Consider the following 72089-nt stretch of genomic DNA (forward strand, 5'->3'; position numbering starts at 1 on the left):
TGAAGCTCGCCGTTACGAACTTCCACCAATCCTTCGCTCCCAAGCGAAGCTGGTTCAACGCGAACCGTACCCTCAGATGCTCCGGACATGAGCACGTGTAGAAGCATCCCTCGATATCAGAAATCCATCTCATCGCAGCGATCGAATCCTGCGTCCCATCAAACTCTGGTGGCTTCGTGTTGCTGAACTCCCAAAGCAACAACGAGTCACCTCCCTGAGGTCGGGCAGCAGCCACAGCTGCAGTAGCAGCCTCAATCACCGCGGCGTACCGCTCATCGAAAGTCTCAATCAGTGTGGTCTTGATAGACCCAAAAATCTCCGGAATATCGGCCCTGATCGCCGCCGCCACCTCATCGTGGATCATCTGACGAAGCTCCTCGTCACTCACGTCGCTCGACTCAGGTCTGTGGCGTGTCCCAACCATGATGTCTCTGAAATACAACATCAGAATATCAGAGACTCGCTCGAGCATACTCGCACTCGATAACTCAACCCTACTTGTTCCTTGGTACCCAATGGATTCTTACTTAGAGTGCGCACTGCTCCGGTGTCTTCAGTAGTACGGGCCCTATACTACCGTCCACACCGCATCAGTATTCACCGTAAGTCCTCCTCCTTGGATCCCAAATCACAAGTACTCTATATTTCACTGGCATAGGCTACCCTTCGGTAGACCTCTCATCAGCACCTCACTGCTACCTACTCGCTCTCAAGCATCACATAGCAGCAAAATCCTTCCTAGGCTAAGGCATCACAAAATCAGGCCACTCTAGTCCTAATATGAATACCTAGCCAACTCTAGCATGCATATCATATCATAACATGTCTCATAACACATAATGTAAGGGTATTTTGGGAAATCACCGTTCGGACGCTGGCTGATCGTACACACTGCTTCCTTCTGCCTTTCTTAAAATCTTTTACTCTTTTAGAAAAATTGTTTATTTTATGAAAAACTTCCTCAATTCCTCAGTTTGAGTTCAGATTCATCCGAAGATGCTCCCGAATCCCTCAAACCAAGGCTCTGATACCAACTTGTAACAACGTGAATTTTCAAAACAATTTTTCATTTTCAAAACATACTTTCATTCATACGATAATCATAAAAACATAATGTGTCCACTGTAACATAACAAAACATGTCCCAAGATCTCATATACATAAATCCTCTCAGTGTGTATGGATCATGCCGGCGCCTTCCCGCGATCCTCGCTAGTACCTGAAACACATATCACAACATCTGTAAGCATAAATGCTTAGTGAGCTCCCCAAAATACCACATACCACACATACGCCTTTCCAGGCCATAACTCTATAGGATCTTCCGATCCATGTGTATCAGGGGACTTCCGTCCCAAATCCCGGTAGACCTTCCGGTCCTACCCGTATCGACCTTCCGGTCCGTACCCTCTTGGCCTTCCGGTCCATATCATCTTGACCTTCCGGTCCATACCATATCATAACATTCATAGCACATACATATCACATATTCGCATATAGCACATACATCTCATAGCATACAAGACCTTCCGGTCACACATAGGTATCCTTTCAGGTACAGTATAGTGAGAAGACTCACCTCGTATGATGTCTAGTAACTCACGTGCTCGATATCCCTGAATCTCGAAATAACGACCTAGCCCCGCCTAATCACATAAAGTAATTATTTCAAATCATTAACGGCTCTCAAGGCTAGACTAAATCCCTTTCTACAATCCCACAGAAGGGTAAAAGACCATTTTACCCCTTCCTGACTCAAAAGTCCACATGTTGACCAAAACCCTAAAAGTCAATGAAAGTCAATAGCAAGCAGTACGCGGGGCGTACCAGCTCTCGTACGCGGGGCGTACTCCAGCGATCCAGAATTGGGGAACGCGACCCCTACGCGGTGCGTACTGGGATTACGCCCAACGTAAATCTCAGTTTTCTTCTTTCTTCATTTTTGGTCTTAAACGGTTAAGACATAAGCTCATATTTCAGATCTGGCCATTCTAATACCTCTTAATCCATAAAGTCGAAACCTTTAAGCCTTTGCATGGCTGTAAAGGTCACCAATCCCTCCAAACACCTTTCCTCTTTTCTCATTAAGCCCTAATCTCATGCATGACTTAATCTCAACGTCCAAGATTGGATTTTTATGAACATACAACCCATAATACTATGAAATATGGCAGATCTAGGCCAATGGAGACTATTTGCTCATAAAGTCTCCACCTTGGGACCAAAAACCCTAAAAGTTGGTCCATGAAACATAAATCAAAAACAACAAGGAAAGCTTTGAGCTTTATACCTCTAAGTGAAGCTCCTCCCTCTGTAGAACTCAGATCCAAGCTTGCACTCCAACTTCTAGCCTCCACAAGAACCTCCTCTTCTTCTTTACTAACACACAAAGACACTTTCTAGCTCAAAACACTCACACACAAGCTTTAGGATGAAGGAAATGCTCTCTTAGGGTTTCTCTCTGTGAAATGGTGGCTGAGGATGAGGCCATAGAATTCCTTATATAGTGCACAAGTCACAAAATTAGGGTTTGCATCTGGGTCGGTTACGCCCGGCGTAACCCTGGGTACGCCCAGCGTACTCGGGCGAGTCCGCGTCCAAATTAAGCGCGCGAGTACACGCAGCGTACTCCTCAGTACGCCCAGCGTACTCACAAGCCTAACATTTTTACTTTAAGGGACTTAACTTGACAACTTGGAAAAAGCAGAAGGGTTAAATTGTTGTACCTGAATTTCGGGATGTTACAGTTTAAAACTTAATAATATACTTTAAGTTTGGCTTGTATCCCCCCCTGAAAACATTAAAACACGGAAAATGTAGGGGTATGAACTCACCTGTAGTGAGTGGTTCTGACGTGTGGTTGGAAAAGGAGTGCAAAGTGTCAAGTGTAACCTTGAGCACACAATGATCCTAATAGACACATATAAACATGTATGTATATGAATTTAGTGTATAGAAGACTAAATAAGAAGGGTAACACCCTTATTGGCTAGGAAACTCTAAGATTTATGGGATACAATCACATATGATTGCATAACTAGGGTATATGGCCACCCTATATAGTTTACGGTCAAAGAGGTATGACCATTGGAGTTCACGGTCCAAGTGTTCACGGTCTTAGGTGTTTACGGTCTTAGTGTTTACGGTCCAATGACCTTACGGTCATGGAGTTCACGGTCTAAGGAGATTCAACCGTAAACTCATCAATCTTGCACAAATGATGGTTTTCAAGGGCTTCATTCAAAGGCATCAGATTCTAGGGACCATGCTTAGCTTTAGGAAGGGTAAAGGCTATAAGAACACCCTTTATAAGGGTTTACGGTCTATGAAGATTCATAGGACCGTAAACTCTTTTGTTCAAGCAAAGAGTGATGATCTTAAGTCCAAAATGAAGGATTTTAACTCGATTCATGAAGGGGAATATGATACTTACGGTTTTTGAAGGCAAAGAAGGTGTTTTCGGTCCAAAACACAACCGTGTTCTTGAGGATCTTTGATGATCTAGATAAAAGATGAAATCCTTGGATGAATCAAGAGTGAAACATGGATTTAGGAAGGATTAACACCCCAAAGGAAGGAATCACTTACTTGTTTGAAGATTTGGAAGCAAAATCTTATGATTTTTGAGAGAGAAATCGGCTTCTATGCTTGAAAAGTGAAAAGAATGGCTGAAATGATCAACCATTATATATATAGGGAGGAGTTTACGGTTACCCTGACCGTAAACTCAAGGTCTCGACCGTAAACTCCTTTTTGAGGAGGTTTACGGTTGCTAGGTAGTTTAGAACTTAAACTGACACTTCCAAATACTAATTCCTTTGATTCACTAGAGTTAGAATACTCAAAACAGGTTCCAAACAGTGATAACTGGAAGCAAAATGAGTCTAACACTGATAAATTTGAATGTTTACACAAGTTAGAAATTTCGGGTTGTCACGGTTCCCCAAAATACCACATACCATACATAGATAAGTAAAGATATAATGGGCCCCACCCGACATCGATCCCCGCTCGGTAAATAGATCTGTCAGTGATTAAGCCCCGCATGGCATCGGGCCCCGCCCGATATACATTTAAACATATAATCATATAAACATACAAATACATGCGATAATCACAAAGATAATAGCATGCATTACAATCATCAGGCCCCGCTCGACATCGAGCCCCACCCGGTAAACATATACACATAACACATACAAGAGTCACGCAGACAACTAGCATATTAACATATCAACCATGGGCCAACACTGGTGCATTCGACCCGCTAAACACAGCGAGGAAACTCACCTCAAACTGTCGGATATCTTAGATAAAAGCTTGGACTGCCGATCCGAAAAATCCCCGCACGCTAGCACCAACAAATAATACCAAATTAATAATTGGTCCACAACCCAGAGCTAGGGTTCAAGTCTGACTGTTCAACACTCAGGGTAAAAGTCCATTTTACCCTTTCCTCACATGGCGCAAAATCTGAGGCCCACCAATAGCATCAAAAGCCCACTAAGTCCCAATTTCCTAATCGGCCCAAAACCCATCTTGGTCCTAATCCAAGGAGGCCCAAACTTCTAAAAGATACCCAAAGCTCCAAATGGGCCCAAGCACCAAAAAGGCCCACATACAGAAAACTAGGGCCCAACAAGGCCCAAATGCCCAAAACCACATCTCACGTCGTGACCAGCCTTGGTCACATCATGAGAGCTCACTCAATCATAACCCAAATCATCACGACTCAACATAGTCAACTCATCTAAGGAAAAGTCAACAGGGCTGCCCTCACGTTGTGAGAATCCTTTCTCACGTCATGAGCTCCAATCAGATGACCATAAATGGGACCAACACTTCTCACGTCGTGAGACCCTGTGTCATCACGTCATGAGAACAGTCTGATGCTAAAAATCCAAATTTTAAGTCCTTAATCCATTAAGCCCTTAATCCTATTTCTTTTAGAAGCTAACAAAGACTCCAAAGGCCAATAAAACGATTACTTGATGGACATGCATTCCCCAAGCATGTCCTAAACCCATATTAGGTCAAAATGACAAGAAATAACCCCAAACTCAAACAAGATTCATAAATTACAACCACATTCCAGATCCATAAGACTAAATCATAGAGAATGACTCATTGATCCACAAAGTTGCTAACTTTATGGATCCCAAGCATGCAATCCAACATAAACATGAAAAAAGGAGCTTAGAACTTAAATCTAGCAATTTGAGCTCATAAATATTGGATCTTGGATACTTAAAATGGTCTAAAATGTGCACAAGATGATGATGATGAAGCCTCCTTGCTGAACCAACACTCTAGAACCTCTTCTTCTTCTTCGTCGTCTAGCCACTAAAACACTAAAATGGATCCAAAATCACCAAGATGGATTAGGGTTAGGGTTTTCTGAGTTAGTGGAAGGTGGAGGCTGAGAAATGAACCCTAAAACCGAGATAGGAGGGCTTAAATACGTAGGAAACCCTAAAACTTTGTGGGCTTGAGCTGTAGCGCTCCTCACGTCGTGAGCTCTTAGAGCTCTTATTGCTCACGTCGTGAGCTCAGTCCCGGATGGAATCTTCATGCGGCCCTCCTCACGTCATGAGCCTCCATGCCTTACGTCGTGAGGACCCCCTTTTCACCAAAATCTAACCTTTTGACCCTCTGAAACCCTAATTCGATTCATCCAAGAAAACATATGTTACATTAACAATAAGTCAACAACTAATTTCTAGGTAAACAACTACTAATTTCACATAAACAATAACAATTTCAACAAAAAAGAAATTAATTTCATAAACTTAAAATATAAATGCTTACTTGTTTCATTGTAGAGTTTGAAGAAAGCCACTAAAAATAATTTTCTTATGAGTTAATGCTCAAAATCGAAATAGCTTGGAGCTTGGTTTGAACTTGGAATCGAAATAGCTGGAGCATGGTTCTTTTTGATGGGTTTTATAGGTTACAAAACTATGTGCTTGCGGAATTTCACTTAACAATTAAGGGCACATGCAACCTAAAGGATCTATGCCATACACTTTGAATGCAATATATAATGAAAAACAAAAACAATATGAACCCTAATATAATCAAAATACAATACAATAATTAGGGTTACATACTTTTGATTTGTTGTAGTAAACAAATTACTTTAATCCTTCCTTTGAAGAGCTTAGAAAGCTAACACCAAAAGGACGATGCCTCAATTGGCTCACACCCAAACCCTAGAACTAGAAGACAATTTAGGATAAAGGAGAGAGGTATAATTTTCATTCATATGCCTTTAGGAAGGAGTATGCACGAAATTTGCAAGCCAAGAGGTCCTATTTATAGTTTAGGTAACTTGCAAACAAAGCAAGATTTGAATTGATTAAATAATAGATTTAATCTTAATTCAAATCCTTTTCTTTTATGCAACCAGGAGGCTTCCAGATACCCCATAATAGCTCCCAAAAACCGTCCATGCTTGGATGGTTCTAAAATTGCCTCTTTTGTTCAACTATTAGACAATTACAATTCACATCTTGCACCTTTAATTAATTCCAAATTAATTATGATTAATAATTAATCAATTCTAATTAACTTCATATTAATTTATTAATCATATAAATTAACAAATCAACTATTTAACAATTGATCTTATTTTAGTTTATTAACCACGTAATGGATCAACAAATCAATTGTCTATTTCCAGTTAATATATTAACAAATCATTTATTACATTGTAATCATATAATAAACTAATAAATTTATCCTCTCTCTACAAATGTCATTCTAATCAAGTTCTAGTTATGAAGGCAACTCAAAAAGGACTTTGCTTCTAATTACAAGAATATAACAATTTAGTTATGAGCTTAGACACATTAATCCAACAGTCTCCTACTTGGATAAGTCTATAACTACAATTGTAAGTATAACCTTGAACCAAACAACAAAGTGTGCTTTCCAAAGCCACTGCCAAACTCTGATTCAAATCAAATGTTGGCTCTAAGATAAGTGATTAGTTATTCCTTCGTTCTACAAGATATCGTATGAATAGAGTCATGGATTAAATGATCAACCTCATGTTTATTTGTTTGTTTACCGATTTCCCGATTTGTGGTCAAATTTAGACTACAAAATCGAACATATCAATTTAGTCCGGACCAGACGTATGGCTTTCATAGATCAACTCAAACCACTGAGAGGTCCACAAATATCGCTTTTCCTGTTAAAGCAAAAGGAATGAATAAACTTCGACTACATAACTGTAACCTTTAATCACCAAATCATACATGACACTACGTTCTATAACATCATGTTACTGATATGTTTTCACAATACCAATGCACAAACGACTTGTAAATTACAATTTATGTATCTCCGTTTGAAGAATAGAATATATTATCATCTCAGAGTTACTCGTGATTAAATCCATGAAGTATTCTCTAAGCGTGGGTTTATCCAATACTTAAAATCCCTATTTCCAAGTACTCATGAATATTGCAGTAATCTGTATGCAACATACAATCCCTATGGACAATCTACAATCCGCTTCATGACAATCTTAATTCACTACTTATTTCAAAAAGTATAAACGACTGTGGAGTTTTGAATAATATTTAAATTACTCAGGGAAGTAAAACATGTAAAACAAAACACAATAATAAATTAATTAATTACGGTATCATACCCTTTGAATATAAATAAATCCCTATTATTTAATCACCATAACAATTATGAATTTATTCATTGTATAATGTTTCGAGTAATCAACTAACCACTTGAATTAGAAAACATCAGTCATTCCATGTTATAAACATGCATACTATGCCTCTCTATGACCCTTTTTTTGTGAACAAATCGACCATACATTACTCCAATGATGCTCATTTCACAATTCCAAATTATTATCATTATCTAAGATGTAGTGGAATTCCATCTTTACATACATTCACCTTCTGTGATGTCAAGGTTCTAAAGTCACGGGAGCGGGGTCTCATGAGGATTTTTGACATCCCTACATTGATCAACAAATTAATCATATTACACTTAAATAATATCAGTAATACAAATCACCAACATATTATAATATTCATCTTTGTTATTTACGAAGAAAGGGTAAGAATATGGATTTTGATGTGTTTTTCGCTAAGAATACATCTACAAAAGTAGTAAGTTTATAGTTTCTGTTAAAAAAAAGCAAGTTTATAGTCAATTTAGCGGTAATAAAATATGAATAAATCTTTATTTGATTATATGGTTCTCATCTTTTACTTCTGTTAAGATCATTGAGCCATTAAGACTAACAATGCATCCATCATGATGTGCAATAGAGCCTTGCCCAAATATGGAGTTCCATGGTAAATCTTCAAATCACTACAAGAAAAAGTCCTTATTAGTGATGACCTAAAATTTGGTCACTAACAACATCATTTTAGTTGTCACTGAATTTTGATAATCCTACAAATTTAATGACCAAATTATATATAGTGGTCACTAAACTGTGAATAAAATTAAAATACTCTCCTTATCATAAGAACTATTAGTGACTAATAGATACCTAGTGACAAAAAAATAATGGTCACTGGATTGAAAGTTGAGTTGAATGACCAAAAATAATTGTCACTTATTATTCTTTGTTATTCTAAACCACATACAGCTAAACCGTGACCACTCAATAGTAGTACACTGGTTTACAAATTGAAAACAATTAATGACTAAGTTGTGGTCATTAATTAATGTTTTTTATTTTAAAAAATGACTAGAGCTTTGTTTTCTCTCGGACATAATTTTCCGAAGACATTTTATTTGAGTAGTCTTTAACTAAGTTTTTATGCACTCATCCACAACTAATCAAAACCCTTTTATCAAACATATTTATTATACTACCCTGATAAGGTATACTTGACCTAAAACTATTCTGGAGCCCTTTTGTATTTTACATTTGTATACTACCCTCGTAAGGTATACTTGACCTAAAATTAGTAAGGTATACTTGACCTAAAATTATTCTGGAACCCTTTTGTATTTTACATTTGTATACTACCCTGATAAGGTATACTTGACCTAAAATTATTCTGGAGCCCTTTTGTATTTTACATTTGTGGTGTTTCGTAAATCTTTTTGTTGTCTTTTAGAGGAAAAGTTTGAGATGTTCATTTTCTATTTTCATCGTAATGTTCAAACTCTAGAGTGAAAAGTCACTCAGCCTCTCGTCAACACTCAACACTTCTCTCCTCTTTGCCGGTTTGCCCTAAATCGACAGCCGCCACACCAACCATCGGCAGTTCGGCACCAGCGTCGCCGGTCTATCGCCGCCGGTCCATCGTATCCGGTCAATCGTCGCCGGTCCACACCCTCCCATCGACCCACCTCTGTTCTCCACTCGAAGTCAAACATGTACTCTTTTCTCCGCTCTCATGTGGCATACATCACTTCCCTGCTAATCAAGTTATCAATTGCTAATCAATCGGCTCCTTGATTCCATTCAACCAAATAGTAGCTAAAATCATAGCAACTTGAAACATGACTTTCTCAACAAACAGAAAAGCTTGATTTCCTATCATTAAATTAGCACATAGTTTACAATCAGCTGCATTTTTGTTTATTCTTCCATTCTACCAAACTGTTGAATTCGAACCATGCTCTGATGTTGTCTCCATACTTCTCTTTCATCAGTCACAACGGAAATCCAAATTCCGTTCATTCTCAAACCATCAGAACCTTTACCAAGTTTTTTTTTGGCTGATATAAAGCAAAACATTCTGAAGGGAGATTATCTCTTCCAGCTCGTAATTTCTTGATATTTTTTCATGATTTCCTCCCTCTCCAAGGTCTGCACACAGATAAATATGTTGTAAGTAATCTTTCTTTATTTAAGAGTCATGAAATCTGTGATGGCCTCTATAAGTAATTACATGTATAACATAAAAGAGTTATTAAACCTCACAACTTCCAGATTCTACTTTAAGACTATTTGGCATGCTAGTTTATCTTTAATAGATCTTTAAGTTAGTAGTACATTTTAGTTTCATCTCATATACAAAATTTAGATTAACTTATTGCTCAATTTAACAATCCCACTTGAGTTTTCTTAAATTATATCACTGTCATTATACATTTATACTCTTTTCAAGAATTTTTCTTTTATCATAGCGTATGGACAAGTCTTGGATGAACATAGTTCATATGACAAAGGACCCAAGATATGAGTCGGGTGTGAATGAATTGCTTAATTTTTCATACTGTGATAAAGAAGTTTTGTCAAAAGTTCCATGCCCTTGCAAAATATGCAACAATTTTCGACATCATAATAGAACAACTATATTCTCACATTTGATGCAAATGGGGATTGTTAGTTAGTTATGTTAGGTGGATATATCATGGTGAGTCATATAACCTGTCGGATGATGATTGATGATATATAAGTTGATGGGGCTAGTGATGATTTAAATGATGATGAACTTGAAGAGATGTTAAATAACATTGGTCAAATATTGATCATCTTCATATCTATTTCTAAGAAAAATAAGATTTTTTGAAAGTATAATGCTATTTTCTGCATGTTTTCTAAAGTTTGCTGTCCATTTTTGTTTTTTCTGGAAAATACTTGAAAGATGTGTAGAGATAGCACTTTTAGCATCAAACTTTGATCATCTTCATATCTATTTGGGTTAATGTCACTTTGACCCAACCAACTATCAATGTTATTTTATTTATTTATTTATTTTTTGCATCCTAGGGGAATTAACTTCGGCTTTTAGGTTTTAAAATGTCTTTTTGTAAAAAATATAGGGGTCTACCGGTTACCCCAATCTAGTCAGCAAAATAAAATGCCATGTCATTACATGAAATTTGTTAACTTGTGTTCCACGTATATAAAATTTGTTAACAAATACGATTCATTACCAAAAGCTGGAGTTCTGGTCATACAACTTGAAAATAAAGCATAACATCTTTTTTTTTTTTTTTTTTTTTTTTTTTTTTTTTGTTTCACATGCCGGAAGGGTTTAAATCCTAAAGCAAAACAATTTAGTAGAACAGGATTTTGTTGAATGAAGATAAATTGATCGTTCTCCCTATCTCTCTCTCAAAAAAAAAACCTAACAAGCTATGGATTGATCAATGCAAAATCATGATTTTGGAAGTGACAAAAAAAAGATCGAATGCAGATACTCACCGCCAGATTTAAGATGAACAATAACAAAAAATAAAAAAGACAAAGATGGAAGAGGTGAAAGAGGCTCCTCCATGATTTAATCTTACAAAAGCCTTCACCATCCATCTTCAGAGTAAAAACAATAATAATCGATTTAATCACTCCACTTATATCCACAATTACTTCCTTTTTCATACTCACCTCAAAATCAAATAAATTTTCATAGTACCAATATACATCAAGAAAATAGAAGAAACAGAAAGAGCTTCTTAAGGTGAGACGAAACACTATCTTGCTAGTTCTTGAGGTGGGCGTATGGAGAAGATAAGCTGAAGAGTAACAGTGGTGATACTTTGACTTGGATTTTTGAGGTGGAATCTAATTTAATTTCTTTATTTAGTGAAAAAATGATATCATTAAAGAAACCAGCAATTACAAGTCAAAGTCTTCTTTTAGCTAGTAAAAATAGACTTTATGCCCTTAAACTACAAAAAAAAACATGAATGACCATTTAAAACAAAACCGTATTGTTGGTTGGGCTAGAGTGACATTAACCCCATCTATTTCTTAGATTTTTTTTTTTGAAAGTACAATGTAGCATCAAACTTTGATCATCTTCATATCTGTTTCTTAGAAAATTAAGATTTTTTAAAGTACAATGCTATTTTCTGCATGTTTTCTAAAGTTTGCTGTCCATTTTTGGTTTTTCTGGAAAATACTTGAAAGATGTGCAGAAATGAACACTTTTAGCATCAAATTTTGATAATCTTCATATCTCTTTTTTTGAAAAATAAGATTTTTTTGAAAAATAAGATTTTTTGGTTTTTCTAAAGTTTGCTCTCCATTTTTAGTTTTTCTGGAAAAATACGATAGGCCCAAGGACACATTTGTTTTCAGTAGAAGGAAGAACAAACCAAAGCAACCCAATTCTACTTGTTGATCCAGGCCCACTAAGTTATTCCCTGATGTCTTTTGTCTTTATGATCTTTTAATTTCTATTAGTCCTTTCTTTTGTAATGCTCCTCCCACGTTCTGTTATTATGGGGGGACATCCTAGTGGTTGCAGTATTTGTCGTTTGTACCTTTTGTCTCCATGGTTCTTTACTTATAGTCCTGGAGAGCCTTGTTCTTGGGTATGCAAAGATTGAATGAAAAGTTCCTCATGGACATAGGAGAGCACCCACCTCTATAATTGTGGGCATCTATCCATTTTGGTTCTCATTTTGTGTTGTTGTTTGTGTGAGCTTGAGGCCAAGGCTACCAAAATATGTGAAAAATGTGCAGAAACTAGCACGATTAGCATCAAATTTTAATCATCTTCATATCTATTTCTTAGAAAATAAGATTTTCTGAAAGTACAATGCTATTTTTTGCGTTTTTTCTAAAGTTTTGACATTTGTTCCTATTATAGAAATAATGTCTTTTATGTATTTTTTATTATCTTGTTTGGTATGCAGTGTTTAAGTAGACACTTTATGAATCAAAAAAGATATCGAGGAATGGTGGAGTCAAGTAAAAAAAAAGTTGAAGAATACCTTTTTCTCAAATATGGTATTTTCTCTGACACTGACTTTTGATAATACCTTACATGAATTTACAAATGTGTGTTATTTTTATTTAGATGGTTGGCCTGAAAAAAGGTGTATCGAAGAAATCCGGCCTTCAGAAGTCATGTAGCAAGCATGATGTAATATATCTTAGGATTCATAAGGGACATACTAATCTCAGGTTGCAAGATGAGGTGTTGCCTACCGATGAAATAATGAAGTCACTCTCTCCCCATCAAAGTCATCTCAGAAGAGTTTCTTATTCTAGTTTGAACGGAGATGAGGAAGATTATGAAGAAGAGGAACACAAAGTTGATTCTTTTTGAGATGCGAACATTGGTTTAACTTCTCATGGTATGTTGATTTGAAATAAAATAGTATGTGATTAATGTGTATGATTATATAATCAATCATTTTTTTTAATAAGTTTATGTAGGCATGTGTAATACTCGAAAAGAATCTAGAGCTTGGAATGAAACTTAAAAGAGGTGCTTGAATAAGGCGAATTTAGTTTTTGAAGTTGATGAATGTGCTGGTCGTATAGTTGGGGAAGATAGTCAACTATTCATCACTAAAGGTGGGTTTGTTGCGTGAGAGATCATGCCAAATTTGATGGAACCACTTGGAAAAACCAATCAGATTTGTTGAAGTATGATATTATCACTAAAGGCACGGTATGATGTTATCAACTCTCTATTTTAATATTTATCGTGCAAAAGTTTCTTTAAAGAAACAATATACTTTCATTTCGTTCTATTACAACATTGTACTTTCATTTCATTCTATTATAGCGTTCTACTTTCAAGAAGACAATGTAGGAAAATTCAACTTTGTAGGAAAATTCAACTTATGATCCATACAAAAGATGAAGCAATCAATAATCTTGCAAATGGTGTAATCGATGCTGATTTAGTAAAACTATGTCAAAGATTTGCAAGTGAGAAATTTCAGGTTACTTCTTTGCCAAATTATATCCTTCCTTACATTTATCAAGAAATGTAAAATGTCATAAATGGTCGATGCGTTTTTACTTTGCATAATTACAAAATTGGTCCGTGTGTATTCAATTTGCAGAATTATAAAATTGGTCCCTGTGTTTTTTGGTTTGCAAATATGACAGGAACAACCCTTGTGTTTTTTATTTTGCAAAATTGGTCCATGTGTTCTTTGTGCATAATTATAGAATTGGTCCTGTGTTTTTTGGTTTGGAAAAATGACAAACAACCCTTGTGTTTTTTATTTTTAAAAATTTACAGAAATGATCCCTATGTTTTTACTTTGCATAATTAATAATACTGGTCCCTGAGTTTTTTGGTTTGGAAAAATGACAGAAACAACCTTTGTGCTTTTTATTTTCAAAATTTACAGAAATGGTGTGTATGTTTTTACTTTGCAGAATTACATAAATGGTCCCTATTTTTGTGGTTTGCAAATATGACAAAAACAACCCTTGTGTTTTTTATTTTGCAAAATTCATAGAAATGGTCCCTATGTTTTTACTTTGCATAATTTCAGAAATGCTTCATACATCTTTACATTTTGCATGAAATAATCAGTTTCACTTTAATTGTTGCAGAAGGTTAGCATTAGAAATAAGAAAAACAAATCATTTAATCAAGTTCCACCTGCGGTTGGCACAGTTTCAATTGCAAAGATTGTTGACAAGGTAAGCAACTTCTTTAAAACTTAAATCTTTCATTGCTTGTTACAAATATATATATCTTGACAAACTTATGGTGAGCAACCTTGTTAAAACATAAAAAGAAAGGAGAAGAAGTATCATTGATTGAACGTTACAAGACTGAACATTTTTCGAAAAAAAATTCAAATGGCCAATGAGAAGCTCGACGAAATTCGGGTATTTTTAATATCTTGACACACATGAATAATGTATTTGTTTCACTTTTAATCTAAGTTGTTTTGTTATGCAAAATGAATTCCTAAATGAGGAACTTTCTTGTTCTCCGACTGAAATTTGTATGAAAAAACTACATCGTATACCGGAATATATAAAAGGGCGTTCTATTTCGACGAAAACAAGTTTTTGCTGTAGAAAAGTTACAAATGGAACTGGAATTAGAAAAGGAAAAAAATTAAAAGCTTTAAGAGGAGGAAATTTGGGTAAGTAAAAAAGAACAACTACAATTTCTAGATGAGCTGATCAAAAACAAGTTTTGTATCTCATTTAGAGCTCTCATTAAAATCTAACAATTTACAATGATGGTGATATGAACCTATTTATAGGCAAGCATGAGAAACCTTATTCTGATTGGTCAGGCCTATCCATAATTAACCTATAAAGAGATACCCTAATTTCCAACCAATCATAGAATGTCATGCGGGTTCTTCTAGAACTTTCAACCTCATGAGCATCAACCAAGCACATGATGGAGCATTATGGACCATGATGGCTCATCATGAGCTACCATGGTGCATCATGATGGCGCACCTGCCATCAAACATTCCCCTTATTCTTATTGTTCTGAGCAACTCTTATTCTTCTGAGCAACATTTGGACAATCTTGAGCATCCTAGTGACCTTTACACATGAGCGGCGCATCAGAAGCCATGATGGCGCACCATGAACCTTGGTGCGCATCATGCTCTATGATTGCACATCCTCCTCTTGAATGGTGTATCCTGTTTCAATTGTTTATCAGTAACACTTTAACATTCCTGAAACACAACAATGCACACAAGAGTGGCGTATCAAGCAACAAGGTGGCGCACCTTGTGTCATAGCTGGCACATCCTCACTATAATGGCGCATCACTAATGGTCCACTCCAACTCCACGTGCTCCATTGCAACTCTAAGTGCTCCATGTAAATCCTAAGTGCTTCATGTTAATTCTTAGTTTTCCATGTTGGATAGGACTTCATACCCCAACATTATTACCTATCTAAACAGAATTTGCATTTTCAACTCAAGAAACTAGGCAGTGAACAAAAAGAAAGAGGGAGGGGGGGGGGGATGTCTTTCATACCATCCTCAACTTAAGAAACCATGGGGATGTGTTTTTGTATGTTGGAGATACAAATCATTAGGGATGACCATCGGAACCGGCCCGGGAACCGAACTTGGTGAAAAATAGGAACCGAACCGGACCGCCGGTTCTACCGGTTTCGGTTCCTACCGGTTCTTGCCGGGTCTTCAATGTTGGAACCGATCCTTGAGAAATAGCAACATATTTTGAGAAATATTTCGGTTACGGTTTCGGTTTTTGCCGGTTATACCGGTTCACGGTTCCAAAAATCCACAAGAATATCGTCCCGGTCCCGGCCCAATCGGTTCTATCTGGTTTTGATTCCGGTACCGGTTACGGTTACGGTTCCGGCCGGTTCCCCGGTTCCAAAAAAAATGTAGATACAATCTACATGGATGGGTGGATATGTATTCATTTAGAGTTTCGAGAATGTAACCTCTTGTGCAAAAGATCGAAATGTCAGTAAAGCAGGGATTTCCAACCTAGCTTCCTCCCTTGCCAGAACTGTTGGTGTGGCTTATAAATGTACATGTAAGGAACTTGCACATTGGCATCTGTGTTATGATACTCATCGACCATGTGACCTGGCTTCACAACCTTGTACAGGTCCATACAAGCTAAACCGACGATCATTGTTGTACCGGTGTTGGCACCTTCTGGAGTAGTTCTTTGCTTGTTAACTTCAGGAATACCATAGGTCTTCGCCCCAAGTTACCCATAGCAACAATCAAATCTATATGACTATCACCATGAGCATGCACGCTCACCAAATAAATAATAACACTAGTCGCTAGGGATGTTAGATATGCACACATAATAATAATTAACTACTTTACCTTATTAAACTGAATGAGTTTCAACAACCTTGATCGAGGGAGGATTTCTACTGTACTCTTGTAACTTCTTTATAACTACTTCTATATCACTAACGCCGCTATCTGTAGCATAATAGTCTCCTTCGGTTGGAACTCACCAACAATTTCAGCTAACTTTTCATGGTTGTTTGCCCACAAAGGGACACAAACATCAAATGCATCAACACAAACTTTGGCAGTCGCCAAAAAAAAATCAATGACTTATTTTGAGAAACCATAAAATTTAGCGGGTGAGGGAAGCGCTTTGGAGCTGACCAAAACATATTACCACATATGGTTTTTCTTATCTTGAGGAAAATCACATACCAATTGCCTCACGTTGTTGTTGAAGTACTATTGAAACCTAGAAACATGTCAATTGTAGTTATCAACAAGAATAAACCAAACAGAGCTAGGCGGACTAAAAGCCTAGTTATCACAACTAAAAAACAACTCTATAATTTTTGGAAATTTTCGTTCGTGATTTAGTATAACGACTTCATATTCAAAAAGCAGTAAAACAACATTTAATAAATATGTATATATCCAAAAAACAGTTAACCCGTTTAAACTAATTATGAAAAACCGAATGCAATTTAGAGTAAAAAGTAGCTACTTTCAATTTCAGATTAAAAATTCTTAAGAACATTGAAGCCCATTCAAACTGCCCACAGCCCACAGAACATGCCCCACATAACATTCTTAAGAAGGTTCTTGTACACAAACTAATATATTTATTAAAACCACAAGAACAACTTTACATCGGTTTATGCATACATGTGAACAATTATAACTTTTGCTAAACGACATTAACTAGAAGTAACAGTTCTAGTGTAACTGCTACATAACTTCCAGAACCATTACACCCTTTCATGATATTGGTTCAAGGACAACATCATTTACTAGTTAAATTATCTGTAAATAAATACCAAAATAATTAAGCCCAACTTAACTTTCAACGAAGAAGATATACAAACCTTATTGGTTGGACACAACACTCATTACATTTTTTAGTCTAGTAATTATTTAATATCATTAATTTGTTCAAACATGTCTTTAGCTATTTCTCTTATATGACTTAGTTGGTTTCTCACATAAAGCCTTTCCATTGAGAACAACAACGGTGCAAGATTTTCTTAAAGATCAAGAACCGTCATAAAAGAGGTACATTAATTAATACTAGTTGAGCAATCAACAAGGAACTTTTTTTTTTATAAAAAGAGTAACCTTGTTTTTGCTTCAAGGGCCAAAATGGGACGAGTGCTAAAAAACGAAAACTAATTTGTCCCACATCATTGGGATGCAGAGAAATAATGGTTCACATGTCACTAGCATTATTTAAAGGATGAATAGTATAGTTTTTGTGCCTACATTTCATGCTTTTCTGTTACGGTTAACTATTTATAAGCACAATAACAATTTTTATGGTAACAAAAATAAAATAAAAATTAATACTATATTTTTCAATGCCACCAGTGTGACTCCGCTTCTAAAACCAAGTCAATTGAAAAGTGAGACATGAAGTGAGAATTACCTTTGATGCGCCCAATTGATTCAATGTCGGAACGTGTCGAGGCATTGAACAACTTCCAGCTTCTTGAAACCGCCTCCATATACATATTCTTCTGCGTGCACATACATATTCTTTTGGGTTTGATATGAAGGCATTGGCTTCTAAGGGTTTCTTCACTAGCATCTCTTTGAATTCTGACCACACCCATGCAAAGCAATGGTCAATGCTCTTAATGTGGGTATCTAATACTTATGTAACAAATCTTTTGAGGTGCGATAGTTATCAGTGACTTGGGGAATTACGACTCGGATGTCACACGTATTACCCGATTTGCCACATTATAGTAGTGGTTTGTTGAAAATCATGCATTTTTTTATTAGCACAGAGCGTTGCCAGAGTTGACAATGACATCTAACTTCCTCCTGCTAAAAGCTATGACTAAACGGATCTCGGTACACAAGATCCACATCAAATGGAAGATGTTTGTCAGGGATGCCACAGAAGCAACAATTTTTGATTTTTGACTGCCCAATGTTCCACTCACGATACAAAAATTGTTTGCTTAGTTGTTTGTTGACAACTAACTACATATGGATCTGCAACTATCAACATCCCTTCTTGACCATATGACACGCCCATTAATGCTAGGCTCTTTGCGAACTTGCATCCCAAGGAACCATACCCTATAAGAAGAATCCTGGAATTAAGTTCCAAACACTACAATCTGTCCATCATAACGACTATTCATAGGCTTAATGTATGCATCGGATACCAAGGGAACCCTAGGAAGAGACCCGACCGAGTGAAAGTAAAAGAGCTGAAAACATTGTTATATTAAGTGTCAGATTGAATAAAAACATAACTATGATGTTTTGAATTAGAAATATAAAAGGGGAGTGTGATGGATTAACCTGATGAATGGGGCAAAACGTTTTAGACAATGCCATTACCACCTCTTGAGCAACGATTCCACCAAACATGGTACATGAGCCCCACGGGCAAAATCATGCAGGAGCTTATACTTAAATTCAACATCCGAGATCAAGGCTCCTGTGATATCATCGCGCACCATCGCGCACCAAATCTACTGAACTATCATCCAATTCCACTTCTTGAGCACTCTTGTTTAGTATTTCTGCGATATCAACAAACCTCTGTGCATCATCTTCTGTTGAAGCCATGAGATGAATATATCGAAAGCTCTGTATGCCATATGCATAATGGGATGCATGGTGATCGAAGTTGGGGTCGCTAAAACGAAATACTTTTGGATGTCTAAGGTTCTCTCTCAAAGTCCTAAAATGATACATCTTTGACTTCTTGACCCCATCCTACATATGGTTCATAGTTCATGGCGTCTTCTTTAATATAGAACGACTTGACCGTTAGGTTGACAACTTTTCTTTCTGATGGTCTCTCATCCTTTGGATCATACTAAACCAGATCTCGTCACCATCTTCAAGCTTTAGGATCTCATCATCTAAACACTATACAAGTGTAGGCTCCGAATTTGTAATATGGTAATCATATCGGAGCATGGTTCCTTAATCACCTTTAACATCGCGAACAGTAACCATATAATTGTTGAATATTGATTACAATAAACAATCTTGATTGAAGGAGAGCAATCTTGATTCATGTAAAATTATATTGAACCAACAACTATACAACTATTTCTTATATAGTTGGAGCCTACACTTGTACAATGTTTAGATGATGAGATCCTAGAGTTTAAAAATGGTAACGAGGTCTGGTTTAGTATGATCTAAGGGATGAGAGAACTTCATGAAGAAAAATTGTCAATTTGACAGTCAAGTCGTTCTATATTGAAAAAGATGCCATGAACTATGAACCATCATATGTGGGAGGGGGCCAAGAAGTCATAGATGTATCATTTGAGGACTTTGAGAGAAAACCTTAGACATCCCAAAGTATGTCGTTTTAACGACTCCGACTTCGATCACCATGCATCCCATTATGCATCAGGCACACAGAGCTTTCAATATATTCATGAGTGATATATATGGGGCGCTTTTCTAGTGGCTTCATTAGAAGATGATGCACAAAGGTTTGTGAATATCGTAGGAGCCTTGATTTTCTTGGTGTGCGATGATATCATAGGAGCCTTGATTTTCTTGAATGTCAAATTCAAGTGGAATCAGATGATAGTTCTGAAGATTTGGTGTGCGATGATATCATAGGAGCCTTGATTTTCTTGAGTGTCAAATTCAAGTATAAGGTCCTGCGTGATTTTGCCCTTGGGTATCGTGCGCCATGTTTGGTGGAATCGTTGCTCAAGAGGTGGTAAAGTCGTTGTCTAGAACGCTTTGCCCCATTCGCCAGATTAATCCATCACATTCCCCTTTTATCTTTTTGTTTTAGAGCATCATAGTTATGTTTTTATTAAACCTGACACTTAATATACCAATGTTTTCAGCTCTTTTACTTTCACTCGGTCGGGTCTCTTCCTTGGGTTTCCTCGATATCTGATGACATGCATTAAGCCTATGAACAACCGTTATGATGCACATATCGCCAAGAGCCTAACGTTGATGAGTGTGTCATGTGGTCGATAATGTATATGGATAGTCACATATCCAGATGTAGTTGTCAACAAGCAACTAAACAAACAATTTTTGTATCGTGTGTGGAACATTGGGCAGTCAAAATCAAAAACTGCTACTTTTGCGACATCATTGATTAACCCTAGAAAACATCTTCCATTTGATGTCGATCTCGAGTACCGAGATCCGTTTAGTGATAGCTTTTGGCAAGGGAAGTTAGATGTCATTGTGAACAAGTAGGCAATGCTTTGTGTTGATAAAAAATGCATGATTTCTAACAAACCACTACTACAATGTGACAAGCCGGGTAATACGTGTGACATTAGAGTGGTAATTCCCCACGTCACTGATAGCTTTTTTTTAGAACGGCAAATCTACACTACTCCTAATACCACCTATGTCTCCAATAAGACTTGAACCCTCAACCGCTAGGAGAGAAGGCAACACCCGATACCGCTAGGCTAGAAGCCCTTTGGTACGTCACTGATAACTACCGCATCTCAAGTGACTTGCTACATAATTATAGATTACCCACATTGAGACCATTGCTTTGCATGGGCGTGGTCAGAATTCGAAGAGATGCTAGCGAAGAAACCCTTAGAAGTCAATGACTTCATATCATATCCAAAAGAATATGTATAACCAATAAGGTCTATATATCTTCTTTGTTGAAAGTTAAGTTTGACTTAATTGTATGAACTTAATTTCATTAGTAGTTGATGTTGCCCTTGAATCAATACCATGAAAGGGTGTAACGGTTTTGGAAGCTATGTGGCAGTTATACTAGTAATAGTTAATGATGTTTAACAAGAGTTGTAATTGTTTACAAGTATGCATAAACTGATGTAAAGTTGTTCTTGTGGTTTTAATAAATATCTTAGTTTGTGTACAAGAACCCTTATTCCTTTCATTCTTCCTATGTGTGTGCGGAAATCATTTATGCATGTTCCGTGGACTGTTTCTCCAACATTCTTAAAGTTTGAATCGACTTCAATGTTCTTAAGAATTTTTAGACTGAAATTGAAAGTAGCTAGTTTTGACTCTAAATTGATTCGTTTTTTCATAATTAGTTTAAACGAGTTAATTATTTTTTGGATATATACATATTTACTAGATCTTGCTTTACTGCTTTTTGAGTGTGAAGCCATTATACTAAGGCATGAACGAAAATTTCCAAAATTTATGGAATTGTTTTTCAGCTATGATAGCTAGGCTTTTTAGTGTGCTTGGTTTATTCTTGTTGATAACTACAATTGTCATGTTTCTAGGTTTGAAGAGTACTTTAACAACAACGTGAGACAATTGGTATGTGATTTTCCTCCGGATAAGAAAAACCATAAATGGTAATCCATTTTGGTCATCACCAAAGTGCTTCCCCCACCTGCTAAATTTTATGGTTTCTGAAAATTAGTCATATTGATTTCCTTGTGGCGGCTGCCAGAGTTTGTGCTGTGACATTTGATGCCTGTGTCCTTTTGTGGGCAAACAACTATGAAAAGGTAGCCGAAATTGTTGGTGAGTTCCAACCGAAGGAGGCTATTGATGCTAAAGATAGCGACGTTGGTGATATAGAAGTAGCTATGGAGAAGCTATAAGTGTACATTAGAAATCCTCCCTCGATCAAGGTTGTTGAAACCCATTTAATTTAACAAGATAAAGAAACTAATGTCATTATGTATGCATATCTAACATCCCTAGTGGACTAGTGTTATTATTTATTTGGTGAGTGTGCATGTTCATGGTGATAGCCATATGGATTTGATTGTTGCTATGGGTAGCTTTAGGGCGAAGACCTATGATATTTATGAAGTTGACAAGCAGAGAGCTACAATCATTCCTCAAAGAACTACTCCACAAGGTGCCAACACTGGTAGAACAATGGTCGTCGGTTTAGCTTGTGTAACAATTGATAAAAACTGGTTAGAGTTTGACGGTCAAACCACCGCGAACCACTATGTATTAAAGACAAATTATGTGTAATTTTATGTTTATATTGTATATTAAAGATATTATATCCATAATTACTTTCAGAACATCTCAAACTGCTTAACAAACCGTCTATCGTTGAGGATGAAATCGAAAATCACCAAAAAATAATTCTATTTGTGACGTTAAAAATAAATCTATGCATCGAGTATGCCTAGGACTAATTTATGATCAATCTGAAAGATTATGTTCTTCTGATTTTTGTAGATATAAAGAACGTCCGAAACGGAGATCGTATGAACTTACGCCTTTTTTTTAACCGATAAATATAATCAACTATAAACTAACACCCAATTCTACTTATATCCACTACGAGACTTGAACCCTCGACCTCAAAGAGGAGGGCAACACCTGATACCGCTGAGCTAGAAGCCCTTTAGTAGTTACACCTCTTTTAAGTTATAAGAATCATAATTTATCTGATTTTCCTTGAATAAACTCTGCACTGCTTCATTTGAAATAGCTTCGAACCTTGTAAATTGTTTTTGAGCACGTTTTTGAACTCACACTATGGTCTATTATTTAATTTCATTTTTATGATATTTTTAATCTCGAGCAAAACCAAATTCGTAAAATCTGTCGAATCGAATCCAATTAATCGCGAAACTTTAAACGCCATTTCCTGGAGTTTTGTATATCGAAATTGAATTCTGTCTGCATTTCTGGAATTACCATGACCACGACAATAAGCAGGAACTTTCAGAAAAAAATTACGTATCAGGATTTTATAACATGAGAATCGAGAAACGAGATTTATATCACAAAATATATTATACATGTTACAACCCAAAATATTCACCATAAAGTCAACATTGACTTCAGTAATACAGGAAATGGCTTCAAATGAATACTAAAAGTACACATTTATTTTTATTTTATTGGTTTCTCTCCCTCCCTTCAACCTCTCGTCTTTCTCTCATCTCTTTAGCCTATCCGGAAAACGAAACCTAAGGGAGGAGGTTGCTGCCTCCATTCCAGCCACCACCCCCTCTCCTTCTTATCGACAAGCAAGCCCTAAGAAGCCCCCTGACGTTGCCATTTCCCGTTGCCATTTCCAGCTGTCGGACGTTGTTTCCGTTCAGGCGCCAAAAACAGCTCCACCGGGAGCTTCCTGCTGAGAAAAAATGCAAGTTGACAACCACCGTTGCTACTTTTGATCACCACCATTCTAGCCGCTATCTGCCTTGCCCCTCCCCTTCGCGTTTTTAGTCGGCGACGAGATCAATGAGACCAAGAGGATCACCGGTCTCGATCGCTTCTCCTTTGACAAATCTGCCATCACCGAACCAAGCTCCACCACCACTGCCTGGCCATCTTGAGACCACCCTTTTTCTTCCTTTTCCAGTCGAATCCACCACTAGAGTTTCCTGTGACTGCCTTCCGTTCGTGTTTCTTTTTTTTCTTTCCCGATCTGTTGAGGACGAAGACTCCACCCCCTTTGTTGGTATTAATTTGCCTAAAAACAGCACCTCACTTTTATTAATTGATCAACATCAGCCCCCATTGGTTTAAGTTCTTACAAACCAGTTTTTCTGGGAACAAATTCCACAATATTATTCTTTAAAATGAATACTCTGATTTTCAAATAAACATAAATAAACCTTAAAAATGGACGTGAATTTGGGGATGTCACCGTACATGTGAGATGTGATTTATTGATTCGTTCACGAGTTTGTCCCTTTGCCTCATAGCACGAACTGAAAAACCCAACACTTCAGGTGGTTTTTCTTCTATCACACTCTTAGCTGTTTGAACTCTTTCATCTTGAACCACCATTTGGAAAGCTTTATCTAGTGAAGGAAGCGGGTATTGGGAAAGAATACTTGTACAAAGTGCATCAAAGTGATCGAAATTTAAGCCCATAAGAAACTTATGTAGCATGTCGTTATCCCTCCGTGTGGCATGAAGAGTTCCTGCTGTACAACTCTCACAACATGCACAACTTATGATAGGTTCGAGGTTGTGGAGTTCTTCTCACAAACCTGTCAATTTCCTAAAGTATTATGTCACTGTCATGTTCTTGGTCTGCTCGCATTTGGCTATAGTTGTCTTCAATTGTTGAATTCTAAGCCCATTCACAACAGCATACCGAGATTTCAACGTGTCTCACATTCGTTTTGCATCTCGGTATTTTACAATGTTGTTCTTCACCTGTGGATCTATAGTCTTCATCATCCAGGACACCATCATCGCATGATGGTGTCCCAATCTGCCTTTGTGCAAGGGGGTTCTGGTCTTGTGATCGTTCTATCCAAGAATCCGTACTTCCGGCATGCCTCCAATGCAGTGGGTTCTTGTCTTGTGATCGTTCCATCCAAGAATCTGTACCTCCGGCGTGCCTCCAATGCAGTACGAATGTCTCCAGCCCAATCATCATAATTGTCGCCACGTAATTTAGTTGGAGTGATAAAATCTCCTGGCTGATCTTGGCTGATCTTGAGGTCCAAGATAAAACAGTGAGTTGGCTTCAATCTTTGACGGCGGCGGTGTTGCTCCGCTACCTACTTCCCCCGTCATGTTTTAGGATTTTAGGGGTTGTTACACCCGCTCTGATACCATGAAAAGTTATGGCTCAAAAGTGTGTGTTTCATTCATTTAGTTTGTTCTGTATATATACACGATACAGTGACGATAAAATCTGGAGCTAACCTCTAACAGGATACAAATTCAAATTAAGAGATAAACTATGAGCCTAACTAGATAATATCAATACTAATAGTTGAAATCTTATCCTCAAGCCTTTACATTTATTGATCGGAGGGAAAATCACTGATAAATTGACATGTTGATCACGCCTCAAACATACAACTGAGTGTTCTACTTATTCCACAATACAGAAACGAGTTTACACAAACACCATTCTGAATTCAAATTTTGAAATCCAAATATGGTTTTTGGAATGAAGAACATAGCATGTACGAGTACCGGCGAGGAAGATGGAGAATTGAATCAAGATGATTTTGTTGATCTCGCAACGAGGAAGAAAAGGACAAGGATGACCACAATGTTGAAGAGCCCAAGTTCCAATTGGGAGTCATAATCGTAAGCAGTCTGGGGGTTCACAATCACAACAATCGGTACCTGATTCTTCTAGTTCTAAGCCTTTTAGTGATGAAGTTAGGTTCTTAAATCCTGGAAACAGTAAAAAACGCAGGGGGCTCTAAACAGTGGGTGTGTAAAGGCTGTAAAGTGCGGTGCTGATGGCACCCACCCTCCACCTCACTAATTTTCAATTTTGCCATTGAATGTAAGAGAGAGAGAGAGAGAGAGAGAGAGAGATTTTTGCCTCCCATTTTCCATCGGTGGAAATGCACCGGCGGTGAAAAAATGGGTCCGGCGCGATGTACACCGCTGGTAAAACACTCCACCTCAGCTTACCACCGGTAAGAATTGCGTGACACCGTCCAACCTAATACATTCAATGTTAGTATACTCTAAAATTGAAGTAATATTCTAGAGTTTGAAGTAATTATTACTTTATGTTATATAATATGTTTTGATGTTAACCGGTATATTGTACCAAAATATATGGTACATCGTACCGGAGCGTCCCCAAGTGTACCGAAATGAGCCTACCCACTTTGTACCGAATTCCAGGAACTTAAGGCTAGATGGAGTGGTGCCACAGAAACCGTACTCCTTTCACTGTCACGTAAATGTCACATCAACTTTTACCACAAAAGTGTGGTTCCTTGCCAACCCAAAGAGTGATGCCACATTTTTTTTAACAATTTAATTTAAATAAAAACTTTAATTTTCATAAAAAAAACATAACATTTCATTACATTACTTGAAAAAAACATAACATGACATTAAAAAAAAATCCTAAAAACTTAGAAAATCAAACTAAAAAACTTAAACCTACAACCTTAAAAAAAACACACATGAAACGATTAAAAACTTAGAAAAAAATTAGAAAATTTTTAAACTTACTTATTAGTATAACATTTTTTGAGATCGGTTTTCATTGTCAAAGCAATTTTTTGAGATCGACTTTCATTGTCAAAGCAATTTCAAGACATCTTGAAACTTTTTGAAGAAAAGATGATAAAAAAGGTTCCATAAAAAAAGATAGGTTAGAGGGAAAACTACAATAAAGTCCCTACATATTGGCCTCATAATCGATTTAGTCCCTATATTTTTTTTATTCAATTAAGTCCCAAATACCGGTAATCGTATTCAATTAAACCCTTTAACCCGGTCAACAGGTCATCCAACTTTCAAAAATTACATTTTTGGCCCATATTTCAAAATTTATTACAAATTTTGTCCATAATTTACACTTTTGGCCAAGATTTTAAGTTTTGTTACAAGTTTGGTCCAAACTTTACCTTTTTTGCCCAAATTTTAGAACTTTATTATGAATTCATCCTAACTTTAGTTTTTTTACAACTTTTTTTTCTCAAAAAATTGTTTCTAATATGTTTTTTCCATATAAAATCATATTTATACAAAAAAAAACATATTTTCACATAAAAATCTTATATTTTCTATATAAAAACTTTTTTTAAAAAACTTTTTTGTATATGAAATATCTAGTTATAAAAATATGTAATTATTAAGTATATAAATATATACAAATCCGTTTTTATAAAAAAATGTATACAAACACCTATCACCTTTATATATATATATATATATATATATATATATATATATATATATATATATATATATATATATATGCACACAAATATGTGTGTATCTATATTTTGTTTATAAAATCGTGTTTGTTTATATTTTTTTATAAAAACATGTTTGGATAATTTTTTATATAATACGTGTTTGTATACATTTTATAAAATCGTGTTTGTATACATTTTATAAAAATGTGTTTGAATAATTTTTTTATATAATACGTGTTTGTATATAGTTTATAAAATCGTGTTTGTATACATTTTATAAAATGTATACAAACACGTACTACATAAAAAATTATTCAAACACGTTTTTATAAAAAAATGTAAACAAACACGATTTTATAAAAAAATATAGATAAAATAGGTGTTTGTATACATTTTTTTTGTAAAATATGTTTTTGTATACATTTTTTTATAAAAACGGATTTGTATATATTCATATACTTAATAATTACCTATTTTTATAACTAGATATTTCATATACAAAAAACTTTTTATATAGAAAATATAAGATTTTTTATGTGAAAATACGTTTTTTTGGTATAAATATGATTGTATAAAGAAAAAACATATTAGAAACAATTCTTTTAGAAAAAAAGTTGTAAAAAGAACTAAAGTTAGGATGAATTCATAATAAAATTCTAAAATTTGGGCAAAAAGGGTAAAGTTTGGACCAAATTTGTAATAAAATTTAAAATCTGGACCAAAAGTGTAAATTTTGGATCAAATTTGTAATAAATTTTGAATCTGGGCCAAAAATGTAGTTTTTGAAAGTTGGATGACCTGTTGACCGGGTCAAAGGGTTAAATTGAATACAATTACCGGTATTTGAGACTTAATTGAATAAAATTAAAATATAGGGACTAAATCGATTATGAGGCCAATATATAGGGACTTTATTGAAGTTTTCCCTAGGTTATATATATATATATATATATATATATATATATATATATATATATATATATATATATATATATTAAGGGTATTTTGGTCAACATATATTTTTCTTACATTTAACATTAGCTTTAAAATCAATGTATTTACAAAATCATATTTGAACATTCTTACAAGACATCATTTTCTCAATCTCTCTCACTAACTTTCAAATCTTCTCAACTTTTAAATACTTCCTTCTTTTACATCCACCACCACCTATCTCCGACGACTGTACAACACCGCCACCGCCTACCTCCGACGACTATCCACCTCCGCCATGTCGTTGCCTCCTACTTCCGGCTAAACTCATTACAACTACTGCCTACGTTGCCGACGACCACTTATCCTTCGACGGAATGTCGAGTCAGTCATGTTTTTTTTGCTTCAAATCTGAAACCACAAAAAAAACGACATCACCGAGGTGTTTCTGCTTCAGATCTACCGTCAACCGCCACACCACCGCTTGTCATCTCCGACAACAGAATTCCGACTTTTTTTTGTGTGTTTTTTTGCTCAGATCTTACCAGATCTGGATGATTCTAGTGATTTTTTCTCATCTCTGATCGTGTTCCTAGTTTAGATCTTTTGAGATGTGGTCAGATCTAGAACCTCCACTTTCTGATCTGCCATCCACTTCGCCTCCACCTTCAGATCTAACACTTTTTGTCACCGGAACATTAGATCTACCACCAGATCTTCCGTACCGTTGTCTAGATCTGCAAGCTCCGGTCCAGATCTACGTTTTCTGCTTGACAAACTCCGATCAAGATTTATGTGGATATTTCCCATGTCTGACAAGTATGATGTATACAATCTCTTTAAAACATTTGTTACAATAGTTGAATGACAATTTTCAACTAAATTAAAGAAAGTGCAAACTGATTGGGGTGGTGAGTTTCACAACACCTCAACCTTCCTTACCAGCCTTGGAATTGTTCACCTACGGTCATGCCCACACACCAGTGCTCAAAACGGTTTTCTTGAACGACGCCACAGACATGTCGTTGAAATCGGCCTAGCCTTAATGGCTCATTCTAGCACTCCTCAAAGGTTTTGGCATTTTGCTTTTGAAGCGGTTGTTTACCTCATCAATCAGATGCCCTCTCGCACCTCTACGAACATATCACCATTTCAACTCGTCTTTCAAAGACCTCCCGACTACTCATTTCTAAAGGTATTTGGTTGCTTATGCTTTCCATATCTTCGCCCTTATAACAGTCATAAAATGGATTTCCGGTCCACTCCTTGTCTTTTGCTTGGCTACAGCCCATTCCATCATGGTTACCGATGCCTTGATCTCTCCACCGATCGGATATATCTTTCCCGACACGTTCTTTTCGACGAATCCTCCTTTCCCCTTGGTACATCTCCTGTAACCGACACCACCTCCACACCCGGTACCTCACCGCCGTCGGTCTCCACTCCGCAACCAACACCGACTCCAACCCCAGCCCCACCTAACCCACCTCGTACTAGACCATCAAATCTCCGCCAAAACCCAAAACAACGAGTTCCTTATTAGCCTAATGCTCATCATTTTATCACTACTACCACTGAACCCACTAAAACCACGTCTTTTTCGGTTGCCAACAAATCACCTGAGTGACGCAAAGCCATAGAAGAAGAATACAATGCCTTACAAAAAAATGGCACATGATCCCTGGTACCTCCGATACCAAATACTAACATTATTAATTGTAAGTGGGTTTACAGGTTAAAACGTGACAACGATGGCGCCATCACTCGCTACAAAGCACGGTTCGTTGCAAAGGGATTTCGTCAGCAACTAGGGATAGATTACCATGAGACGTTCAGCCCTGTAGTCAATTCAACCAACATCCGAGTTGTACTCTCTCTTGCTATCACACAACTTTTTTTTCGACAACTAGATGTTCAAAATGCCTTCTTACATGGCAATCTGGAAGAAACAATATATATGAAACAACCTCCTGGATTTGTTGATACACAACATCCGAACCACATGTGCCTACTCCACAAATCTATCTATGGCCTCAAGCAAGCTCCTAGGTCTGGTTTCATCGCCTTACACACATCATCCATCTTCTCGGCTTCAAAGGGTCCAAGACCGATCCTTCCCTGTTCATCTATTCTCATGCCAGTCCAACTTTATACATGCTGGTTCGGATGTTGATACACAACATCCGAACCACATGTGCCTACTCCACAAATCTATCTATGGCCTCAAGCAAGCTCCTAGGTCTGGTTTCATCGCCTTACACACATCATCCATCTTCTCGGCTTCAAAGGGTCCAAGACCGATCCTTCCCTGTTCATCTATTCTCATGCCAGTCCAACTTTATACATGCTGGTTTACGTTGATGATCTCATTCTCATGGGTAACACTACCGCTCTTATTAATAAAGTCATTCAACAACTTGCTACCACGTTTGCTATCAAAGATCTCGACTCTCTATCATATTTTCTAGGCATTGAAATTGTTCCAGGAGGGTCTGACATCATCCTCTCAACGAAAATACATTTTGGAATTTCTCCAAAAGGCTGGTTTGTCAGAATCTAAGCCGACTCCATCTCTGATGAACACCTCTAGCCCTCTGATAGTGACAACCTTCTCTTCTCCGATCCGGTACGGTATCGCTAAGTTGTTGGAGCCCTTCAGTATGTGACCTTATCCAGGCCGGACATTACCTTTGCAGTCAACAAGGTATGTCAGTTCATGCATGCTCCGACTGATAACCATTGGTCTGCTGTCAAGCGGCTTCTTCGCTACCTTCATGGCACTGTTGATCATGACATGCTTATTCGCCAAACCTCAAGCACTCAACTACAATATTTTACCGACTCTGTTCGGCAAGGATACCTTAACAAGATACCTTAACTGCCTTTTTGGATGCTGATTGAGCCGGTTGCCCAGATGACCGTCAGTCCACGGGGGGATTTGCAATATATCTTGGTTCCAATTTAATATCTTGGACCGCATGGAAACAACGAACCGTATCTAGATCTTCAACAGGGTCAGAATACAAGGCGCTTGCTGACACGGTTGTTGAGCTCACCTGGCTTCAATCTCTTGTTCGAGAACTTGGTGTTAACTACTCTAAACCCCCGGTCTTATGATAACCTTGGGGCGACTTATCTCTCAGCTAATCCGGTGTTTCATGCGCGCACAAAGCATGTGGAAGTTGACTTCCACTTTGTCAGAGAAAATGTTGCAAATAAAGATCTCCAAGTCTGGCTCATCTCTACACATGATCAAATAGCCGACATCTTCACAAAGCCACTGCCAACTCCAAGATTCATACAACTAAGCTCCAAGCTGCAGGTCGTTCCCCGCCCTTAGCTTGCGGGGGCGTATTAGACACAATTAGATATATTATAGAATAGAGGATATCAATGTGTAATATCTAAAGCTATATATGTTGATTGTATGTAACCTAATACAATACAATAAAATTGATCGACACTTTACTAAACCCTTTCTCTAACTATGTGTATGTGTTTAACTATGTGTCTAAACCTTTAAATGGTGTACTTAGATCCATGTTTTGTGTTTCAGATCTAAAACAATGGTCAGGTATGTGTTTGGTTTTAGGGAAACAGATCTACAAAGATGCAGTTCAAAACGAGCAACATTTCAGATTTAGCAATCCTGGTGAAGCAATTTATGGATGGTTTCAGTGCTGAAAGGTGAGTAGTAGACATGAGGCATGGGATGCACAGCAACTGTTTGATAATTATCCTCAACTAATACTTAACTGTTAATATAGAATATAAAACTAATTTCTTTATGTTTATATTACATGTAAGGAAATGTACTTATGTTGCAGACAATATCAAAATAAAGAAGAATGATCGCCCTTTTCTCCTGTTTTGTGTGGCAAGAAAAGCTTCAGGATGATAAAAACCCCATGGAAGTTGATTGGCTTAAGGTAACGATCATGTTCTGTTTTAAATTTGTTAGTAGCTTGTATTATTTTACATTTTTAAATCTATGTGCTGTTTTTGGTGATCAGGCCAAAAGAAAGATGAAGAAGCTTTGTATCAAGACCTTCCCCTTCAATCTCTTGAGTATAAAACTTTTGGATAGAGCGACAAAAAACTTGAACATAAAACTAAAAAACATAATATCAATTATGTAATTTTTTCTATGATTATGATCTTAAAATTGGCTAATTGAAATATGATTTTCTTGGTAGATGTGTTTAATTATCTAAAAAAAAAGTCATGGGTTTAAAAGTAAATTATACATGTGGTAACATTAGCCGGATACTAAGAAAGAAAAAGTTATAGTTCGTTTTATTTTTAGAAAATAAGACAATAATAATCATTAATGATTTTCTTAAGTATGTTGCTATGATTTACCATTAAATAAAAGTAGATTGTTATTTCTTGCATTTACCCATATATACAATTTGATGTATTTGCAACGATATTAGTAAGCGTGATCACATTGAATATGTTTTAGCATTCCACTTTTAGTATTTTCCTATTATAGCCCTCTACTTTGAAAAACATTTTCAATGTCATCAAATAATTGGTTTTGATGTTCAAATAATTTGTTTTGCCAAATTGATTAAACCAACAATTTGTTGGAAGAGATCACATCGATGTTAATCTTTTATATTATTATTGATGTTAATCTTTTATATTGTTTAATTGTGTAACATTTAGAAAACATTATAACTTTACTAAAAATAACTATTATGATAAACTTTTATAAGAGAACTTTAAGATGCTGAATACGGCTAGAAGTTTTAAACACGTCTGGCTTGATCTTAATTTCTAAAATGCATTTAATTTTTAGGACGATAATGCTTTAAAAGACTAAAACTTTTTTCAGTTTTAACTAATAATCCTTCATGGTAGTTTTTTTTTTCGTGATAAAATTTTAAACTCATTGCACAGAAGCGGTCATATCCCAGTAATGACTTAATTTATTAACAAACATCCAATTTACATATAATATTATTATCATATTATACCCAGCACAATAAAACATTACAAAATAGTAAGTATGATAACCATAATGACATGTTATTTTTCAACAATCACCGGTTATTTGCTATATTTTACTTTCATCTTTATAAGCAGTTGTTTGTGTAGTAGCTAGAATTGGCATTATTTTACATCATTTTTGCTTTCAGATTTATTATTGTAGTGAGTTGGTCTCTATGGCTGCATACACTTCACGTTACCCATATGAAGTTGTTCTTAAGCTTGTTATCAGAATTGAAAAAACCGGAACCCAAACCGAAAAACCCCAAATTTTTTCAAATTGCAAATTGCTCGTTTAGGTTAATATATTAAGTCATTATACTCCTATTAATTCAAATAATAATAAGAAGAAACAAGTACTTGTATATTTAACCCATCAAGTTAAGCTCATTAAATAAAAAAGAAACAATCCTTTTAATTTCAAGGCCCTCATTAAGTATTTAATTCATTTTATTTCAAATATATAGTTAAAAATACGCGACCTTATTAAATATTCTTTCAATTAAACATTATTATATAAAAATTCTCATTACTCTTTAGGTTTCATGATAAATTTGAAAAAAAAAAATATAGATTCTAACATGTCTTATATTTTTACGAATAATATTGTATTTTTGTAAAATTATATGATACTATGAGATACCTTATTATATAGATTTTATTTAGAGACAAAACACTTGGGCCCATACACATGACTAATATTATTGGGTCGGAGCGTAATTACAATTTAGGCCCGAATTTAGGTTAAGGACCGACCTTAAAGTGTATCACGATAAAATTAATGGCTTGTTAATTATGATTAATAAAGATAATAATTTGCTTCTAAAAATATATATTTTATTTTATTGGCAACAAAAAATCTAATTATTTAACAGTCAACAAGATTAAAAGACCAAGTTCCCGCCTTTTTTTCAAATCAACCCAAACCCAACAAATAAGAGTTATTTACGACTATCTGAATTTGAAATTAGCTAAGTTTTCGTAAAATGGCTGATCACAAGTTCAGAAATCAGATCAGATAAAGATAATAAGTAATAACAATTTTTAGGAAAACCAAAAGAATGATAAACAATCATTCTTTGTATATATCTCCATTAAAGATCCAAAAAGAAAACTAATTATAATTACTGAAACTTACGAATAATAACCATTCACTGTTTCGCCACGATCGAAAGGTCCATCTGGATCAACTTGTTTGCATAACCCTAAATACGTCAAGAACAGAACCCTATCTTTCGCACCAGTTCGATGGTGTCCAGTGTGTTTACAGAAATACTTCAACTGATCCAACGTACAGCATCCAAGCATCTGTCCCAAAAGCAAGAACAACCAGTTCACAGACTTCTTCTTCTCAGCCATCTTCGGCTTCACGCTGTTTTCCTGATGACATAACTTGCATGTCGGTAACGTTGGATTCATCCATGTCGCCGGAGCTCGTTCACGGAAACGGTACTTGTTCTCCGCCACGTAATGAGAGACTTCCGAGAACTTTTGAACGAGATTGTATTCGATTTGGTAGCTTTCATCACAACGCTTGCAATGGACGTCGCCGGAGATGGTGGTGATGCCGATTTCAGTTAGGTATTTCAGGCTGTGTACTTGAGCACGGCGGTCGGTTGCCCATGGGAAAGGCGGTTGGATGGTTGGAGGTTTACCTTGTCGTGGTGCATGTGTAGGGTTTCTACGTTGGCGACGTGTGGCAGGTGGTGCGACTACTACCGATTGCGGTTGTGGGACGTGGGTTGAGGGGAGTTCGTGACGGTTATCATCAGGTTGTGGTGGTGGTGGTTGCTCCGGCTCCGGTGTAGATTGTGGGAAGTAGACGCGCATTCTAAGGTCTTTCTGGATATTGAATTCTTGGTTTTCGTTAAGCGGCGGTGGTGGTGGGAACAGCGGTGGTTGTTGTGGTTGTTGAGGTTGTTCCGATGCCGGAGTTGATGGTTCGAAGTAGAAACACAGTCGAAGGTCGGTGTGGATATTCAAGTCTTGATTTTCGGTGAGCGGCGGTGGTGGTGACGGCGGAGGTGGCGATGCCATTTGAATGCCGATCTGTATTGGCTCGATTTCAAGGCGGGGACGAGTTCTTGACGCCATGGATTCAGATTGATCAGGAAAATCTTCATCACGGAGTGAAAGCTTTCTTGTTTTCATGATTGGTTGTTTGTGATGATTAGAGAGAGAATGAGAGATTAAATAGAAGAATGGTTTCTGTTGTAGTATTCAGGAGATAGACTTCTTTCGAACTTCAAATTCTTCTTTTCAAATTCTATCTTTTTCCTATTTTAGTGGACAGTTTTACTATACACAATTAAAATATTATTAAATAAAATTTAATCTTTTAAAAACATTAATTTATTATCATGTAAACAAACTGTAATCCGCTTCCTTTTCAAATACAACTGTATTTAATTTATTATTAATAAAATACAATTTAGTCAACCCGATATTACATAATTTTTTATTTAATAATATGATGTCTAGCTAGTATTTACAGAAAATCAAAATGTTCCTAGCTTGTTAACATTTACTTTTCCAGTTCCTTATAAATAAAATATTTCTTTTAATAACTAGTTAAATATGCCAGTTTTGTTTTCACCTGTTAAGCTAAAGGGTGTGGTGTATTTTTTCGCTAATGGTAAAAGGGTGTCACCTAGGCGCCATATCAGTTTTTATATTTTTTACAAATTTTACCAACGAACTAGGGTGTGATAATGATTTTACCTATGAACTTTTTTTTTAATTTCAATTTTTTTAATAAAAACCATACTAAAATTATAAAATAACATAAAATTAAAAATTACATTTTAGAAATTCTAAAAATTAAAAATTACATGAAATTAAAAATTACATTAAAAACCTAAAAAAAAATAAAAAAATAAAAAAAAAACATGAAGTGAAACATAAAGAAAAAAACCTAGAAAAAAAACATAAAAGCCAAATTTCAATTGTGATTGAGCTTATATTTTTCACGAATCGAAGCCTTCACAACTTTAGCCGCCTCCTGATCTTCGGGGTCCAGGTGCCTCACATCTTGCATCAACAACGAATATTCTGTGAGTCCGACCGTTTCTGACATATGTTTCTCCAAAGTTGTACTCAATTGTGCCATTTGTGCCACCATTTCCTCCCACCTAGCTGACCGCTCGATTCCGACCGACGAATTTGAAGATGTCGCTTTCCCTTTTCCTCTTGTTTGAGCTTTTGTGTTGTCCATTCTCATGGGACGAGGAGGCGGACGTATTTCTTCGATGTCGTCGTTATCATTATTAAGATTAACGCATACGTGACCATCCGATGAAACTTGTTGTGAGCTCGAATATGAAGATGTTCGGCTTTTTTTTGGCGGATTAGCAATTTCTTCATGTGTTGCAAGTTTCCTCCACCTAACGCTTTTTTTGACAACTTCTCATATATGAATAAACTTAAAAGGCCTTAGCATGTCATCTTGGAATGTAGCATTCGTTTTTTTCAACAAACACGCCTCACTTTCTCTGCTAGCCCATTGCTTTCAAAGTTTGTGTAAATTCCGTTTCAATGTGTCACGAGTTTGTTAACAAGATTCCATTTCGATTTAGATTGGTCGGACGCCCGGTAATCTGGATCTTGACCCATTCCCTTACAAAACCGCTTTGTAATACATAACTAAAATTGATCATGCGATTGACCCTTTCCCATGCCGCCATCTTCGGATATGTCGACCCATGCCTTTGCTAACCCGGTTACTTCTTTTTGTGTCCATCTTCTCGGATCGGCCTTTACTTTTTTTTGTTGAGGTTGTTCTTCTTCGTGTTTGGAATCGGAAAGAATTTTGGTTGAAGGTGTGAAAGACGGTTGGGATTGAAATTGGAATTGGGTTTGGGATGGTTGGGATTGAAATTAGAATTGTTGTGGCATTTGGAATTGTGAATAATAGCTAGGAACCCTATCCATTTATGGCCGGTAAGTTGGTGGTGATGTCGGATCATAACTGAAAAGTACGAACGCGTTGGAAACATTTTGGTTTGGAGCATTGTGATTGGAAGAGTTTGAATTGTTGGAAGACATTTTGATTAAAAAATGTGTAAAAAGTGTGTAAATTGGTAATGTGTTGGAAGAATGGTATATATATATATATATATATATATATATATATATATATATATATATATATATATAGAGAGAGAGAGAGAGAGAGAGATAGATAGATTCAGGTGTTTAAAGTAAGTATTGTGTTATTGTATGCATAAATGTGGGCAATCATTTCAAAAACTTAAATAAGGATATATAATCTTACCTATTAATTAATTTTGTTAATTAAATAAAAATTTAATTAATCCCTAAAATATTGGATTGCTTTCCTTTAAATCCCTTGAAACCGTTACTGCTTCTTTATCACCGATCCATCCCTTCTTTTTCAACCTAACCGATGCCGATGATTGAAGAAGATAAGAGGCTGGAGCTTGCCCGTTCGCCGACCAACACCATCAGCCACCACCGAGCCACCATCGCCACCGAACACCATCAACCACCATCGTTCATCTTCAACATGTAACATACTCGTGTTTTTTCCCTTTATTTGGGGATCGACGTTTCTCTCTAGCGACAGTCGCTGCCTTTCCGCCAACGCCGCCTCTCCTCCAGAAAATTAGTAAGTTTCTCTGCTCAATCTATGAAATCGATTTTTCTGAAACTGAAGTTGAAATCTGAAATCGATTTTCAATGCTTCGCCACTTTTTCTCAAAGAAAAAAAGTGCTTGCCCACCTAGCTTACAATGGAAAGTAGAATTCGCTATGAATATTCAGTTCTACAAACGCCTTTATTTACTTTATTGATGGGGTTCACGTGGGACGCCTTTGCAGGTGGTGTTGATTACAATCTTCTATCACTTTTAAGATTTTCAATTTTGCTCATGGAATTGTGATTAACTGGATAGGGATTTGCAATTGGAAACGGACTCACTGAACCTGGAATCAAATTCAAGGCGGATGTTGATTTCGCTTTGGAAAATCAGTTAATTACAAAAAAATATTACAATGAATTGATTCAAATAGTACCAAAGTGTGAAGAAGCAGCAAACAAATGCGGTAATTTCATTATTTAAGCTTGTTATATTTTCGTTAATGTTGTATATATCCTACAATCATAACTGGAAGTGTAATTCATATGTAATAGAAACAATTGTTGTATAACAGCCTTATGATTTGAGGAAGCAAAGATGTGATGACTTGTCAAAGATAGATGAATTCTTGAACTTGGAATCAGTGAAAAAGGCATTAGGGTACCAGAGGAAATACACTTTGGGGCGTGTAATGGTGAGGTGTATCGAGCAATGAAGGAAGACATTATGAGAAACCTTGAAGTTGGGATTCCAGTGCTTTTGGAAGATTGTATTCAGATGCTTGTTTATGCTGGGGAATATGATTTTATTTGCAATTGGTTAGGTAAGATACGAATTCTAATTCTGTTGGAATGGAATCACGAATTCCAATTCTGTTGGAATCACAGAAGTTGATGCTTGAAGAACGGACCACAAAATTGAAACGGACCACATTATTCTTTTAGAATGTATTAGTCGTTGTTAGATTTTGATGTTTTCTTTCCCGATTTGAAAGTTTTTTTAGTTTTATTCTTTAACAATAAATGTAATTCTTAGCAATTGTTACCCGTATTCTATAAGAATTAATGTAATGTTTGTTTTTATTCTTCAATTGATGGTTCAAGAATTTGTTATTCTGCAGGGGCGGAACACAAACACAATAACTAGGGGGGCGAAATTAAAATTTCAAAACAAAACCATGTAAAAAAAATTGTTTCAAAATTATAACATATCAAAATTCGAAACAAGAAAATTAATAACAAATATTGTTATATCACTCTTTAAATTTGTAATTTTCATTTTTTGGGATCTTGAGTAGTATTGACACGTTTTTTTTAAATAACACATTAATAGTTGATTGTTTTTTTTTTCATGTTGATATATGCAACATAAACAATTTAAATAACAAAATATAACTAAAAATAAAATTACAACCAACAAATATATTACAGCAAATATCAATATTTTGTAATAAAATACAAGTTATTGAATGCACTTGGTCAACAGCGTTATTCTGGTGAGATGGATGTTTCCGGCTTCGAAATTTCAGGATCTTTCTTATTTTCTTAAACTCAAATCTTGAGTTAATAATTTTATACTTTGATTTTGTTTTATAGAGTTTAAAAAAAAGTTTCTTAGTTGTATGAGTTTCCTACTGTAATACGATTCTTTTGATTCTATTAGTTATTTTATCAAAGATTTTATTTTTGATTTCATCAGTGATTTTCGGATGATTTTGATGGTTCATAACTAAATTTTGTAACTCTAACAGGGGGGCCAAATTAACAAATATAATGACAATGGATTTAATTGTTTTAAAATAAAACTATATATGTAAGGTATTAGGCTTAAAATCGGGGAGGCCATGGCCCCCCCGGCCTCTATTAAGATCCGCCACTGGTTATTCTCCAAGAAGTTTTTAAAGTTATTTTTAAACTGATTGTTCAAAACTATTGCTTGTCTTCAAAATATTCATTAATTCAAAACATTTATTTTGTCAGAATAGATAATCTGACATTCTCATAGAATATCATTCTAACAAAATTATATTAGAACTATAATCTAATTAATTAAAAAAATGAAAATTCAAAATTAAGAAAATCAAATATATCTGAAAATTCAAAACTTTTTATTAATTAAACTTGTGTTTCCTAATTAGTAATTTTTTGGTAAATTAAGAAAGTGAATGTTACCTATTTATACATACAATAACACAATAATCATTTTCTTAATTTACCAAAAATGATTGGCCCACATTTATGCATACAATAACACAATAATTACTTTGAATAGAATAACCTAAGCATATATATATATATATATATATATATATATATATATATATATATATATATATATATATATATATATATATAATAGTAAATTTGTTTAAAAAAAATGCAAAACTATCCGTTGGCAATGTTCATTTCCTTCCAACAACATATTTTCAAACATTTCACCCCGGTAGAAACCCACCGCCAGTATTATACCAGTGGTAAAAGAGATGTTGCGGCCCGGTGTTTACTGGCGGTAAACCGTCCACATCAGCACACCTCCGGTGAATTTTTTATAATACCGTTTAGCCTTAATTAAATATTATAATATCTAATAAGTATTTGATTATTTGAATTTTGAAGGATTTATCTAATAATGGATATTAACAGTGAATTATAATTGAGGATAACTTCACGTAGATATATGATCATAAAGATATGCTTATACACATGTATGGAAATATCCATTATTTGAATTTTTTGTACAACATGCTAATCAACACTATAAAAGTATATATTTTCATTAATTAGATGATGGACATAAATGCCAAATATCAGACAAACTATTTTCAATTTTAAAACTAATGTTGAAGTGTATAATATATTGAAAAATCATAAATTCAAAAGATGGTGTCAAACAATGAATTTTACTAGCTAGTTAGGAATAACGTTTTTTGTGTTTCGAATATGGGGTGAAATTACGTAAATGCCCATAATGACTATATATCTATCTATGATGAATTTTATTAGGGCAAATGACTTATCAATGTAATTAACTTTTCGGGATGTTCACATCTGGATAACTATCTTTTTTTGTACACATCTAGGTAACAAACTTGTTGGAAGTGTTCTCATATGACCATTATGACCTGCTGTAGCAGGTTACATCCTAGATGTCAACACTTTTGACAAGTTCGTTACCTAGATGTGTATAAAAAAAATAGTTACCCAAATATGAACAAAACGAAAAGTAAGAGTAAATTACACGAATGGTCATGTGGTTTGGAGGAATTTGTGTTTTTGGTCCCTAACTTATTTTTTAACTCGGATTGTCCCTACTATTTATTTTTGTTGCGCGTTTGGTCATCGTCTTACCTAAAAAGACTATTGTGCCCTTATTAATTTATTTTTTAATTAATTTTCTTATTTATGTATTTATTTTTATATATTTAAAAAAAATTAATAGACCCCACATATCTGTATCTCCTCGGATGATCCCTACTGTTTATTTTTTAATTAATTAATTTTTTAACTCGGATGATCCATACTGTTTATTTTTGTTATGCGTTTGGTCTATGTCTTACCTAAAAAAACTATTGTGCCCTTATTAATTATTTTTTTTTAATTAATTTTTTTATTTATATATTTATTCTTTATATATTAAAAAAAAATAATAGACCCTACATATCTGTATCTCCTCACCATCACATCTCTCATCCTCCTCAGCTTCTATTTATTTTCCATCTTTAGTGATATCAACGTCTTCACTATCCCTTCTTTTTTCGGTCCTTCAACTCCGTCGAATTAACACCACAACTCAGTGAACCCACTAAAGATGAAGAGACATTAGGTTATGGTGTTGGTTCGCCAGAGTTGAAGGACAAAAAAAAGAAGCATGGTGAAGACGTCGATGTCACTAAAGATTGAAAGAAATAGAAGTTGAGGAGGATGAGAGATAGGATGGTGACCGGTGAGACCCAAATTAAATTTCTCAAATGTGGTTTCAGGTTTACGGTGAGGAGATACAGATATGAGGGGTCTATTGATTTTTTTAAATATAGAAAAAATAAATACATAAATAAGAAAATTAATTAAAAAATAAATTAATAAGGGCACAATAGTCTTTTTAGGTAAGACATGGACCAAACGTGCAACAAAAATAAACAGTAGGGACCATCCGAGTTAAAAAAAATAAGTTAGGGACCAAAAACACAAATTCCCCCAAACCACGGGGACCATTCGTGTAATTTACTTTTACTTTTCGTTTTGTTCATATTTGGGTAACTACTTTTTTTGTACACATCTAGGTAACGAACTTGTTAAAAGTGTTCACATCTAGGATGTAACCTGCTACAGCAGGTCATAATGGTCATATGTGAACACTTCCAACAAGTTTGTTATCTAGATGTGTACAAAAAAAAGATAGTTACCCAGATCTGAACATACCGAAAAGTTAACTACCTTGATAAGTCATTTTCCCAATTTCATTGAGACTTTGAGAGATGCATGATTCTCGACGTTATGCGGAAATGCCCATAATCATAATATGGTAAATGAGACTTGAGAGAAAGTCCTTCAATTGGATTGTAACTTTGTAAAAGCTATATGACAGACTGATTGATTTGAAAGTACTATTTCACATATTTAGCCCTCTCCCATGATTCTTTGTTATTGCCGTTTTAAAAATATGGTTTTGCTGAGAAATTACAATGTTACAAGGTTAATGACTTATTTCTATAACAAAGGTCTAATACGGTTTTTTTTCTTTACCCAATTTATAAAAAAATGAGAACTGGTTTCAACGAAACGAACTAGATAAAGTCCTATCAAGAAACTAGAAACTAAATAAGAATAAACATAAAAAAAAATATTATTAATTTCTTCACTCCCCCTCAAGATGGAACGTGAAGATCTCAAAAGCCCATCTTGCCAAGTAGTAAATGGAATCCGTCAGTCTCAAACGGCTTTTATGATGAATCAGTCGAAAATCCGTGTGAGATGTTTTCATAAAACAAGAATGATGGAGATTACAGGGAAAGCATGCATGCATGTCTTCCTAGGCTTTCACAAATATATTGAGAGAGAGAGAGAGAGAGAGAGAGGTTAACATGTAATCGTTATGTCCATCTGTAAGAAGGGTTTGCAACGGTGATGGCCAGACCATTGCAGAAAAAGTACCTAAAGACTCTTATGAACATTTGTTTTTTTTGTAATTAAATTCTATGCGGATGCTACATCATGCCATATGGAAGAATGTTGTCAGCGTTAGCTTACTTGCAATGTCACTAGGACAGTTGTAGCATCCGGGATTTTCCAGGTATTATTAATCATTTTAAATTGAAGGATGGAATGGTTTGGTTTGGGCTTTGACCTTTGGGCCTTATTAGTGGTCTGAGGAAGCTTCGTACGCGGGGCGTACACAGCCATGTACGCCCAGCGTACTCGTGAGAATGAACCGTGGAGGCCAGGTACGTACGCCCATCGTACCAGGAGTACGCCCAGCGTACACGTGCAGCTCCTTAAACCCTAAAATTTAGGGTTTACTCCCTATATAAAGAACAATACCCAGTTTGATCAGCCTCCCTTCACCCTTATACAGCCTCCACGAAAACCCTAGCCTACTTTTGTGTGTCCTTGTGATTTGGGAGCCATTTGAGAGTATTTTGGTGTAGTTTGGTGCTTTGGAAGATGAAGGAACTTGAAGAAGGAGCAAGGATCCACCAAGAGCTTGTAGATCCAGAAGATTAGCACCATTTCTGACTTATTTGAGGTATCAAGTTCCAACCTTGGCCATTATGTTCTTAGATTTTCTTGTGGGGGTGTTAAGGTTACTTTTGGACTCCATTGTTGAGGCTTTTTGCATCTTAATGATTTCAGACCATAATAGTTGTCCTTTTGGGCTCTTAGAGGCACTAAGAGTCATAAAAATCGGACCTTGGTGGTTAAGCCACAACCATGCAAGTGTTTGTGGGTCTTAAAGTTTGATAAAAGGACCAAAATCATGTTTTGACCCCTACCATGCATGCAAGCATATAAAGTCCGTGACTTTATGGTTTAGGAGGTCTTAAAGGACCTGGATATGCATTATGGACGTAAAGACTTAATGGATTAAGTCATGAATGAAGTCCTAAGGAAGCTGGCCAGTACGTTAGGCGTACTCCCTGGTACGTCGCGCGTACTGGGTTAAACCCCCGTTTTGGTCAAGGCCAGCGTACGCCGGGCGTACGTGCCAAGTACGTCACGCGTACACATGCAGAATGGATGTTTAAGGCTTTTGGGCCTTAGGAGAATGGGCCTGGACTTTTGGGCCCCGTGGCCCACTGAGAAGTATAAGTTTGGACTTGGGAATCTGGAATTAGAATACTGGGCCTATTGGGCCATGATTGGGCCTTTGGAATTATTATTATGAGAACTCGGAACTTTTGGGCCCATTTGGGGGTTAAGGCCCAATTCAGAAATTGGGAAATTAATGGGCCCTTAGGGAGTCCTTGATGGGTCATAGGAGGGCTGGGCTTAATAAGCTAGAATTGGGACTTATGAATATTCCAATCGGACCAAGGGGTAAATGGTCATATTACCCCAAGCGGTGATATAGATGCTGACTGAGTATTATTATGTTTATGATATCCGGGAGTCATCGGAGCAGCTGTTAGAGATTACTTCCCCGTGAGATTCGACACTCAGCTTGGCGAGGTGAGTTACCTTCCAGTAGCGGTGGGTCTACGGCCACAATGTCGGCCCACCAGTAGGAGTTATGTCAGATGATTGTCTTTGTGATATTCATCTAGGTGTGCTACTACCTATGATGTTTATGTGCTAGTATGATATGTTTTATGTGGTAGTGGTAGTAGGAGGGGAATAGTCCCCAAGTTCGGTTGTTAAGACCGAGGGGTAGGTCGGACACCCCTGTATGTCTGACAGGGGTAGGTTGAGCACCCCGGTATGCTCAGTAGGGTAGGTTGGGCACCCAGATATACCTGACAGTATGTTATAGTATAGTATGTGGTATGATGGGGGAACTCACCAAACTTTGTGCTTACAGTTTTCAGTTTTGTTTCAGGTACCTCTTCAGCAAAGGGGAAGGAGCCGGTACGGTAGCGACACATCACACGCACATCGAGATTCCGCATTTTGAGATCTATGGGATTGTACTTTGATTTTATTATTATCCGACGATATGTTTGAGACACGACATAATGGTTTATGAATTAATATAATATTAGCAATGTTTTGGCAAATGGTTTTACATGTTACTTAATTAAAAATGAAATTTTTGGCCTTGAAAATTGGGATGTTACAACGGTAACCTATTAAATCTGTCTCAATGGATAAATGGTGTGAAAATTGGATGTTTAAGGACTTAATTAGCACTATTAAAACTTTGGATATATTGGAGGTGGTCTGGTGACTTAGTTTCCAGGGGGCAGAAGGAAAAAGAGTAGGGTTGGATATGTGGTTGAGGACTTGGAGGGGGGGGAGTATTTATTTTATTTTTAATTCTAAAAAATGATAATTAAACAAATAACAAAAATATGAAAAATAGATTATTAATGGCAAAATAGTCATTTTATGTTTTTAGTGACTGCCTGGAAAAAAAAACATAATACAGATTCGGTCCAAACTAATTTTTGAAAATAAAAACTAAACGTGCAATTTGACATTTTGACCAGACGTGTAATTTACTCAAGATTGTAATTTGTTTGGATGAGACGTGTAATTTACTCAAGATTGTAATTTGTAAAATAGAAAAGGATTGGATATGAATCACTTTCATTCTAAAAATAGATTGAAAAATATAGTAGCATTACCAGGGTTGTGTAGAGCCGCAAAGGAAAAGGAAAAACAAAACTCATGATTTGGATTGTGATCCGATCAAAATGACGGTGTGAGAAGAGAGATGCTGAGTAGCCCGCTCGTATGCTTCTCCGAAACCCGTAGAGTGAGCGGTGGCTAGACTCGCTTGGGATCGTTGGTAATTATAGAGGAAGCAGTAGTGATGGGTGGTGCCACCGTGGCTGAGTTCTTCTGACGTGAATCCCGACCGAAGATACTGTCACACCCCCGAACCAGACGGCGGAAACGTCCGAGGGCTCGCGTGACTCAAATTGAATATCATCACAATGATTATACATGAAACACAACATAAACTTCACCATGCATCAATACATTACAACTGACATTGTTCACATCAAGTACATTGTCTAAATATTACATATTCATAGCATAAATTGTTTGAGAATTTTCAAAACATAACATCCTAACATACTTGGTATTACTCTTCAGCTTACCTGTTACCTGAGAATACAAGTTATTTTGAAAACGTCAACATATGGAATGTTGGTGAGTTCATAAGCAGGGTTGTGATAAAAATGATTTGTGTAGTTTATAAAACCCAGAAAATCCGATATTTTCTGAAAAGATAATTTTTATACCGAAGTGTGAAGATCCATAAGTTGGTGCATGAATGATTTCAAAATGTGTATAAATGGGAAGTTTTGCATTATAGTTATTGAAAATACAAGCGAGTGGTGTTGATTTCTTCGAAAAACCCGATGTTTTCCGATAACATAATATAATTGTTTCAAATTGTTATACCGCCGCACGAGTGATTTTGATTACTCTTCCTTGATTACTCGGATAGTATTGGATTTATTTATTTATGTGAGTCGTTATAACCATGCATGATAATGACTAGTTCGTCTGTCTTGGCATTCTAGCGGACGCCGGAATTGATCTTAAGATTTTGTCACCCTAGACTGGCCGAGTCTAACTGTAGCGAACAGCTGAGGTGTGGGTGAGTCAGCCACGTATAGATCTATACATAAACTCTCGCTCTCCCTCCAGGAGACTTTGATTATAACTACAGACTACGAACGACCCTTAGAGGTGTCGCCCGTTATTACTCACTTAATCCAAACGAAATTGATTACTATTGATTAACGACCTGTATTTGTTTACTTGAATTGAAGGTAAGCCTAACAAACGAGGAGAAGAGGATTACAAGGTCCTGCTAATTACGTGTGTTATTTAAGGCTGTTGGGTATACGAAGGACACGTTGGCCCATTTCGCATTTGTTTTATTTGGACCTTACTAGCAATGCTAATGGGCCACTGAGGCCCAATAGCACTTGAAAGCCATTGAGGGTCCCTTAAACATGTAATTGGGTCACAGGAGGCCCAATAAACGTTTATTTTTATCGTTGGGCTCAAAAGTTATGTTAATGGGTCACGAAGGCCCAATAAGCATGATTTGAGACTTTCAAGCCCAACGATTTGAATATTTACTTGTTTTAGGTATAGTATAATTGTTGGAAAGTTTGATTGAACGATTTTTAATTTCGTATCGGCACGAGGCCGGTTGGTTGTTTATAACGATATTTGGAATTTTACGTATATTCATCTTTCTATTTTCATGAGTTGTAGTTTGGTATTTTTTTGACTCAAATATCTTAATAATAAAATAATTGGCTCAAAATATTGGTTTGACCCTTTTCAGCCCTTCTTTAATAAAAATGACAATTTTAGTCCCTTATTTTAAAAAAAGACATTTTAGGCCCTTAAACCATTTTCTTTACATTTTCGACCCATAGACTTGTTTAAGTGATGTTTTTAGTTCAAAATTTACTCTTTGGCAGTTTCAGCCCCTCCAGTAAAGAGTTTTTCAGTTAAAGTCCACATTTTTCGCAACTTTTACAATTTTGGCCCAAAATCCAAAAAGTTTACATTTTTTATCCTTGTTTGGAAAAAAATCATTTTTACCCCTGAATTAGTTTTGTTTACCCTTTTTACCCCCTGTTTTGAGAAGTTTACCATTTCAATCCCTTGAAAATTTTATTTTTCGTCCTTTAAAGAGTATAATATTCATAAAAACATTTATTTTTACTGTTTTGACTCTTTTAGTCCTTAAGAAAACCGTAAATGACAAATTTCAACCCAACTTTTGTTTATTTGACAATTATAGCCCCAAAAATGAGTTTTATGTTGCATTATGTTTATTATGACTTTAGATAGAAACTTTTCTTGACTTGTTCAATGAAAAGTATATTAGATCATGTTTGTTTCCTCTCTTGTGCCATAGATCTCGAGATTTCTTCCCTTTTTGTTACATATTTACCACATAAACACATAAAATCACACATACATACATGAAATCATACGTAACATACACATACACATAGATCTACACATTTTACTTGTATTCTCCCCCATAAAACTTGTGAAAACCGAAAATAGAGGGGTATGAACTCACCTTTGCTTGTTGTTTTCGATTTGAAGAAGAAATGGAAGAAAATAAGGTGATTTTTCGGCCCTAGCAACACTTTGATGATGATCTCGAGCTTGAGGTGTTTCTAAGAGTATGATTACCACAATTTGTTTAAGAGAAGGGATCTCATCATGAGAAAAGAGTTATAAAATCATAGGATATGTGTAACTTACCAAGAAGTGATGATAATCTCTTGAAATCCTCTTGTTGCACAAGTAAAACTTCGAGACTTTTGGAGTGGGAAGGAGGAGAATTTAGAGAGAGTTTAGAAGAGTTTTGGTGTTGTGTGGGTGTGGTTTGGCTCTTTCTTTTGGCCGAGAATTAAGAAGAAGAAAGGAGAAGAGAGAGAGGTGAAGAGATGGTGCATGGAGACATGTGAGGTTTGCTTGGAAGTCCATGGTGTAATAAGGAGGTGGCTAACCCTCCTTATTTCATGAGTTTCTTTTTTTTCCTCTTGGGCCGAGAAAGAGAGAAGAGAGAAGAGGATTTGGGCCTTTTGTGCTTAAGTCCATATTATGGGCCCATTTTGATGATTTTCGGCCCAATTGGTCTTTGGAGATGGTTCACGGCCCAAAATAAATCAAAGTATGAGTTTTATGGCCCTTTAGGGCTAATTGGTGGGATGTCAAGTCCACCAAGCAAATTACACCCTTTGTTTGCAAATAAAACGTAATATAATGGTAAAAAGGGGTATCGATCCTTGGGGAAATGGTTGTATTCAATCACCAATGCAATCTAAAAGAACTATTGTAAATAAACTAACTAACTACAATTAAACTAAAAAAAGGGGGGGTGTTATAATTGCTTGAAAACTAAAAGACTTGAATAACTAAAAACTTGTAATTAAGCAAGATCGTGAGATGCTCAAATGTTGGGAACAATTGGTTAACCAAGGCAATTCAACACAATGAACATTTGTGTGCTTATCATTAGGATCCAACATGAAGCTTATCATTCATCCCAAATTGGTTATAGCTATCATGAAGCATGATATGCCAAGATTCCTCTTAGGTAGTATGGAGGTCGGGGAAGCCCACAACACACCTTCTTAATCAAGATCAAGGGTTTAATTGAAGCAATTGAACCCAAGAAGTTAATTAGCCTTAAGAGAGAAGGAATCCCCAATTCCTAGAGGATGTCAATGCTTACACATCCATAAAGGAGCTATGATTCATAAACTAGAGATGATTTTTACCATCATAAAGCCCTTGTTCTAAGTTAATTCAATGATTCAATGCAAAACCAAAGAAATAAACTAACAATAGCTCATTCAAGTGCCAAGCTCATGATCAAAGCATTAAACAAGCATAAGAAATATGATCTAGAACCATAAACATAAGATAATTGATAATCTAGCATGAATCCTTCAAAAACCCACAAACATTCAAAGGTTTTAACCAAAGTTAACCAATATAGAGAAATTAGCCACTCATGGCAATAGAACAACAATCACAAAAGTCTAATTGCATAAAGAAACTACCTAAGACTTGGAAAGATGAAAGGAAATGGGTTTCTAGCTCCAAAATCGCCTCTTCCAGGTCTCCAATGGTGTAAAATCGAAGTTATGGCTGCTAGATTTGATTCCCCAAGGTAATGGCAAGCCAAATGACCAAAATGCCCAAACTGGGTAGTTGCGCGGGTACCCGCGCGACGAAAATTCTACCCGCGCAAATGTTGCTGTAATGCTATTGGTCCTTCATTCCACCACTCCACCCTTCCACTACCAAAGATTCCTTTGGTCCCCTCCATATCCATGTGATTCAAATCAACCAATAATCTTTTAGCTTCAAATGTGGATGCTCCAAACCCAAATTAAATATCCATGATCCATCTTCACAAGCCCACAATATCCAAGTCTTCAACTCTTTAAGGCCCAATTCTTCTTTGTTGGATCCGCCAAGCCCAATAATGCATCGAAAGCCCACAAGTCCGTCTTCACTCTAATCCACAATCGCGATAAGCTCCAAAACCCTGCAAAATAACTCATGCAACATAAAAAGCACCCGGTACGATCCATACTAAAGAAAAATAAATAAAATACAATGCAATAATGATAAAAAGATCTAAAAATCTAAAATAAACTAATAAAAATAAGGAAATAAAATAAAAATCACCCCAAGCTTAAACCTAACTTGTCCTCAAGTTAGAACAAGACTAATATGAGATCGGGATGAGCTAGGTACCATAGAACTTGGTCAACATCAGTCAACATGGTCAGAATTAGTCCTTCATGGAACCTACGCATCCTCAAAATGTTCCCCGCTTTAGAGCCATAAACCACATTCTCAACCACTTGATGGGCGAATAGATCACGGTTGGATGTAGTCGCGGTGTGCAAAGACAAAGGAAACAGAGATGCGCCCAATGGGGACACTTTAAATCACCAATGTAGACCATAGTGCACGAAGGAAAGGCGCCTCTTCACACACTATGATTCCTACATTTGTCAGGCTAAAGTTTATAGTACGAAATAGGGCTTTGCAGCGCGGCCTCCGGGCAAACATCCGGTTTCAGAGGTTTCTCCCTTGTACTGTCCTTTACAGTCTACCGTCTCATCGTCAAGGCCTTTTCTCACCAAAAATCAAAAATAAAATAAAATAATTAAAATTCTACTTAACCTAAACTTAACCTAACAACTTAAATCTTCAATCTTGAACTTCAGTTATTTGGTCTTTAGCCTCTTTGTTGCTTGATATTCAGTCTTCTTAAATCTTCAATTTTTTTTGATCTATAGAAAGAAAGTCTTGAACTTGGATTCTTGTTCTTCTTTTTGTGTTGCTCTTTTTCTTCATTTTTCTTCTTTGTTTTTGTTGGTTTTCTTTAATCTTCTTCATTGTTTTTTTTTCACTTTTCCAATTTCTTCATTTTTTTGTGTTTTCTTCTTGGAAGGTCTAAGGAATTTCACCATGTAACAAAGGATGGAGGCTAACATGAACACCTAAAGATCATTGACAATGTGCCAAGATCAAATAAAAAGGGGTGGGGAATGACTCAAAAATGGGTGTTACCGAAAAGACTTGGTCCCAAAAGATGTGAATTGGGGGACCCACTTCAAAGTTCATCAAGCACCTTAATGCAAGGTGTGATAAACAAAATCTATCTAACTATCTACTCTAAACTCCTAAAAAAAATAACCTATCTTAAAAAGGTGGTGAGAATCTAACTAAGCAGGGCTCGGACGAGACTCGGGAGTACTAAAGGGTACTCCCTCCAAAATCAAGATGCGAGTCTTCAATATCTTCAATGTCTTCATAATACCTTACCGGGCTAATCTTTGCTCGCACACATTGGCATGACCAACCACATCCCTCCGCACCTAGACCCAATCAAGCTACCTGCATCTGACCCCCACACAAGCGGTCTTAAAATGGTCTGTGAGGCTCAAAACGTGTCCCACTTATCAAATACAAGGAATTCCATATCAAGACTCGGGACCAATCTATGATTCAATACTTATGACTCGGTGCTCTGGTACCTATAGGGATGAGAAGACAAGAGAGAACAAAAATGCATGAACTTAAACTAGAATGCATCTAAAAAGAATGAAAATTAGAAAAGAAAGAAAGAAAATATGCAATATTTTTGGAATTTTTTATGCAATTTTTATGAATGACCTAAATGCCTTACTCTAAATGCAACTATATACAACCTAAATGCAATAAAAAAAAATAAAATATAAGAATACCTCACCCCAAGCTTAAAATTAAGCATTGTCCTCAATGCTTAGGATGAGAGTAAGGAAGGATCATACCGGGATCAAGGTGGAGGAGGCCCGCGAGGACGGTATGGAAGCAACACATGGGTTGTACAATGATGTGTGGATGGAGTTCTTGGCCACCTAAATACACATGGATGAAAGCTTGGTCGCGCAAAGGAAGCATATGCAATTACTCAAAATTTTCTTATGAAGTGACACATTTGCGCGGGTACCCTCGCAAACTTTACACGGGTGGTGGTTGGGTCGCGCAAATAAAGAATTAGCATCATTGGTCTCGCAAAGAAAGGAAAGGATTTGGTCTTGGCCGCGCAACAATCTGTGAGGGTGGAAGGCAGCCGCGCAATTAGTTGCGAGGGTGGCAGTCGGCCGCGCAGAACTTGCGCGGGTGGGGGAGCCGGCCGCGCAAACTAATCAGATGCAACCCCATGTTGGGGTAATTTGGAACTCGGAACCTGCGCGGCTGGGGGCCGGTCGCGCAAAGTCTGCGCGGGCACCCGCGCAAGTTGCAGATTTTTGACACTTTTTTGCATACTTTACCAAGATCATTGCTAAACCTCAAGATGCTTATTTTTAACCAACTTCAAGCTTAGAAACACCAAAACTTCAAACAAGATTATTTATTTACAATGCATTTATTTAACGTCTTTGCCAAGACATAGCCCTGCTTCCGTCAATCTTCATAAATCGGGATTTCCAATGTTACGTTGTCGAATTATCCCGTGTCAAAGCCTTCATAAAATGGTTTCAAACATTTTCCATTCACTTTGAAGATTTGATTCGTTTCCAAACTCTTGATTTCAACTGCACCATGATCAAACACTTTTAAAACAATGAAAGGTCCGTGCCATCGAGATCGCAATTTTCCCGGGAATAACTTTAAACGCGAATGATAAAGAAGAACTTTTTGACCCGAAACAAAGTGCTTTTGGGTTATGTGCTTGTCATGAAATGCCTTTTTCTTCTCTTTGCACCTTTTGAACCTTTTAATTATATTCTTCTTGACCACTTCCATCATTGGAGGATTCAATTTGGAGGATTCAATCTTCTTTAAGCCTCTCTCCTAGGCTTACAATAATCTTCCATAAAAATCTTGTGTATGCATACATTAGGGCTTATCCCGTTTATTGGCTCAATCACATCAACCCGGTACAATGGAGAAATGTTGCTAGGGTACCTCATTGACTCAAAGATGTTGAAGTGAATGATCTCTCCATCAAACTCCATAGTAATTTTCCCTTTATGGACATCAATGATCGTGTGAGCGGTATTCATGAAAGGTCTTCCAAGGAGGATCATAGATGATGTGGAAGGAGTCTTCTCTTCAATATCAATGACATAAAAATCCGCGGGAAAAACAAGTTGATTAACTTGTACTAACACATCCTCCAACACTCCTCTTGGAGACACACTTGACTTGTCCGCTAATTGAATGATGACTCCGGTTTCTTTCAAAGGACCAACATTGAGAGATTGAAAAACCGAATATGGCATGACATTGATTGAGGCTCCAAGGTCTAACATGGCACTTTCAACATGTAAATCACCAATGGTACAAGGGATAGCAAATATTCCCGGATCCTTGCATTTGGGAGGTAACTTCTTTTGGATAACCGCAGACACGTTTGCATTGACTTGAATCTTTTCATTCGCTTTGAATTTCCTCTTCTTGGTGCACAAATCCTTGAGGAATTTTGCATAACTTGGAATTTGCTTAATAGCATTCAATAGTGGAATGTTGATTTGGACCTTGCGGAAAGTTTCAAAGAATTCATTTTCTTCCTCTATCTTCTTGGAAAAGGCTAACCGGGAAGGGAAGGGTGGTGGTATGACCAATGGCTTGATAGGCTTGTTGGAATATTCGGGTTGCTCAATGTTTGGAACAACTGGTTCCTTTGGAGGAACTACCACTTTCGAAGGTTCAACAATAATAACTTCATCTTCGTCTTCTTTTGAAACTCTTTTAGCGTTGCTTTCTCCAAGGGTTTTCCCACTTCTTAAGGTTATTGCACTCACATTGGGGTTCTTCTCGGTTTGAGATGGAAGTTTACCTCTTTGTTCCATCTTGTTGAGAGCGGTGGCCAAGTCTCCAATTTGTGCTTGAATGTTGGAGAAAGTGTTCTTGGTCTCTTGTTGAAATTGGGTTTGGCTTTGAGCAAGAGAAGTGACGAGTTCTTGAAGGCTCATTTGATGGTTACCACTTGATTGGCCTTGTTGTGGAGGTTGTTGGTAATTTGGAGGGTTATAAGAAGTTTGTGGATATGGAGGTTTTTGGGAAGGATATTGCGGATGTTGGGGTCTCATCAAAATGTTTGGTGGATTTTGCTTTGGTGGGTATGGGTTGTTTGGGTTATTCCGCCAATTTGGGTTGAAGTTGTTTTGAAATCCCATGGGTCTTGGTTGACCTTGATATCCTCCCATTGCAGTCACATCCTCCGGTTCGCTTCCAAGTGTGGGGCATTTATCCGTATAATGCCCCGTCATGACACAAATACCGCATACCATCAATTGTTGACCACTTCCCACCACCATTTGACTTAGCACATTAGTCAAATGCAAGAGATTTGATTCCAAGTGTTGAGTGTTGCTAACTTCACCAACCACTTGTGGAGAATTTCTCTTCATTTCATTTCGAGTCCCAAAGTTCCTTTGATTTTGAGAAATGGTTCCAAAAAGTGATCTTATCTCTTGAGGTGTCTTGTTGAAGATGTCACCACCACTTGAAGCATCAATCATCCTTCGATCTTTTTCATTCATACCCTCATAAAATTGTTGAAGAAGTAGGTGTTCGGGTATGTTGTGTTGAGGACAACTTATACACAAGTTGTTGAATCGCTCCCAAAAATCATGAAAGGTCTCATTCTCCCCTTGACGAATCCCCAAAATGTCGCTTCTTTGACTTGATATCCGGGAGGTGGGATAAAACTTGCTATTGAAGGCTTTGAGTAACTCTTCCCATGTATGAATAGATCCCAGTGGTAAGTTGAATAACCACTCTCTAGCTTTATCTTCCAAGGTGAGCGGGAAGGCGGTTAACTTGAAATCATCCAATGTCACATTTTCGGGCAACATGCTAACACATATCATATGAAAGGACTTCAAATGCCTTTGAGGATCTTCTCTATCCAAACCATGGAACTTGGTGAGTTGATGTATGAAACTTGACTTCAATTCAATCCCTCGGCGGTTTGCGAGATAAACAATACCAAGAGGTGTGTGAGTAACATCCGTATCCATTATTTGTCGAAGTGTCAACTCTTGAGGGGGGTTGGGTGGATTGGGGTTATTGGGATATTGTTGCAAGTAATTGGGTGGTTGTTGGTAAGGTGGATATGGGTATTGTTGGGGATTGTAGATTGGTGGTGGATAAGGTTGGTAGTTAGGATATTGGTTGTAGGGGGGTTGTTGTTGGGGGTACATTGGGTTTTGGTACATTGGAGGGTGTTGGTAATTGGGTTGATTTGGGTAATGTATTTGTTGTTGAACTTGAAAAGCATTGGTTTGAGGTTGGTTGTTTTGGTGGAATTGTTGGTTTTGTGGTTGTGGTTGTTGATAATTGGGTTGGTTTTGAGGTGGGGCTTGATTCCAAGGTGGCATATCAATGAGAGGTTCTTGTGGTTGTTGTCTTGGTTGATGGGGTGGTGTATTGGCATCTTGATTGTTTGGGTTTGGGTTGGGATTGTGAGGTGGAGTGTGATTCATGGCTATGTAGTTTTCAAACAGAATGTCTTCAAAGGAATGACCAACAATTGGAGAACTCGGCTCGGTGTCGGTATCACTTGAAGTATGAACTTGGTCTTCTATGTTGATTAGTGGAGAAGAGGAAGAAGCTTGAACTAGTTGTTGTTGCTTCGCTTGTTTGGCTAACTTTTTCAACCTTTTTTGCTTCTTTTTCAATTTCCGGATTGTAGAGTAGTTCACCGGTTCTTGTAGACCTAGGCATAAACAATCAAATAACAATAACCAATTTCCCCGGCAACGGCGCCAAAACTTGGTGGGTTGTCAAGTCCACCAAGCAAATTACACCCTTTGTTTGCAAATAAAACGTAATATAATGGTAAAAAGGGGTATCGATCCTCGGGGAAATGGTTGTATTCAATCACCAAAGCAATCTAAAAGAACTATTGTAAATAAACTAACTAACTACAATTAAACTAAAAAAAAGGGGGGGTGTTATGATTGCTTGAAAACTAAAAGACTTGAATAACTAAAAAATTGCAATTAAGCAAGATAGTGAGATGCTCAAATGTTGGGAACAATTGGTTAACCAAGGCAATTCAACACAATGAACATTTGTGTGCTTATCATTAGGATCCAACATGAAGCTTATCATTCATCCCAAATTGGTTATAGCAATCATGAAGCATGATATGCCAAGATTTCTCTTAGGTAGTATGGAGGTTGGGGAAGCCCACAACACACCTTCTTAATCAAGATCAAGGGTTTAATTGAAGCAATTGAACCCAAGAAGTTAATTAGCCTTAAGAGAGAAGGAATCCCCAATTCCTAGAGGATGTCAATGCTTACACATCCATAAAGAAGCTATGATTCATAAACTAGAGATGATTTTTACCATCATAAAGCCCTTGTTCTAAGTTAATTCAATGATTCAATGCAAAACCAAAGAAATAAACTAACAATAGCTCATTCAAGTGCCAAGCTCATGATCAAAGCATTAAACAAGCATAAGAAATATGATCTAGAACCATAAACATAAGATAATTGATAATCTAGCATGAATCCTTCAAAAACCCACAAACATTCAAAGGTTTTAACCAAAGTTAACCAATATAGAGAAATTAGCCACTCATGGCAATAGAACAACAATCACAAAAGTCTAATTGCATAAAGAAACTACCTAAGACTTGGAAAGATGAAAGGAAATGGGTTTCTAGCTCCAAAATCGCCTCTTCCAGGTCTCTAATGGTGTAAAATTGAAGTTATGGCTGCTAGATCTGATTCCCCAAGGTAATGGCAAGCCAAATGACCAAAATGCCCAAACTGGGTAGTTGCGCGGGTACCCGCGCGACGAAAATTTCACCCGCACAAATGTTGTTGTAATGCTATTGGTCCTTCATTCCACCACTCCACCCTTCCACTACCAAAGATTCCTTTGGTCCCCTCCATATCCATGTGATTCAAATCAACCAATCATCTTTTAGCTTCAAATGTGGATGCTCCAAACCCAAATTAAATATCCATGATCCATCTTCACAAGCCCAAAATATCCAAGTCTTCAACTCTTTAAGGCCCAATTCTTCTTTGTTGGATCCGCCAAGCCCAATAATGCATCGAAAGCCCACAAGTCCGTCTTCACTCTAATCCACAATCGCGATAAGCTCCAAAACCCTACAAAATACCTCATGCAACATAAAAAGCACCCGGTACGATCCATACTAAAGAAAAATAAATAAAATACAATGCAAGAATGATAAAAAGATCTAAAAATCTAAAATAAACTAATAAAAATAAGGAAATAAAATAAGTTATCACTAATTAAATTTGTTATGGCCCAAGAAGAGTATTTTATTTCATTCTAGGCCCATTATGGCCCAAAATGTTAAAATAAAAGAAAGTGGGTCCAATTAGAGCTCATATAAGAGTTCTAAGCCCAAAATAGTCAAATTAGAAGCTTATTGGTCCACTAGGCCCAATAAGAAAATCCTAGTCCAAAATGGACTTGAACCAGAATTTTTAAGGTTTCCAACCTTTTGTTGACTATTTGAATGTTTGTATAGAGTATTTGATGGAATTTGTGGTCATTGAATAAGCACCATACATGTTTTCAAGCTTTAACTACAATGTTATCTTTGTTAAGGGTTTTACAAGGTATCAGAATTCCTGGTTGTGACAGATACAAGAACTCAGGTCCAGTATTTGGTTCACGTTGAATTACTCGAAGTCCGATCAACCGACTTAGTGGCAGAAAAGCATTACAAACTTCACACACGCCCAAAAGTTATGTAGTTCCAACGGATTCCATTGGTATCTTTCCAGCCTCCGACCGTTGATTTCTCGCTAGTTGTCGTTTCTTTGATCGGTTTATAACTTTTACTAGTTGTGAGACCCCTGTAGTATATGAGTTAATTTAAAAAAAAGTTAAATATAAAAGTCAAAATATTTGAGAACTTTGAATTTATAAGAAAATAAGAAAAATAATGAATTATTATTATTTAATTTTTTTATCTTTTAAATTTAAACAAATAATTTAAATAAATAAACAAAAGAAACTAATAAACTTTAATTTAGGAATTTTGAAATTAAAAGATAACTTCATTAATGAAATTGATATCAATTTATTACTATATTTATTATAATTATTATATTAAAATATTATATGTAATTTAATAAAATAGAAAAACTCATAAAATGACATGTGGAAAAAAAATAATTCAAAATAACCAAAAAATGACGATTAACAAATTGAATAAGAATGTGACATGTGGCAAAAAACCTTCATTTATTAGAGTAGACTAGTTGTGAGACTCATGTATTACATGGGTTATTTTTTTTAAAAGTTAATATGAATGTCTAAATATTTGAGAACTTTGAATTTATAAGAAAACAAGAAAAATAATGAATTATAAAAATTGAAATATTTTTTTATCTTTTAATTTTAATAAAATAATTTAAATAAATAAACAAAAGAGACTAATGACATTTAATTTGGAAAGTTTGAAATTAGAGGGTAAATCTATTAATAAATTGATATCAATTTATTACTACATTTATTGCGATTATTATATTAAATATTATATGAAATTTAATAAAATAGGAAAACCGATAAAATGACATGTAGAAAAAAAATTAATTCAAAATAACCACAAAATGACATTTAGCAAAATGAATGATAGTGTGACATGTGACAAAAAAATCTTCATTTATTAGAGTAGAAGTAGATTATACTTTTTATTTTTGATTCCTGTTTTTTCTATAAATTTGATGCCAAATAAAAAGGAATATTAACATCGTGTATGATTACATCGGTTCATATGTAATTACATCGGTTCATATGTAATTTGATTATCAGACTAAAATGAGAATGAAAATTAATTGGTGGTTTTGGTAGTTAATATGATCATAATTTCAAGTTTGATTAAATTGGAGCCAAAATTCGTCTTCCAATAATCCAATGTCTAGATTAAAACCCTATCGCCCAGAGTCATGGGTTCAACCAGCCAAGAAGACATATCGTGGCCAAGGTACTTAATAGATCACGTTGGAGAGGATCAATCTCCCAAGAATAGAATGAAAAAGACAGGAGTGATTTGGGACAATTTTCTGAATAATATTTTCAACCAAAGCAAATACATCGAATTTAAATAACATCTACCCCTAACGCTTAGAACTAAAATTGCCAAAATAAAAGGAAACATGGGAAAGTGGAGATACTTTAGAACCTAACTCCTAACTTATTTCTCCTGTGTACGTTGACTTTGATTTCCTTTGGGTTGGGCTCTATTCTTCATAACGGATGGGTTGTTTGTGGCTTCCTTTGGGTTGGGCTCTTATCCTTTAGCATCAATTATGGTGTTACTGCTAGGAGTGGAATTGGTACGGTACCAAGTTTTTTTCCTTGAAACCGTGTACCGTACCAATTATAATTGGCATAAAGTTTTACCTACCAATACCGTACCAATGATACTTGGTACCAATTTAGTTGGTTACCAACAAATTTGGTTGGTACATATTGGTATTGGTATATACCAAAATATTTAAATAATATCTATACTTGAAGAGTTTGAGACTATAATCTATATAAGACTTCACATTATAATCATCACTTAATGGTTAGAAAGTTTTCCAAATATGAACGTGACTTGAAGTTGTGGTCGTCGCTTGTTTTAGTAAATCATTTTAGTGTCATATACCTTCCTTAACCTTGTGTTAGTAATTTCTTTTACTATAATATTTCGTTCAAAAAAGAATCAATATCAATAGAATTATATTACTAACTCCGATTATTACTTGTTAGTTGTTACTCCTATTTAAAACTTGAAAATGTAAGAATATATATATATATATATATATATATATATATATATATATATATATATATATATATATATATATATTGGTTGGTATGGTACAACCGTGGTACTCAAAATTTTGTACCGTTACCATACCAAGACAACTTAATTGGCATGGTTTTACCGGCCAAACATATTGGCTACCAAACATGTTGGCTACCGATTTTATTGGTTCGGTTGGTAACATGTTGGTTGGTTCTCCGTGGTACATATTTGCCAGCCCTAGTTACTGCCATGTCGATGCCTGAGGCATCGAAGAATAGTTTCCAACTTCTTGAAAGTTTTCTCTAGCTACCCTTCGAATTCTTAGTAAGCCCATGTCAAACACTAGTCGATGTTATGTGGGAAATAAACATATAAAGGCTGTTTGACATGGGTTTGGTCGGATTAAAGCCTTTTTAGAGATAACACCATTTGAAGTTGAGGTCTTTCAAATCTAACGGAATACTTTCAATTAACGTATCATTTGATGGTGATTCCAAGAAGTTGGAAACTCTTATTAGATCGAAAGATGCACCATATTCCAAAATTGTATCACTTGGGCTTTTATAAAGTAATCATTTTCTTGATTGTCTCGCATTTCAACTGTTCCTTAACGACTTACAGGACTCATGACTCGATTTATTCTTGTTTGTAATAAACTGTTTGATAAGTAAAGTTCAAGTCTTTATAATAAAGACTTGAACTTTCTGCATCAATAGTTGTATTTTGCACCTATGTTTATTGAGAAAAAGATTCATACAAGAAGGCTTTGGGTGCAAAATTCTTTATATTTGACAATATTTTGGTCCACTGTTCAGGTGTTCTTACATGAAAACATTCATATAATCATTGTGCTTATTGTTTTATAATCGTGGCCTACAACTACAAGTCTTGATATTGTATTATAACATCATACTTTCATTTCTTCAATTACAATATTATATTCATTTTTTTTACTAAAACATTGTATTTTAGACGAAACAAAAATGGGATGCTATAATAAACAAATCAATGAAAGTAAGTGGGAGATCTTATATTTCAAATTGATACTTTTCTGTTTGATTTTTATTTGGCTTGATGTATTCAATCTATACTTCTCAGCGTTTGAGGATGATCATCTGACGTTGTTCAGTAAGGAACTCCTGTTATGAAATGACATTAGATTTTGTTTACATATTATGCTGTCAATTTTAGTGTGTAGGCTAAAAAAATTTAATAAACTTTTTAAATAACCTAAGGGATTATCGTTGCTAAATGCTTTCATATTTTGTTCACATGATATTGCGAACCATTTAAGTTCGAGTCTTCAAAATTTTAATGAACTAACTTGAAAAAAAATATTGCAAATTTGGTTTTTATGGTTTGCAAATTTCTTTAGATACATGCCAATAATTTTTAGTAGTGCTGGTCTTTTTGGCCTACCTTTTATCGTGGATTTAGTCCCCGTCAAACTTGAAAATATCAAAAAGACTGTTTTGTCCATTTGATTTTTATTTTATTTGATTTTTATTGTTTTGTTTAGTTTAAAAACAAGAAATGGACCCACACATAGCCCCATGTATGATTGTAATCATTTCTTCCAATCTCACCCATTAGAAACAAGGAATGTCGAACCAAGGGGGAGAAGGAAGGTGCTTTCTCTGTCATGATCGCATCAAGATGAATCTATGGACAATGCAAGTTATGTTCAAGAACACATTTGTATGGATCATCATGGAACAAACTGAGTGAATGCATGAATGCATCATATCATATCATAAAATATTTTAAATATACAAAACAATTAAAAAAATAGAGAAAAGAATTCAAATGGGTAAAACAATATTTTCAACTTTGAGAGAAACCAAATTCAAAATAAAAATAGGCTAAAAGGACTATATCCTTAATTTTAAAAAATTTGGACTGTATCCAAAGAAATAAAAAACCCCACCACCAAATTTGCAATTTTATTGAACTAATTAACTTTGACCCAGAGAATTCCTATTGTTGTGAAATTATTTCATGTGTGGCGATGCGTGCACAACATTGTTTCCTTTTGATAAATAATGTCTTGATAATTACATTTGCCTTAAAAGATTTGATACATCCTAAAAGACAAAACCTTCAACAATGGTTTTCCAATCATTGAACACGAACCATAAACATTATTAAAATGAATAAAATGTCACATTATGTTTTTCTTCGTGATTATACGTCCAAATTAAAATTAATATGAATGATAACTAATTCTTAAATGAGATTAAATGAGATAGTTGGATAAATTAGAAAAAAAAGGTTTATAAATAGAAAAGGTGTAACATCTATTTCAGGTAAATGATTTATTTATGTTTTTTGTCAATTAAAGATGTAAAATCATGGATTTTGAGACGATCACGACGTGAGAAAGGAGATCTCACGACGTGACCATCGATGCAGAAACGCTCATCCATTTTCGTGGGTAACGACGTAATGAGCAAGTGGTCACGACATGACGTTCACTTAGGGGTTAACCCTAATTTTGGGTTTTGCGCCCTATTTAAGGAAATGAGGGGCTACAGTTTGCACATCCTTAGCCTCCATCACCTCCCTTCACCCTCAAGAAAACCCTAATCCTCCATTGTTGATTGTGAGCTTCTTTTGGTGATTTCTAGCTTAGAAGAAGAAGAGAAGGAGCCTTGGTGCATCATCTCAGCTAGTAAGTCTCTCCCTCATCATCTTGAGCTGCTTTAGGACCCTTGTAAGTCTTCAAGTTCATGTATTTTTAGCTCAAGCATGTTAGATATAGAGTTTTGTCCACTTTTTTTAATGTTTGAGGAAGTTTGAGTGTTGGTATCTCATAAAGTTGGCAACTTTATGAGTTCTGGAGGCTCCTTTATGATCCTTTGTCCCAGATCTGGAGAATTAGTGAGTTATAAGTCCATGCATGAGAATAGATCTCATTTTTCCTTCATTTTGACCTAACTTGTATCCAAGACATGCATTGGACATGCATGTATAAAAGGCAATGATTTTATGGTGTATGGGGGTGGAGAAAACGTTCTCGAAAGTTTGAGTGATTGGCTTGAATGATGAAGAGCTTAAGGCATTAAGTTGTCCAGAGCAATCCTCACAACGTGACAGGCTAGTTGTCATGATGTGACGATGGTCATTTCCGCGACTGTTTTGTCTTCACGTTGCCACGACTGTTCTGTGTGAGCTGTTGTGTCTAGCTGCTATCTGTAACACCCAAAACTTCAAGCCAATTTAAACTTTTAAAAAATTTTAAACCATTAAAAATCATTACAACTTTGTTTTAAAAATGTATAATATCAGAGTTTTCCCAGAAACATAGACAAAACATGAGGAGTTGTACGATCACGCCTTCGCCTTGTCGCGATCCCCTGATGTACCTGAAACAATAAACTGAAACTGTAAGCCCGAGAGCTTAGTGAGTTCCCCCAAAATACCGATACACTGCACATAACACATATATAAACAACAACATGTACTGGGTCTACAGCTTTACAGACTGGATTACCCCCTGGGCCCACAGTGTGAGTATGGATTGCCTTACGGGCCCACAACTCACATCTGGCTTGCCATCGAGCCCACAGTACGAGTCTCCCTTAGCCCGTAACTGGAATGCTCCTAGGGTTTGTTGGCTATTGCATGGAGTGGTACAACCTCAACCCATCCCACATAACATGTATCATACAACATCACCACTGAGCATGCAACAATCATATAACATAACAGGTAGTCCTACAGGTCTACCTAACTGGCATAACCACTAGCATGCAACACTAACTCATACTCAACATCTAACACTGCTAGAATAACATATCCAATGTGCCAGCCTTGGTGCCTTAGACCCCTTAGTATAGTGAGGATAACTCACCTCGCAACTGTCGTCTGAAACTAGAAAGCTCAACTCCCGGATCACCAACACGAACTCCCCCACCTATAGCTACCATAAAACCCTTTTTTATAAGTTTCCAAATTACCAAAATACCCTCAGAAGTCAACTGGTCAACTCTTGGTCAAAGTCAAAGTCCACAGTCAAAGTCAACAGTCCATGTTGACTCGACTTGTCGAGTGTAGTTCACCGACTCGTCGAGTCCTTCCTGAACTCGAGAAGTCGTGAAATCCTTGGTTGAGTCGTCGAGTTCCCTACAACTCGCCGAGTCCATGCGTGTCCAAAGGTTCGGGAGAAACCCTAGCCGACCCACCGAGTTATTCGACTGACTCGCCGAGTACAAGGCATTCTTCATCTGACTCGCCGAGTTGTTCATCCAACTCGTCGAGTACATGACTATCTTCATATGACTCGTCGACTCGTTCATACAACTCGCCGAGTCTCTTCAGTCATTTATTCATACAGACGATTTTAAGCCATGCTAAGGCTCTAAATTGTAGATCCAGTTTCCCAATGCCCGTTCATCACGTAAAGTTGCAAACTTTACGTGCATGCAAGGCTCTAATGACTCATGATGCCAAATCTAAACTTGAAATGGGGTTTAACTCAAGCTCCTTGCTACCTTCAAATGGTGCTATCTGAGGTAGATTTAAGGTCCACACAAGCTCCTTGCTGCTAGCTACTTGATCTTCAAGCTCCCTTTTCTAAGAATCTTCTTCCCAAGGCTTGAAACACACACATGGAGAACACACACACACACATATTAGGGTTTTGCCGAACTCTCTAGAGGCTGCAGAGGGAGGCTAAGGGGCAAATGGTCCTTTAAATAGGATGCAAAACCCCGAAATTTAGGGTTTCATCCTCCAGCTCCTACTCGTCGAGTCCCTTATTGGACTCGGCGAGTAGGTCACTAAAACACGCGACCCAACCCGCTGCTACTCGACGAGTAGGGCAAACAACTCGTCGAGTAGACCTTGAAAACAAGAAAATTCTTATATAAAATCGATACCTGAGAATCGGGGCGTTACAATTCTCCCCCACTTGAACTAGACTTCGTGCTCGAAGTCTGCTGTGGCGAACAGTTCCGGATAATGCTCCTTCATCTCTGCCTCTGGCTCCCACGTCCACTCGAACCCCCTCCGATGCTCCCACTGTACCTTCACCAAAGGTATCTCCTTGTTCCTCAGAATCTTCATCTTTCTCTCCATTATGGCCACAGGCCTCTCCACGTAATTCAGGCGCTCATCGACCTGAATATCATCCAGCGACACCACCGCCTCCTGATCCATGATTCACTTTCACAGCTGCGAAACGTGGAAAGTGTTGTGGATCCGACTAAGCTCCTCCGACAGCTCTAGCCTATAAGCCACCTTGCCAACCCTGGCAACGATCCTGAACGGCCCAATATATCGGGGACCCAATTTTCCCCTCTTCCTGAAGCGGATCACGCCCTTCCAGGGCGAGACCTTCAGGAGTACCATGTCACCGACCTGAAACTCTAGCTCGGATCGGCGCCGGTCGGCGTAACTCTTCTGCCGACTCTGAGCGGTCTGCAGCCGCTGCCTAATCTGCTGAATCTTCTCGGTAGTCTGCAAGACTACCTCCGTCCGACCCATCACCCTGTCACCAACCTCACCCCAACAAACCGGGGTGCGACATCTCCGCCCGTACAACAGATCGAATGGTGGGGCGCCAATGCTGGAATGATAGCTGTTGTTGTAGGCAAACTCTGCAAGCGGTAGGTGGGAATCCCAGATCCCACCAAAGTCAATGACACACGCCCTCAACATGTCCTCGAGGGTCTGAATGGTCCGCTCGCTCTGACCGTCAGTCTGCGGATGGAATGTTGTGCTGAAGTGCAACCGCGTGCCCAGCTCCTCGTGGAATTTCTGCCAGAAACGGGAGGTAAACCTGACATCCCGATCAGAGACAATGGAAACGGGAACCCCATGGCGAGACACGATCTCGCGAACGTACACGTCGGCCAACTTCTCGGCCGACGAACTCTCCCGAATCGCCAAGAAATGGGCGCTCTTGGTCAATCGATCCACGATGACCCATATAGTATCAAATCCCTTCGTCGTCCTCGGCAGCTTGGTAATGAAATCCATCGTGATCTGTTCCCATTTCCACATGGGAATCTCTAGAGGTTGCAGCTTACCATGCGGCCTCTGGTGTTCGGCCTTGACCATCCTACAGGTCAAGCACCTCTCGACATACCAAGCGATTTCTCGCTTCATATATGGCCACCAGTAACTCAAACTCAGGTCTCGATACATCTTGGTGGCCCCCGGGTGAATAGAAAAATGAGACTTATGAGCCTCCTCCATGACCGTATGCTTGACCCCACCAGACATTGGAACCCAGACCCGACCACATCGGGTCAATAATCCCCGACTATCCTGCACGAACCGGGTATTCTCACCCTTGATCCTCTCCAGCTTCCAATTCTCCGGTTGCATGCCCTCAACCTGGGCATCTCTGATCAAACTCACAAGCGGAGAATCCACCACTATCCTCATACATACCGCGGGGGTGGAAGACCCAACTGACTTGCGGCTCAAAGCATCCGCAACCACATTCGCTTTACCAGGATGGTAAAGGATCTCGCAGTCGTAGTCCTTGACTACATCCAGCCACCTGTGTTGCCTCATGTTCAGGTTCAGCTGATCCATGATATGCCTCAAGCTCTTGTGATCCATGTAAATGGTACAACAGACCCCATAAAGGTAATGCCTCCATATCTTGAGGTCGAACACCACCGCTCCCATCTCCAAACCATGCGTAGGGTATCGCGTCTCATGCGGCTTCAGCTGCCGCGATGCGTAGGCTATCACTCGTCCTCTCTGCATTAGGACCGCCCCTAAACCTGTGATGTATGCATCACAGAACACCACAAAATCCTCAACTCCCTCCGGGAGTGTCAAGACTGGGGCCTCGCACAACCGCCGCCGGGGGGTCTCAAACGCCCTCTGCTGCTCAGGGCTCCACCGGAAATCCACCCCCTTCCTCGTTAGACGAGTGAGGGGTACTGCGATCTTGGAGAAATCCTGTATAAATCTCCGGTAGTACCCTGCCAATCCCAAAAATCTCCTGATGTCTGAGGGAGATTTCGGAACCTCCCACTGCATAACCGCCTCGATTTTGGCCGGATCGACCAAAATCCCCTCCTGGTTAACGAGATGTCCGAGGAACTGGACCTCTCGTAGCCAACACTCACACTTCAAGAACTTGGCGTACAACCGTTCTCGTCTCAGAACCCCCAATAACTCCCGTAGATGCTCCTCATGCTGCTCTCGGGTCTTGGAATACATCAAGATATCGTCTATAAACACTATGATCGAGCGATCGAGCATCGGTCTGCAGACCCGATTCATCAGGTCCATGAACATTGTTGGTGCATTGGTAAGCCCAAACGGCATCACCACGAACTCGTAATGTCCGTAAGGAGTTCGGAACGCGGTCTTCTCCACGTCTTCCTCTCTGACCCTGACCTGATCATACCCAGACCTCAAGTCTATCTTGGAAAACCAAGATGCGCCCTGCAACTGATCGAAGAGATCGTCTATCCTCGGGAGTGGGTAACGGTTCTTCACCGTTAACTTATTCAACTCCCGGTAATCAATGCACATCCGGTGCGAACCGTCCTTCTTCCGGACAAAAAGAATCGGTGCTCCCCATGGAGAACTGCTAGGTCGAATGAAGTTCTTGCCCAACAGATCCTGTAACTGTGACGACAGTCCTGCATCTCAGGTGGCGCCAATCGGTACGACGCCTTGGCAATAGGGGCCGCACCAGGCACCAGGTCGATCCAAAACTCGACCTGCCTCTCCGTAGGTATCCCTGGCAACTTCTCTAGAAACACATCTGCAAACTCCCTGACCACAGGAACATCGGAAACCGAAATTTGATCCCTGGCTCGCGTATCCAATACATACGCTAGGTAACCTACACCCCCGTGCTGAATATACTGTCGAGCCTTGGCGGCTGAACAAAACTCTGATCCCACTCGGGTGCCCTCGCCATATACAATCAACTCTCCCCCAATTGGGGTTCGAACCACTACCCGCTGACCCTCACAATCAATCATGGCACCGAAACGACTCAGCCAGTCCATCCCCACAATCACGCACACATCCCCCATGGGGATCGGAATCAAGCTATCGGAAAAGGTACCCCGAAGATCTCCATCTCACACCCTCGGTAGATCGAAGAAGCAGAAACCCCGTGTTCGTTGGCAATAGAAACTCGCAACGGACACTCTAGCTCGCCTACTGGCACTCTGAACTCCCTACTAAATGTCTGAGATACAAAAGACCGACTCACCCCCGAGTCAAATAAAACCAATGCAGGTAAGGAGTTCACTAGGAACGTACCTAATCACAAGTATAATGGATAAGCATACAACAGATATAACCAATGGGAGTAAGGATAGAAACATACCAGCAACCACATCCGGTGCTGCCCTGGCCTCCTCGGCTGTAAGCTGTAAGGCACGACCCTGAGCCTTCGGAGGCCCTGCCCTGACTGGTCTCCCATCCGTGATCCTCAAGGTAGTCGGCGCTGGAGTATGTGCCGGCTTGGCGGCTAGCAACGGATAGTTGGCCTTAACGTGGCCAACCTGATCGCAGTGATAACATAACCTCATACCCTGAAGTGGGACTGCCTGGCGATAGTCCTTCGCGTAATGCCCCTCCTTGCCACACCTGTGGCACCCACTACCAGCTCGACACACACCAGAATGACCCTTGCCACACTTCCCACAAGTGCGGCTCTGCTGACCCCCGGTCCTAGTATCAGCGGTCTTAGACCGCTTCGGCGCCGGCTGAGACTGTGTCGGGGCCTGCCGCTGCGCTCTCAAATGCAGCTCAATCTCCAACTCACGCCGTCTGGCGGCCTCCTGCAACTCTAGAAGAGTATCACATCGCTGGGTCGACACAAACTGACGGATATCCGTCTTGAGCATGCTCAGATAACGGGTCATCTGAGCCTGTTCTGAAGCAAACTCCGGGCAAAACATCACCCTCTCAGTGAACATACGGGTGATCTTCGTCACCGAATCCCCATCCTGTCTCAAAATCAGAAACTCCTGTGCCAAACGTTCCTGCTCAACCCGCGGAATGTAACGGGCGCGGAACATGTCCCTGAACTGCTCCCAAGTAACATGTAACGCCCGCAGATCCGAGCTAGTCAATTTAGAGACGATAAGTGTCAAAAATGACTTTTTAATAGAAGATTATTTAGAATGAATAATCTTAACCAATTCATAGTATATGTTACAAGGGTTCCGTACATATAAAGAACGTCGAAATTCGAGTTATAACGAAGAAGTTATGACCCGTCGAAGTGTTACGGCAAAACCGGCACGACACCGGGAGACGTAAATAGTGAATTTACGATAGAGGAGTTTTTAGCCTTAGTAATCTAAAAAAAGTTGTAGTATACGTTAAACCAACAACATACAAAAAAAATAACGCCCAAATCCGACTTCGTATGAGGAAGTTATGAATTTTCTAAGATTTGGCATAGCAGTGCACGACTTGAAACTCGAATTTTAGTTCGAGCGGTTTTTGGCCTACGCGACCTAAATGAGAGTTGAAGATCTCTCTAATAGGAACTCAACGGTAAAAAGACAGACGCAAACGGAGTCCGTATGTAGAAGTTACGAATTTTACGCGGACATTTAACAGTATAATCTCCTCATACTGTTAAATTTAAGAACGGTCGAGAATTAGCCGACAGAGTCAAAAGTAAAGTTGTAGATCTTATTTTTACCTACGCGTGGATATAAAGAACGTCGAAAACGGATCTCGTATGCGAAAGTTACGGGGTTTAGAAGTCGGCAGGGTGCTGCTGCAAAAAGGGTGACGTGACACAATCTTGGCCATTGCTTTCTCCCCAAGGCTTGCCACTAGATGGTGACATGTGGCACCAACTTCAGCCATACTCCACCCTATAAATACAACCCCTTCCACCCTCATTTCTTCACACATCCACCCTTCTCTCTCTACTCTCTCTCTAAACCTCCCACAACTCCCCTAGCGCTAGAAGAAAGCCTCGGAGCGCTCGACGGCTTCGAGAAGAAGAGCTTTCGGCTCGGAAGTTCTGCCCCTGCAGAGCACGACTTCTAGCCAAACCCCCTCGTAGGTAAGATACGCCTACCTAATTTTTAATATAGCTTTTATTTAAATATAGTAATGTTATTAGGACCTTATAATAATTATTTGAGCTATTATTACAGGTTATATAAGTGTCGTTATAATATCTTTTTAACCACTTGCGGTACGGGGAATCCGGTTTGAAGGGCCGCCTGGGTTGTTGGATTTCAGAAGTGCTATATGCCAAAATGATCCTGCCCTCGGGTGTTTCATGTCTGGCCCCTGTCTGTACATAGTGGGTGAAGAGTATTGTTTAACGCTTATATAATAGTAATAATAGTTAGACTATTAATTAGTCTCGTTGAACATTAGACTAAACTCTAGTGGAAATGATACTAGCTATTGTCAACGGAAATTCGTTTTAACGTAAACGAAGTGTTGTCCGAGTACTGAGTCACCACCATTGTAGGTGAGTGCATAGTTACTTTCATCTTACACATAGATATGAAGTATTTTATATAAATTACGTGGTATGTGTGCATATTATTTGAATACTTGCTTTCTATGCTGGATGAACGATTTTATACATGTTTTAAATAATTTAAAATGTATATGTATTTTATATCTACGAATATATTGGGTAAAACATGGGTAGATGAATGATGAGAGATGAAAGATGATATGAGTGAACATTGGCAGCTATAGACTTAGTGCCTAATAAATAACATCGGCAGCTATGGACTTAGTGCCTATAGAATAAACATTGGTAAGTATGGACTTAGTACCTGTTAAATAAACGTTGGTAGCTATGGATTTAGTACCTATTAGCTGAACACCGGTAGTTATGGATTTAGTACCCGATGAATGAACTTTAGCATCTATGGAATTAGTGCTTTACGAACAAGCATTGGCAGCTATGGCCTTAGTGCCTATCATATAAACCCTGGAAACAATGGGCTTCGAAATGAATGAATGCAGGATAGATGATTCTTAGGGTAGATCCTTAAGAGTAAGGAAGATAATGGGGATGGGTAATTGGGTTGATTGTTTGATGTTTAACATAATAATTAAATTATTGTGGGTAGAAAACCCTATGTACTCACCAGGCTTCCCAACCTGACCCACTCAAGCTTATTTGTATCACAGGTGTCAATATGAAACTACTTTACACCGAGGGATTTAAAAGAGATGTAGATCACTAGTGTAAATGAATGTAAGTTCTGTTTATGCTTATGTTTCTGTATTGACGATGACATCCCAAATGTTTTAAAATGGATAAAAATACATTTCTTCGGAAATGCTTTGATAACGTATTAAAAGAGGTACTCTGATTTTTATAAAGCATAAACAAAATCGGTCTTTTCTGGCCGTGAAAAATGGGGATGTAGCAGCTCTCTGATCATCAGTGTATGACCCAGTCGCAAGTCTCCACCAGTCCTTGGCACCAGACCTAAGCAGGTTCAGAGCACACCTGACCTTCTGGTCAGTAGGATACGAGCAGGTGAAGAAACACCCCTCCACCTCATAGCCTTGATGGGATCCTGCGTCCCATCAAAAGTAGGGGGCTTCGTGTCATCGAAGTCCCTGTACTGAAAGCCCCTACCAACTCCTCCCCCTGCCGCTGATACAGCTGATGCAGCTGCTGAGGCAGCTGTCTCTGCAAGGGATGCGTAGCGCTCATCAAAGTACTCCACCATGACGGTCTTAATCGACCCGAACACCTCCGGCAACTGTGCCCGGAACGCAGCAACAACCTCATCATGCAGGTTCTCTCGAATCCTGGCATCCAACTCCTCTGTACCCATCTGCACCACCGGCTCAGGTGCTGTCGGCCCCTCCTGGCCTCTGTCCCCTGATCCTGATCCCGAACCGGATCCAGCCATAAAGCGCCTCGTCATCACCATTTTGAAACATACCACAAGATATCAGATAATCCATATAAATAACTGGGAGCCAACTCCCTACTAACCCTAGGGATTGTGACTTACTTGACACGTGTATGGGTCCTGTGCTTTCAGTAGTACGGGCTCATACTACCTTCCACACCTACCCATATTTGTCTCAAGCATCACCATAATGCCCTAACTGAATACACAACATGGCGAGCGCTCAATCCTCACTCTTAGAGGAATGCTAAATATCTCATAACTGGCCTCCCGGCCTCACACAACCCACCCATCCATGAAACTTCCACCAACCCTGCAGCACTAGTGTATGCTAGCCATACATAACGCTGGACCTTATAGACTTTTGAATATCCAAGCCTACCCTAAGCTCCCAATCAAACAAGAACAGAACATAAGGCCAAATCAAACATTCTCAGGCTATAAGATCTTAATTATGTATACCCGTGATGCATACACTAATCAACTATAGTAATGATGTCAATCTCATATAAAGGAAACCCTAGGCTAGCAGACATCATG

The 72089-nt window shown here is 37.5% G+C and overlaps 2 protein-coding genes and 1 long non-coding RNA gene across 6 annotated transcripts; 2 read left to right on the forward strand and 1 right to left on the reverse strand.

The window, feature by feature from the left end:
- Window positions 1-9119: 9119 nt before the first annotated feature.
- LOC145113409 (uncharacterized) lies at window positions 9120-32330 on the forward strand. Of its 4 annotated transcripts, none has more exons than XM_079049506.1 (9): window positions 9120-9826; window positions 12586-12679; window positions 12750-13029; window positions 13103-13349; window positions 13467-13626; window positions 14252-14341; window positions 31728-31822; window positions 31943-32064; window positions 32149-32330. In XM_079049506.1, the coding sequence occupies exons 4-8, from the start codon at window positions 13327-13329 to the stop codon at window positions 32031-32033; spliced, it is 459 nt and encodes a 152-aa protein (XP_078905632.1). In that variant the 5' UTR covers window positions 9120-9826; window positions 12586-12679; window positions 12750-13029; window positions 13103-13326; the 3' UTR covers window positions 32034-32064; window positions 32149-32330. The 4 variants fall into 4 exon arrangements, 1 of the variants encoding a protein (XP_078905632.1); XR_013710774.1 differs by having other exon boundaries at window positions 9121-9826; window positions 31963-32064; XR_013710776.1 differs by having other exon boundaries at window positions 9123-9826; window positions 13112-13349; window positions 31692-31822; window positions 31963-32064.
- LOC145113410 (uncharacterized) lies at window positions 14348-22626 on the forward strand. Its single transcript, XR_013710777.1, has 2 exons — window positions 14348-14533; window positions 21860-22626. It is a non-coding gene; the product is annotated as an uncharacterized LOC145113410 (long non-coding RNA).
- A 1895-nt stretch (window positions 32331-34225) lies between the features above and the next one.
- Window positions 34226-35274, reverse strand: LOC145111097 (uncharacterized). Its single transcript, XM_079047395.1, has one exon. It carries the CDS (start codon window positions 35222-35224, stop codon window positions 34265-34267), a length of 960 nt encoding a protein of 319 aa, XP_078903521.1. The 5' UTR covers window positions 35225-35274; the 3' UTR covers window positions 34226-34264.
- Window positions 35275-72089: the final 36815 nt, after the last annotated feature.

The sequence above is a fragment of the Lactuca virosa genome, chromosome 5, assembly GCF_052849685.1.
Source record: "Lactuca virosa cultivar CGN04683 chromosome 5, Lactuca_virosa_CGN04683_v6, whole genome shotgun sequence".
Classification (NCBI taxonomy): domain Eukaryota; kingdom Viridiplantae; phylum Streptophyta; class Magnoliopsida; order Asterales; family Asteraceae; genus Lactuca; species Lactuca virosa.

Coding starts and splice junctions, on each gene's coding strand:
- LOC145113409 (XM_079049506.1), top strand. CDS start 13,327: ATGATATTATCACTAAAGGCACG. Junction 13,350..13,466: donor ATATTATCACTAAAGGCACG/GTATGATGTTAT, acceptor ATTCTATTATAG/CGTTCTACTTTCAAGAAGAC. Junction 13,627..14,251: donor TTGCAAGTGAGAAATTTCAG/GTTACTTCTTTG, acceptor TAATTGTTGCAG/AAGGTTAGCATTAGAAATAA.
- LOC145111097 (XM_079047395.1), bottom strand. CDS start 35,224: ATGGCGTCAAGAACTCGTCCCCGCCTTGAAATCGAGCCAATACAGATC.